General features: G+C 49.8%; 1 protein-coding gene across 1 annotated transcript; it reads left to right on the top strand.

Annotated features, from left to right (window-relative positions):
• Positions 1–28,580: 28,580 nt before the first annotated feature.
• LOC127214496 (protein NDRG1-like) lies at positions 28,581–66,536 on the top strand. The gene is given in 18 exon segments (XM_051174891.1): positions 28,581–28,658; positions 39,175–39,255; positions 40,533–40,568; positions 48,981–49,086; positions 50,836–50,853; positions 50,856–50,955; positions 52,328–52,390; positions 53,089–53,149; positions 54,361–54,447; positions 56,170–56,226; positions 57,980–58,083; positions 58,825–58,881; positions 59,579–59,598; positions 59,601–59,629; positions 60,227–60,274; positions 61,134–61,169; positions 62,641–62,692; positions 64,779–66,536. Coding segments are annotated over 17 exon segments (1,179 nt in total). The 5' UTR covers positions 28,581–28,658; positions 39,175–39,192; the 3' UTR covers positions 65,021–66,536.
• Positions 66,537–71,183: the final 4,647 nt, after the last annotated feature.

The raw sequence follows: 71,183 nt of genomic DNA, 5'->3' as shown, positions 1-71,183 counted from the left end.
ACAAATGCAAAGCCCACTGATTCATCACAAGGACTCTGGTGTGTGGGGGTTATTATCCTCACTTCACAGAGGAGGACACTGTAAAAAAGAGACTTTCTACCACAGGACCAGTTTCTCTCTGCCTACGAGGTCCCTGCAGCCGCTATGAAATAACCATTCAGAGCCTTAACATATATTTATAATTGTTTGGCCAATGACTTAGGCTTCTTACTGGCTAGCTCTCTCTTAGTTATCAACCAGTTTCTATTAATCTGTGCGTCTCCACATGGCTGTGGTTTACCTAGGTGATGCCCTGGCATCGTGCCTCCCCGGCAGCTACATGGCCATGGCGTCTCTCTCTCTCCATGTCTTCCTACTCCCCTACCTCTTAGTTGGAATTCCCGCCTAGCAAAATTCTGCCTGTCCATTGGCCTGAAACAGCTTTATTCGTCAACCGATAAGAGAAGCATGTAGTCACAGCATACAGGAGGACATCCCACATCAGGGAACCGAGGCATGGCGATGTTACAGGATGTTGTGGAGATAGTGCAGATAAAAGATGTTCACTCCACCATGCCAGACGCTTCAGAGTCTGCCGCTGTGTTTGGCACTGGACGTAGTACGTATCTACCATCTCCAGGGCTGTGCTTGGCACAAGAAATATGGAACCCATTCATGAACGGGGTTCATAGTAGCTGGACCTCATGTTTATTGGGTACTTACTTATTATGCACCAAGTGCTGAACTGGATATCAAATCAAGTGGCACCTCTGAAATTAATTTTAATTCTGTTCACCTCCTTCTGCATGTACCACCCACTACGATGGACCACTACTAGTCACTTGGGTGGGAGCCCCAATCCTGAGTCCTATCCCAGCCCTCCTGGGGGTTTCTTTGTGTAGCCCTGGCCTGGCTGTCCTGGAACTCTGCTCTGTAGACCAGACTAGCTTCTTCCTCCTGAGTGCTGTGATTAAAGGTGTGTGTCACCATCACCCAGATAGGTGCCTGCTTCTTATCACTATGCTCTGACTACCATTGTCTCCCTCCCTCTCCCCAAGACTTCTTATGAGCCATCCTTCTATGCAGAGACCTCATCCAGACCAGTGATGGCTCCCCCTCCCCATGGGATCTCCATTCAGTAGTTTTCTCAGCATCTCAGATAACACCTCTGGAACTCCCTACCACTCCCTCTCACTCCTCTCCCTTTGCTTATAATGTCATCACCTGTCCCCTGGGTAAGTCCCACGACACGTTCTGTATTGCAAACCTAGGTCCCTTAGCGGCAGGCATTCAGTGTGAATGGTGACCAGATGACCAAGCAATGAATGTGTTTCCTTGATGGGAGATGTCATTCTGTAAATATGTTTCTTGTATTGGTTAATGACTAAAGCACTGTTGGCCAATAGGAAAGCAAGACAGGTGGGACTGGGAGACAAGGAGGAGAGAGGAAGTAGTAGGGAGGAGTTTCAAGATGTAGAAGATGTAGGATAAGGAGAGCAGAATGCTGGCCCCTCTCTCCGGTAAGATAAGACCACGTGGAAATACTTAGGTTAATATAAATGGGTTAATATAAGACAGAGCCAGCTGATAAGAAACTAGTAACAGGCTAACAGCCTTACATCTAGTACAGCGTCTCTGTGTGTTATTTGGTGCTGGCGTGGTTGAGAGACCAGGCCGGCAGGAAAAACCTACTCATAACATTTCCTGTTCCACATGAGAAGCTTTGCTTGAAGAGGATGAGGTGTGCATCTGGCTGTCCTTGCACCTTCACTGAGACCAGGACCCCCAGTGGTCCAGTTTCTTATGGTGGTCCCCTCGCCCTGTGGCTTCCAGCCCATGGGAGTAGTGGGATATATATCTTTCCTAAGAATGAGGTCAGTCACTTAGGAATAGGCAATTCTGCAGCCAGGATGAGAAGCTTAGGAACAGATTCCTAGAACCTGACCCTTCACAGAAGTGTGAAGTCAGCCCGAAGTAACATTGCTGATTTGCTGTTGAACAATGGAACTCAGATCCCAGGCCTCCTGTAAGGCAGGAGAGGCAGGGAAATCAAGCTTTATAGGAGAGTAAAGGCCAACAAGACACTCTGCAGAGCCCTTGGTCCCTCCTAGTGCCAAGGCCTGGCACCTTGGCAACTGTTATTTCCATAGGTAAGACTCTGGGTTTGCCATGCCCTGGCCAGACAGAAATGGGGAGATGGTGTGGGCAGACAACTGGAGTGTTCATAACACTTGTCAGTTGTGGCACTTCTGGAGAGCGACCACCCCCACCTCCAGACACTCCCCAAAACCATCAGTTTAATTTGGAATGGCCCAAGATATGGTCTCCTCATGATTTCCCTTCGCCACACTGGGTCATTGCTGAACCATTCAGCTCCAACAAGATACTAATAGTTAAGGGCATCTTTTTTGTCTTCTCAAAGCTTCTGCAAACCTATGTTTGATTCCCTGAGCTCCAGGCTTCGCCAGTGCAAGTCCCGATGAATTCAGATATATGCTCTACCCAAGGGACCTTCGTGGATTTTACAGAAACTGGAGCCTGAGGGCTGAGGGTTGTGGGGTGTCCCCCATCCCTTCCTAAGCAGGCTAGACTCAGGCACCAAGCAATCGAAGCTCCTCCCAGCTTTGGCCCACTTCATAGGACCATTCTCCACTCACCTCTACTCTGTCTACAAGGACTCTCCTTCTTGAGTGGCAGAGAGCTGTGAACATAACACGGCTCTACATGATTTTTGTGTTGTTTTAAAACTAGGGCAGATGATTGCATAGGTATTCATGCATGTGCAAAAATATTTACCTAGTGTTGTGATTCATCTCATGCACAAAGGATTCAGCAGGGACAAAAACAGACGTGGCCTGCTCTCCTGGACACACAGCCTTGCAGGGGAATCAAGATGTATATAAGCCAGCAAGGACAGGTACATGATCGTTCATGAATGCTGTGGGCCTAGGTGAATGAATGCCAGACTCATGATGGGAAGCAGGGGGAGAGACAAGCTTCTTGCAATAGAGGAGACTCTGCCTCTGCTGCATGCTGGTACCAGAGGTAATTGCTGCCACCACAGTTGCCACCTTGGCTACTTGTGCCTACTTGAGGAGATGGGTATCTGAGCTCCTCATATGGTGGTATTTGAGTATCAGGCACATGTCTTAGCCATATCCAGCATTGCTTTGTGATCGGCACAGATAAGGACCTCATCCAGTAGTTTTTTAAATAGTATCAATGATAATAGTAATAGCATTTACCTAAACTCCTGAATGACACCAGGGCATACCTTTCTGCAGAGTAGCTCATGAAGCCTCACAACCACTTCCTATGGTAGAATCCTTAAACCCATGTTGTAGATGATGAGATGGCCTTTTTTTTTTCCTAATAAAAATCCAATGTTAAGTATCCAAAGAAAATATTCTGTCTCAGGAAAAGCTTACAGAAGTAGTCAACATTAATGCATGTGCATGGAATCTAATGAAGTAAAGACAAATATTTGGACAGCTGGATAAGAAGCTCAAGCCACATATAAAGGAGGCAAGATAGACTTATGTTGACCACAGGCACGTGGACGCCAGAAGCCTCTGAAACTACAGTACACTATCCCCAGGAAAAGAAAGCATGACTCAAGGATTTATACTCCGCTAAACTAACCTCACCAATGTTCTTAGGAATCAGTCCTCTGAGGAATATGACTTCCATTTCAGCCAGCCGGAATATCACCGAGGACCATGGGCACGTGATTAGCCATGGGCACTGACTAGATGAAACTGGCAGAATGGGGCTAAAACAGAGATGGAGCTGAGCCGACAGAGATGTATAAAAATATGTAAAAGTTGGGGTGGGAAGTATGGTGATTCTGCCGGTAGCTTCTTTACCAGAATCGCTGGGAATCTAAGAGTTACTGTTTGGAGCTGACCAACCAAATAGCTGTTTCAGAATATTTAACAACAGTGGCTTGAGAAAGACACTAATACCAGTGAAAATCTGTAGGGAAAGGAGGAGGCCCACGTGAGATTCATTATGACATCTGGGCATGAACAAAGAAGACCGAGGTATAAATATGAAGATGATTATTATGATAAAATACTAACTGTAACCTGGGTGTGATGATCACATCCATAATCCCAACACTCAAGAGTTAGTGGCAGAGGGGTCAGGAGTTCAAGAATTACACTGGATTTTGAGGCCATCTGGGACTACATGGGAACCTTTTTTTTTTTAAAAAACAAAAATAATAATAACAGTATTAAATAATTTTCTACTCTTATAAGAACTACATATAACATGTTAAAATAGTTTGTATAGTAAAATTTTAACTGTTAGGACGTTACATACGATCTACATGACAAATGGTTCTTTTCAATATTATCTGTTAAAGAGAAAAATTCTCAGATTAAGTTACAGAGAAAAGCTTAGCTCCTCAATGTACTAAATCCAGAATAAAGCACATTGAAAACATCAAGGCAGATAGCATGAAGACAAAGAGAGAAAGGAAAACAATAATTAAAATTTTGCTATGGGGCGAAGTGGAATTCTGGAACAAAAATGGAAACACAAAATACAAAAGACTGGCCGTGCAGCGGTGGCATACGCCTTTAATCCCAGCACTCGGGAGGCAGAGGCAGGCGGGTCTCTGTGAGTTCAAGGCCAGCCTGGTCTGCAGAGCGAGTTCAGGACAGGCTTCAAAGCTACAGAGAAACCCTGTCTCAAAAACAAACAAACAAACAAACAAACAAACAAACCCAAAGACTGTGGTTGATAAGCAAAGTGAAACAACATGAGAATTGTATACACTGAACAGTAGTTCTGTTCTTAAAGTGAAACTTATTAGCTAAAAGGAGAAATAGTCAAAACTATACTTGTTACTAGCAGATTTTAGTTTACCTAGTACCTGGTAGAAAGATTAGGATAAAACAGAATTAAAATTTTAACTTAAAAATCTATTTTTAGCATAGATTTTTTTTAAATGTTGAATCCAGAAAAACAGATATGCTTTTTATTTTGTGTTTCATGATATCTGCTGAAATGGAATATAATATGCCATAAGCAAAACGTTAATGAATATGAAAATAATATGAACCATTTTCTGACCAGGGTTCATTAGAACTAGAAATTGACTCTATGAACTGAGAGCTGGGTCTGTGGCTCTGCTGGTAGATGAGGGACAGCCCAGTCAAAAACCATGGCTTTGGTTCTGTAGCGCTGCATAAACCTGTAACTTTATCACTGGGGAAGTCGGGACAGGAGGGTCAGAAACTCAAAGTCACTGCCAGCTACACAGTAAGTTCAAGTCAGCTTGGGGTATGTGAGAATCTGTCTCACAATAATAATGATAATTGATAATGATAATAATAATAATAATAATAATAATACATTGAAATACATTAGTCTATTTTCCACTGCTATAATAGCATACTTGAGTCTGGGTAAAAGGAAATAGATTTATTTTGCTCCTGGTTCTGAAGGTGGAGAATCCTAAGGGCATGGTGCTGGCATCCACTTGGCTTCTAGTGCGGGAGAATAGGCACATGCATAGACAGAAGAGGAAGTAGAACTCTCATAACAGATAACCTGTTCCTTCAAGAAGGGCCAAGCCTTGGGTGGTGGTGGTGCACACCTTTAATCCCAGCACTCGGGAGGCAGAGGCACATGGATCTCTGTGAGTTCGAGGCCAGCATGATCTACAAAGCTAAACAGAGAAGTCCTGTCTCAAAAAAGGTGTGTGTGTGTGTGTGTGTGTGTGTGTGTGTGTGTGTGTGTGTGTGTGTGTGGCCTCAGCCCACTCCCTCACTAGGACAGGCCTCCTAACAGGTTTGAGGAACTATGTCTCAAGGGGACTTCTCTGAACACAAGCCATGTCTAAACCACAGAATTTACAAATTCAACCAGTCGGTCCCTTTTGCAGCAACTCTGTTCAAAAGGCGAATCCTAGTCTACAGGCAGAACACCCAGAGAGAAACATGTCAGAGCATGTGGATGGAGAAGAACCGGGCTCAGAGGAGGGCTTCAGAGACTCCGCGGCACAGAAACTGCATACAGGAGAAATCAAGTGAGAAGAGCAGCAAACACAGGACAATAGTGACAAAGCGTTAGCATAAAAGTGGAAATCAAGAGAGGGAATTAGATCGTGTGATCTCAAAACAAGGTGGCGCACGCCTTTAATCCTAGCACTGGGAGGCAGAGGCCCGTGCATCTCTGTGAGTTTGAGGCCAGCCTGGTCTACAGAACTAGTTCCTGGACAGGCTCCAAACGCTGTCAGAAAAACAAAAACAACAACAAAGAGTTACCGTGGTCATGGTATCTCATCACAGCAATATAAGACAGACTGTCTCTGAGTGGTGTGTGTGTGTGTGTGTGTGTGTGTGTGTGTATGTGTGTATATGTGTGTGTGTGTAGTTGTGCAGTGTGTGTAGTTGTGCGTTTATATGCATGCACAGGCCAGACAGCAAACTTGGATGTCATGCTTCCCTCAGGTGTCAGCCACCTCTGTTGGAGACAGGTTCTCCCTCTGGTCAAGCAGGCTAGGCTGGTGAGCCAGCAAGCCTCAGGGAGTCACCCGTCCCTGCTCCCTGGCTTTCTGTGCAGGTTCTGATGAGAAAGCTCAGGTCCTCATGTTTTCAAGGCCAGTGCCTGACGGACTGAGCTGTCTCCTCAACCCAGAGTACCTATTTTTTAATGATTAATGCTGAAATGTCTATGGACAAAATAATGTGTTCTGTAAGGTTTGTTTCCCAGTAATTAAGATGTTTGGAAAGATGATTGGAAGTAGACTAAGAGTAAATTTAATTGGGTTTGGGTATAGCTCAATGGCAGAATGCTGTCCTAGCATGTGTGAGACCTTGGGTTTGATTCAGAGAGAGAGGGTCACAAGGAAACACAGGGCAGGAAGATTAGAGATGCAGAGGGGGTGGGGTGGAGATACTCCAGAGAGGGACATCAGCCTGGTGTGACAACGGAAACTCCGTTGCACTGGCGATACCCCAGTAGTTGAATGCTAGCGCCTCTCCGGTTTGAGGTAAAAGCCACCAAACCCTGTGTTCCCCAGCACTAACAGCAACTTTGAAGCCAATTCCTGTGTTCCATTTCCTCAGAATGAAAGCCCTAACAGGATTTCTTTTCGCTGACTGACTGATCAAACAGATACAGTGGATGAACACACAAAGAGCAGCAGCCATAAAATGTTTACGTGCCTAGGAATAATTTTAAAGGAAATAAGTTTCGCTACAGAGGAAACTGTAAGACATTGCCCGAAGACACAATGGTAGACCTGAAACAAAGACAACGTGAAACCTGACCTTGGCCAGGAAGAAACAGTCACACAACAATGGCAGATTTTATGAAGGCTGTATTCTAAATTTAGTGCCATCTCAACAACAACAACAACAAATCCAAGCTTTTCTTATGGTTTTAGAAGTGGACTAGGTGATTTTCATACCAAACTTCAGGGAGACTCGAGGAGGACTTGCCTAGAATTCTGGCAAGCCCCCCTTCACTTCTTAAAGCCAGGCACAGTGGCCCGTTCCGTGCAATCCTAGCACATTAGAGGTAGAGTCAGGAGAATTTGAAGTTCAGCTCATCCTTATCTACATAGTGAGCTCAAGGCTTCTAAAATCCAAAGAAAGAATAAAGGTGGGTATTTAAGCTTATCATGAAATTTGGTGATCAGTTGTGTTAATTAAGTTGCCATGGCATGGATACAGAAATCATCCAACACAATAGAAAGGCCAAATAGGACTCAGTACATTCCTCAGTGTAAAAATAAAGGTAGCCCTAAGAGGCGGCTGTTGAGGCCACACGCCTTTAGTCCCAGCACCTGGAAGGCAGAGGCAGGAGGATCTCTGTGAGTTTGAGGCCATCCTGGTCTACAGAGCGAGTTCCAGGACAGCCTCCAAATCCACAGAGAAACCCTGTCTGGTGTGGAATGGGGGAGGAGGAGGGGGGTAGCCCCTAAGGCCATCAAGGAAAAGAGAAAGGGAGGGAAAGAATAGAACTAGAGAGCTAGGGCCAGCATTGGTTACTCTTGCAGAGAACCCAGATTCGATTCCTGTCACCCACGTGGCAGCTTGCAACCATCTGTCATTCTAGTTCCAATGGATGCCACACCTTCTTGTGGTTTCTGTAGGCACCAGGCATACGTGTCACATGTGGTACACAAATGTACATGCAGACAAACACTCACAAACAGCATCATGTTACTATTACTATTACTACTCTGAAACAAGGTCTCCCTCGGGCTGACCTAGAACTTTCTATGCAGCCCAGGACGGCCCGCCTAGAACTCTGGTCCTCCTGTCTCAGCCTCCCACGGGCTGGGATGCAGGCTTGCACCCTTGCCTCTGCTTTCCTGTTTCACATTGTCTGTTTGGCAAGCTGTTAAAATGTCCCATAGGATCCAAATGAATGTGGGAACAAGGGCAGCTTTAATACATGGCCAATGGAAGAGCACAGTGCAAGCTAGAGGGAAAGCTGTCTTCTCTTCTCTGACATGAGCCTGCCCAGGCCTTCAGATTTCCGGTCCCCTTGTCTGGGGCTAATGGACAGATGCAGATCCTTACAGCCCTGCTCTACTGCAGTAAGCAACCCAGCGGCCAGGATGCCTGCCTGAGCCGCAGCAGCCCTGTCCCTGCATGCTGGAAGGGTTTGCAAAGGTGCGGCTTTGATGAATGCGTTCCTGGCCTGAGATGACCTGTCTGCTGCAAAATACAGGCTTCTCTAACCTTAGCGGGAACCACCCACCCATCTGTGGTGAAAGCCAACGCCTCGTCAATCCAGGGAGACTGCTGGCCTAGCTCAGCAAAGGCAGAGAGAAAAGGATACACTGTAGCAAGAGCTTGCATGCATCTAGCCTGAGCCCATGCCTATGTGGCTTTCCTGGCACATGAGAGCCATGCTAATTCTCCCAGGGGATTTCAGATTATCAATTTTGAATATTTCAAAAGAAAACTCTTCGAAAATAACAGCAGTTTAAACTATATGGAAATTACTTTCCTGTGCGCCAATGCCAAGAGGAGCTGCCCATGGTAGCTTTGGTGCCTCCCAGTGTCGAGGAACTATCTTCCTTCTCTGTTGCTTCTGTTGCTTTGGTTTGCTATTTAAAGTTACTTCATGGTCCATCATGGCTACAGGGGCTCCTGCCATTACATCCTATCTTTGCAGGAGTTAAGCAGGAAGTAAATTAGAAGGTGCGTTCCTCTCATTTAAGTACATTTTCTAGAAGCCTTCAACCTTTTCTAATTAATTATTAGTCAAAACGTTTTCACATTTAGGGCTCTCGGAAGCATACTTGTTTTACATGGGAACGACCTTAAAGATCAAGTGGTCTCCAGGGGCAGGAGGAGTAATGACTGTTAATGATTTTTTTTTTTCCCTAAGTGATATGGATCCAAAAGCAAGGGCGGGCTTTTGCTAGGAATCCACTCATTCATTTCCCATTAATATATTCATTGTTCTTAAAACACATTCACACCAGGGCTTTGCCTGCGCTCCTCTGTGTCCCCACCCCAGAATCCAGGGAGACACGATTCTGTCCTGAATGGGCTTTGGCTTTGTAGCTTCGGTGGCCCACAACCCTCCTTGAAGCCTAGGGCTCACTGTCCCCAGCACAGCTTTGGGACTTTGTTCCGGTAGGATGCTCAGCTTAACTGTACCCGGATGTCTCTGAGACCTGTGGGAACAGGGAGGACCTGTCTGTTCTTCCTTCTAACAGCCACGGGCTATAGTTGTTCTTCATACTGGGTGAGTCCAGGGATGTGGCTTCCAGGCTGGGGGGGAAGAGGGAACTTGTCTTTTTTTGAGGACCCCATCTGCCCTCCTGCTAAAGAGGAGCAAAGAGAAAGGGTCTCCGACTTCCTTGATCATGGAAGAAGATGCGATCGAGCTGAACATCACGGACATATGGGATTTGGGATACCCAGACATGGGCTGTTGAGGGAATCTGAACGTCACCTATAGTCACAGACGTCTGCCCCTCCCGAAAGCCTTTGTTTTGGGTTCTGTCTTAATTAGGGTTTCTATTGCTGTAATGAAACATCAGGACCAAAATCAACTTGTAGAGGAAAGAAAGGGTTTATTGCATCTTACACCTTGTCATCATCCGGGGATGTCAGGGCAGGAACTCAAGGGAGGTACCTGAATCAGGAACTGATGCAGAGACCACGGAGGATGCTGCTTCCTGGCTTGCTGTCCTTGGCTTGCTCAGTTTGCTTCCTTTCATCACCCAGGACCACTAGCTCAGGTGTGGTACCATCCACAGTGTGCTGGGACCTCCCACATCAATCATCCACCAAGAAAAATGCTATAAGATTTCCCATAGGCCCATCTGATGGAAACATTTTTCTCAGTTGAGTTTCCATCTTCCAAAATCGCTCTGCTCTACCTTGTGTCAAGTTGACATAAAGATTAACCAGCATAGGCACCCTTCTCCAGGTCCAGGGTCTCAGACCTCTGTGACCCTGTCAGCCAATGGAAGAATTTTCTGTGATAGGCAATGCATAAACTTTGGGGGGGTTCCATCTTGGGGTCAAATCTTGGCTCTACCTCCTGCTCGCTGTGATATGAGCTGAACTGTGTCCCTTAAATTTATGCAATAAAGTTTAGCAGCCAGGACCTCAGAATGTGACTGTTCTGGGGGGGGGTTCAAAAGTAAACCCAATTAAAATGAGGTTAATGGGGAGAGCTAACCCAATACCCAATAGGACTGGCGGGGGATGGGGTGTATAAAGGATGACATTTGGATACTGTCAGATACAGAGCAAAAACAGGAGAGTCAAGAAGCAAGGGCCATCCTTTAGCTTCAGGAGGTACCAACAACGCCTTGAACTCTGTGTGGCCTTAAGAACTAACTGCAGGACATATATTCCAAGAGTCATTGCCCCAGGAGCTGACAAGTGGCGTGACACTTCCACACTTTCACTGTGCATAATCAGAGTCGTAACATCACCCTTCTCCTAATGTCCCCGGGTAAGGAAGGCTCTTGGTGCAGGGTATGGCCTCTGTGGGCACACATTATACATTATAATTATACCAACTGATACCACCCACCCTGGCGTCCTGACCTAGTCAAGGCGCAGCCTCTACTCTCTTTCTCAGGAGGACAGACTACTTTGATCACTGTAGTGGACCCGGTTGGACAATTGCCTGACTAAATGATGATAGAAGGAATGCTGTTTCAGTGTAGCTAGTGAGCTATTAGTGTGTATATACAAGTGCTTATGTGTGTGTGCTGGGGTCTACGTGTGCGTGCGTGCGTGCGTGTGTGCGTGTGTGTGCTCACACGCGCACTCGTGTGGAGGCCAGAGGACATCAGGTGCTGCTCCTCAGACACCATGTACCTTGTCTGTTGAGGCAAAGTCTCTCTTGTTGTCCTGGAGCTAGCTCACCACGTAAGCTAGGTTGGGTTGTCAGTGAGCCCTGGGTTGCTCCAGTCTCCACCTTCTCAGTGCTGGGTTTACAGGCATGGACAACCATGCTTCTTCACTGACAGGAGCTAGCTACCCGGGCTCTTGGGCTATGGATGTTTGAAACCAGAGCTAAACAGTTGCTGAATGTTTGTGTTTGGAAATGACTGGTTTCTTTGGAGAGTGGGGGTGGGGGTTGCTAACACTCACCCGCCCAGCAGGCAGCCAGACCAGACACACCTGGCTTCAGGCCAGAGGTTATATGCTTGTCAGGAGGCTGTACAGACTGCGTGGGGAACGAGGCAGGCGAGGGGGACGTGAGGGAGCACACGGGCAAGCCAGTGCAGGGGACTGGCCCTGCCCAGGGAGCTGGCAACTACCTGTGGAGTTGAGCTGCCAGGGCAGGCTGAGCCAGCATCCTGAGAGGCAGATGTCTCTAAAGTTGGGACCACAGCACACTGAGCAACACCCAGGATTGGGTGGTCAGCCGGAGATAGACCTCCAGAACGGTGACCTCTGACTTTTCAGAGCCAGCCGGCCTTCCAGGGTTTACTTCAGGATCTGGGCTCTATCTAAGCAGAGTTCCTCTTCACACAGTGCTGTAGCCATGCTCCCTGAAGGGTTTCCCTGCACTGTCTGTTACAGGGTTAAAGGCCACTCGGGATTAGTCCATACTATACCCAGTCACTGATGAGAAAGTCCTTAGGACAGGGGGTCTATCAAATCCCAACAGGGGTTTTCCCTGCTCTGTGTGGGGTATCAGTCTCCCACCTTCCCCTTCTTTCTGGTCACTGATCACTCTGCAACTCTGATTTATAACTACAGAGCCAGCTGTGTAGCTCTGCTCAGGCTTGGATTGCTCTCTTATCAGCTTCTGGCTCTGTTACGACAGCAATCTAGAAATCATGGAGGAGGGTTGTGCCCGAAGCTGGTGGTTCCTAGAGAGGACAGGACTTCTACGAAGAAGAACTGTGTATGGCATGCAGCCTGGTCACCCCAGCTGCATTTCTGCTGCCATGATAAAATATACCCGGACAACTAACAATTTAGGGGGAAAGGGTTTATTTTAACTGTGTCCCTGGTCACTGTGGGGAAGTCACACTTGCAGGAGCCTGGGACAGCTGGTTATAACTTCCACAGTGGGGAGCAGAGAGAAATAAACCCAAACAAGCTTGCTTGCTCATGCTCAACTCAATTCCTCCGTTTTTATACAGTCAAGGGCCTTCTGCCTAGGGAATGACAGTGGCCACATCAATTAACTTAGCAAAGACACTTCCTCCTAGGCATTCCCACAAATCAACAAAATGCAGGCAATCCCTGGATGAGACTTTCCCCAGGTGACTCCAGGCTAACAAGCACACTGGCTGAGTACAGTAGAGCCACTCTCCTGACCAAGAGGCTTTTTTCCCAGAGCCAGTGCCCTTGGGGCAGAGAGCAGAAGCTGAAATGACCATTTGGCGTTGTCCCAGAAATCCTTCAGAGACCCGTGGGCAGTGGAGGCTCCACCCACCCATGATATGTCCCAGAAGACCTCAGAAGAAGGGACCTGCAGAGGGAAGTGCCCCGGAGAACACAGAGCCCCAGACTTCCTACTCCAGGAAATGGTTCACACACACACTTTCTTCTGTCGTGTACCTTCTACCCACTCTCGTCTTTTTTAGGCTTCTTCTTCAAACTTAACTGTTGGAAATAAAACCGCCCCTAAAAAAAACGGAAGCCTTTGCCTTTGTCTTCTGGAGTGAACTATTCTGTTTTGATTCCCCTCTCCTGCAGAGTTTGCTGAAGAACTGGTCTGTATCAGTCTAGATAGAGTTTTGCAGCTTCTTGAACCAGCAAACTAGTGCAACTTTCTTTAATGATCGGAATGTGTTTTACTGGCAGCCAACGGTCAGCTGTGTTATTGATCTCTGGAAACCATGCTAAAATGACATCTCTTTTCCCTTAATCTGACTTAAGTATGTGGTAACTGGTTGCTGAGTAAGGCAGCCCACTCATGTCTACCCAAGGAGAAAAATGTTTCCTCCTGGTCCCCTGGCACTATTCTTGTAGCACAGACACCCTCAAGAGTCCCTTTCCTGTTTGGACCTCGTGGATTGATGGTAAATTGTCTTATGCAGGGTGCAGGCCCCTGTTGCAGTGTGAGGAATGGGGGAATTTGGGCCTCTAAGTATGATGTTCAAGAAGCATCTGCTATGGCGGGACTATGGCACATTGCCATGAAAATGTATGCCAGTGCTTCAGTCTTGCAAGGTCAGAAGAGGAGCCTAGTGGGAGGTGCCTGGTCATGGTAGCTTATGCCCCCCCCCCCCCCCCGAGGACCCAGAATTACCTTCCTGGAAGTGAGAAGCATCGCAGCTGCTCTAGCACCCAGAGACCTGCCCCATCTCAGAACAGAACCTCCAGAACTTGCAGGAGCCTGGGACAGGCTTGTAGGAAGGAATAAGCTCTGTGGGACTAGACCGACTACCTCTGGATCAGGTTGGGTTACTTGGGAGGTATTGAGGTTGAAACAGGGTCTCAGAGCGTTTAGCAGGGCTGCTGGGAACTTTGTTAATCTCTCTGCCTCCCATCTTTCAGGGTGGGATTACTGACGGGAACCCCTGTACCCAGCTGCAGAGCAGGTTGTTCAAAATCAGGGTGCCCTCTTCCATGCCTGTGTACTCAGCCTCTCTCACCACACACTGAGGCAGCAAACAGGGCCTTCCCACATGCAGGCCCTCTTCCCAGATGCTTCCACCCCAGCCTCCAGAATCCGGAGCCAAGATAAACTTCTTTCTTTATAAATTACCCGGTCTCCAGAATTTCACTTACTACAACTGCCATCACCAACAAAAGCGCAGATGACCTCTGTCTCTTTGTTTCCTTGAAGTCAGTAGTCAGCATAGATACGTAGATGTGTGTCCATGCTTTGCTCACTCTGTGGCAAATTCAGCTGGAGTCACAAGAGGAACATGCCAGCTCTCTTACTAATGCTAAGGGCCCAGGACTATGCAACAGGGACCGGGCAGTATCCAAGGGTCCTCAGGGCAAGGCTGCTTCCTGGAGGGTCTCAAGAGACAAGGAGAGGGGCCCAGGGACACAGCGGCCCTCCTCCAGCTCGCCATGGAAGGGAGAAGAGATGCCCTAGCTGTTCACAGCACCTGGGGACCTGCCCTGTGCAAGAACAGCCTGCCACTCTCTGCATTTTACTTTTCCTAGTCTCCGTTCTGCTATTCTTGGCCCAAATCTTTCATGCTTCTGGTTTTACCAAAACAAAAGCCAGTAAGGGCTGTGTCTCAGTTGGGGCTCCACAACTCTAATCTTTGGGTGGAGGTCTCTTCTCAAACACTCTACTAAAAACAAGATGAACTCCACTGATGAATACTGCAATAGTTTATCGTTTCTCAGAGGCCTGTCATCCCCCTTGGTTGGGGGAATATAGGAAGTGTGTGTGTGTGTGTGTGTGTGTGTGTGTGTGTGTGGGTGTGTGTGTGTGTGGTGTGTTTGTGTGTGGTGTGTGTGTGGTGTGTGTGTGTGTGTGTGTGTGGTGTGTGTGGTGTGTGTGTGGTGTGTGTGTGGTGTGTGTGTGGTGTGTGTGTGTGTGTGGTGTGTGTGGGGTGTGTGTGTGGTGTGTGTGTGTGTGGTGTGTGTGTGTGTGGTGTGTGTGTGGTGTGTGTGTGTGGTGTGTGTCAGTCTGTCTGTCTGTCTGTCTGTCCGGGGAGGGGGAGACATTCACAGAAAAAGGTGAGGGAAGAAAGACTGTGAGAACCTGAGGATCTCGGAGTCTGCTGTGGGATCGTGTCTCCTTATAGTGTCGGAAGATACACCCGTGAAGCCTCACTGATGTCACTGCCCAAACACAGCAGACTTGCTAAAGTGCTTGCCTCAACCCTACACAAAGGACTACAGACAGCTAAGGATGCTGAGAGACACAGTCTTCCCCAGGGAAGAGCACCCCAGGGAATACCAAATGGTCAGTCCTGAAAACAGACCCTTAAGGAATATTACACAGATTGAGGTTGTGTTTAGGAATATATGTGTATATGCATGTAACAATAATTAATGAAAAAAGAAGGAAGGGAAATGATGCAATTATAACCTCAAAAAAAAAAAAAAAAGAAGCAATAACCATTAAAATAAAAATAAATAAGAGGACCTTGTCCTTTGGGGCCTATTGTGGCTGTTACAACCGGACTGCCACCTAGCCATACCCATCTAAGTGGTAACTGGTGACTTACTTTGTGACTAGATCCAATTCTTTTTTTTTTTTTTTTTTTTTTTTTTGGTCTATCCATTACATAGACAAGAAGGCTGAAGTATGGTCAAGGTATCCTAGGATTCAGTCCAAGCCTTCCTCTAGAGACTTCCAGTGCTACAGCCAGCCTGGGAACAGATGACGTCATTCGGCAGGATGGGGCAAGTAAAGCTCTGATTTGCTCTGGAAGTGAGGTGTTCCGGAGGTGACAAGCCAAGCCTTCTGCCAAAAAAAAGATCAAGAGGGGTGGCCCAAAGCCTGATTCATCCAGGTGACATCATGAATTTGGACAGCGAGCCAGCCCTGCTTCCCAAACAACCAGACTATCCCTGAGCATGCACGCCTACATTCTATTAATAAATATCTGGAAGAAGCCCGCCAGGGTTACTCACCTGGTGACTAAGCCTGTATCATTCTTCAGAGTCCAGGCCCATGGCTGCTTAGGGGCCAGGGAGGAGGCAGGAGCAGCCTGAATTCTTGCAGGACCGGATTTAGTCATGAGACCTGGTACCTGGGGCCAGGTGTACTCTCTGTGGGTGTCAGGTTCCTCTGGCAGTAGAGATAGTACAGGCTTCAAGCATGTTCCCACCAACACTGCCTACAAGGACGTGCTCAGAGTCACTTACACATAGGAGCTGAGGATTTGGTGACAGAGTGTGGGTTTACAGATCATAAGACAAGGTTGGCAGGGAGTTTGCAGAATACTTGGCTTCCAGGTCTAGCTTTACTTTACTATCTGGGATTTTCTAAGCAAATGACTCTTTTTTTTTTTTTTTTTTTTTTTTTGCTTGTTTGTTTCTAACCTTGGTATTTCCATTCATAAACTGGGAATGATGATTTAAAAAAAAAGTAACACTTCTTAGAAAGGTGTAAAAGTTATGATGATGACATACAAACGGCTAATAGCTTTCTTGGTACTTACTATGTGTTTACTTAGCTATTTCTATTTATTTATTATTTCTGAGACAGGGTTTCCCTGTGGCTTTGGAGGATGTCCTGGAATTAGCTCTTGTAGACCAGACTGGTCTTGAACTCACAGAGATCTGCCTGCCTCTGCCTCCCGATGCTGGAATTAAAGGCTTGGGCCACCACCACCCAGCTAATCAGCTATTTTTAAACCAGAGAACTTTTGGTGGTCCAAGGCCTGCTTTGTCTGCTGCTCAGCTTTGCTAACTAAGTAAGGGTGATGTTGCAACCGTTCCTTGGTGGTCAGGCTGCTTCCTGTGTGCATTGAGTGTTTGGAGTCCCTGGCAGACTTTTAGTTATGGCAAGCCCATGCACCCTGTGTTTCTGAAAGCCCTTGAGCTCAGGGGCCTTCTGAGTTTCCAACAAAGAGGGAACTGTGTTGAGGAAACTCAGGCTAGGAGTAGTTGCTGTGGTGAGCCCAGAAAGCTTAGTGAGCACCCAGCATCCACAGGAGGGTTGAGCAGCATTCCATCTTGGGGAGCTGGCTAAAGTGGGCCTGGGCATGGGTCAGGCCTTCTAATGAGGAACATTCATCCAGTTCTAGATGTGTGTGACAGGGAGGGGGAGGGGGAGGAATGGTGCAAGATTATCTGATAACCTTCACTCCACATGCCAACTAAAGACGCTCATAGCAAATGTCTTCCCACACAGCAGGTTCTAGAAATGAGCTGTGAGACCTCCTTCTCTCAGCCCGTCCCCTTGTGTCTGAGGGCTGGAGTTCTTGCTCCGCAGGGTGAAGGGAGCAGCAGGGCACTCTAATGTCACTTCCAGCAGCCACCAGATGTGACCCAAGTACTGGTCTACCCTCCTGATGGTTCAGAGAAGGGAGCAAAGCTCACTAGCTTCCATAGCTCCTCCCTGGCAGGATCAATGGCTTGATAACAATCTGACTTCCTGTCTGGAAACCCAGCAATGGCTTCCAAGAGGGGTAAGATGAGGGCTTTAATTCGCATAGATAGCACCAGCTCTTAAGATGGTGTGTATTGGTAGCATGGCTTCTCATTTGTGATCCGTCAGCTGTAAATACACAAGCAAATAACACCATTAACTTCTCCAGCAAAGAAGACAATTAAGCAGAATCCTTGCTCTCCCCTCTCCAGCAAGCAGGCATCTGGGTGGAGACAGGGATGGAGCAGCTGGCAAGCCCACTCCTTTGGTGGCTTTTGGGAGGCTGAGTACAACAATGTTTCAAAAGTCTTACAGACCCCTGCACCCAGACATTTCCCTTTTATGGCTCTACCTGAAGAGGTTACTAGTTACTCTTTTAAAGTGTGTGTGGAAGTACACAGGGCTAGGCATGCCAGCACAGAAGCAGAAACAGTCAAAGGTCTGACAGTAAGAGACACAAGAAATGAGTTGAGAGGTGTCCATAGGATACCGGCCGGCCGAGAGGGTGTGTGCAGACATCATAGTCAGAGATTGCTTTGCTCTCTGTCTCTCCCAGGAGCCTGATGTGTCCTGAGGGTGCTCACCTAAAACTTTCATTATGCTACACACCCAAGTGTGATGCTTCTTGATGTTGTTTTAACTATTGATTAAAAAGGATTATGTAGGTAGATTCATTAAATATAAAGGTGTTCCTAATGTGTGGTTATAGGGGGAAAAAAGGAGTTATAAAATAAATAAATAAATAAAAGATCTACATATATGTTGGATGTTGGTTGAGGGTGTAGCTTAGTTGAGAGAGCTTTTCTATCGCACGCAAAACTCTGGGTTTGATCCCCAGCAATGTATAAACTGGGGGTGGTGGTACATGCTTACAACCTCAGCACAGGGTTCAAAGTTCAAGGCCACTTGCAGCCTGTTTCAGAAAAAAAAAAATCTCACAGTTAGATGTTTGTCTAGAGAAGTGTGTGTGTGAGGTGAAGAAAATCAAGATACAGCGAATGCAATTCTCTAAGAATTAATTAAAATATTACACAAATACAGTAAGTTGAAATACAAACACTCATGTAAATCTATAGAAAATTTCTAGGATGGGAAATTCAGAGATGTAATAAAGATTATTTTTATACGAGGGGTTGTTTATGTTTTATTGCGTCTTATATTTTGTTTTGTTATATTTTATACCTTTGTTGTTTTGTTATATTTTTCAGACATACACATATGCATGTGCTGTGTTTATTTGTATATGTATGTATGGTTACATATGTATATATATGTAAGTATGTAGCATTTGCAGATAATTGTACACAAAGCATTTCCTTCTAAAACCTTGAAAGGTGCTGAGGTGAATTTACCCACTGTTTTTACAGAACTTCCTGATTTATGGGACGCTCTGGATCCAGGTAAACTCTGTTGACATTTTGTGTGCTAGAGGCAGAGTCACCGTCTGCCTGTTCAAATATGAGCTTGGACCTGCAAAAAGTGGGGACAGTCATGCGCTCTTGGCAGATGGGCCAGCCCTCTCTTGAGCCTGGCCCTGGTAGGACATGGGACCAGTGCTGTTAACATGCTGTTTCTTCTCTTGTCTTTGACCCTAGTGGGAGGGGGAAGCCTACATTGCCTGAGTCCCTGGTGAGGCTGAGTGTCACCATCCCTGTCCTGGGTAGACACTGAGCTTCAGAAAGCCTGGCAAGGTGTGCTGTAGGGATGGCTCAGTCGATCCCCGAGGCCTTTTGCCTTGCGGGCATGAGGACCTGAGTTTAATCCCCAGAAGTCATGTAAACAAACAAACAAACAAACATGGAGTGTGGTGTCCTATGCTTATAATCCCAGCCATTGCTGGGAAGTAGAGGCAGGCAGCTCCCTGGTGCTTACTGGGCACACACTCAGGAGCACACACCATACACACACACACACACACACACACACACACACACACACACACAGAATGGTAAGGAAAAGGGAAGTGGGAGACACCAGGGTCCACAGTTCTGAGAACGTCCCGTAGGAAGCCTTATTGACTAATACAGGATTTACTGCCAGGCTTAGCCAGGGGCAGGGCTACCTGTCATGTAACTGACCACAAGACCCGCAGGCAGGTGACATTTGCCTTATGATCAGGTTGGGGAGTTCCTTTTATGGTTTGCTGTGAAAATTCCTTTGTGTTTCTTGGGTCAGGCCCCGGGTTAGAGTGAGCCCGTAACCTCTCCTCTGGAGCCAGGTGAGGCATCATCAGTCAGGCTAGAAGAAAGTATAGAACTACACTCATTTGCTCATGAGACTCGAGCTAGCTCTCCTGCTTCCTCATTTGCTCAGGCCTCCAAATGAGCATCTCCATGGATACAGTAAAGCCAACTCTGGAGGCAAAGAACAGGCTGAAACTTGGGAAATGCCAAGGAGCCATGAGGCCCTAGGAATCTGGATGGCAGGGTAACACTAAGCAAATTGTAGGGATTATGAGACTCAAGAGGGCCTCCTTTCCTACCCTTCCATCTCTCCCTCTACTCCCTCTCCTTTCCTCTCTCCCTCTTTTCATCCTTTCTTCTTCCCTCCCTCATTCTTTCCTTCCCTCTTCCTTCTAGGCCTTCCTCCCCTCCCCCTCCTCCTTTCCCTCCCTCCTCTCCCCCTGTCCTGCCTTCCTTCTTCTATCCCCTTCCTCTTCCTCTCTGCATTTCCTCCTCTCCCTCTCTTCTACCTTCACTCTCTCCTTTCTTCTGTGAGTTCTTCCCATCAAATTAACCAACACCGCTGAATGTTCGTTCACCTTACGTATGCCGATGCATTTCCAGGGAGGAGGAGCCACTGCGTTCAAGAGTAAGGACGCTCCATCCTGCAGAGGCATAAGGTGGAGGTGCTGTGGCTGTGGCAGGCGATCATGTCCAGCTAGAAGGGACAGTTGTTGTTGGAGGTGCAGCATCTGGTCGGGTGAGGCCAGGTCGATGGCAGGTTCTGGATAGGCGGGTGTCAAGTTCACAGCGCCCGGGGCTCTGCGACAGGAAGTCTTTCACTGACTGTAAATCCCCCATAGTAAGTGTAATTAAACAGTAAAGGATGTTCCTAAGCCAATGTCAAGGAACACTGATGGGACAGTCAGCGAGTCCTACAGAGACAGAAGCCTGAGAGATCTGAACCTGACTTTATCTATCGCTAAGAATAAGACAAAAACAACAACTACGCCTTTACTGCTCAGTACATTTGAAATTACATTATGTCAGATGTGCACTAAGGAATTCTAGTAAGATACAGTGATGCTGAGTCCTTAGGACAGCGTTCCTCAACCTGTGGGTTTTGACCCCTTTGGGGATTGCATATTAGATATTCTTGTTTGTTTGTTTGTTTGTTTTGTTTTTTGAGACAGGGTCTCTCTGTATTATTTTGGAACCTGGCCTGGAACTAGCTCTATAGACCAGGCTGGCCTCAAACTCACAGAGATCCGCCTGCCTCTGCCTCCCGAGTGCTGGGATTAAAGGTGTGCACCACCACCGCCCGGCGAGCCCAAGCTTTTGTCTTCCTTTCTGCACACTTCTCTAACTTTATCTCTGCAAGTGTGTTCCCCGTTCCCTCCCCCCCCCCATCTTCCAGAAGCTGTTGCCCCACCCACATCCTTCCTCCAGGGAAGGGACACTTCTCTTGTCCTCTGCCCTGTCCACACCTGAAATGAACAATCCCCCACTTCCTGCTTGAAGTGAGGCATAAAAGCATGACATGGAAGGTGAAAGGTGAGTGCATATGACCAGACCTCCAGGTAGGAAAGGTCATCGCCAGTGTCCAAGTGCTGGGACTACACTCTTCCATTCTCCTTACCTGCTCCCTGGGCCACCGAGGTCTGTAACAATCTCATGGTTTCCTGAGCAGGCTGCTGCGCCACCGGCCTCACAGCAGAGTTCGGTGTCCACTTTCCAAACCCATGTCAACCATATGCTGGGTTGAACAGTAACCTCCAAAACTATGTTTTCCCAGACTTTGCAAACAGTGCAGCATTGGGAAACAGTTGGTGTTGTTTGGTTACATTTTTTGATGATTAGTTAAGATGAGGTTGCATTAGTCAGGGTTCTCTAAAGGGACAGAACGGATTGAATAAGCGTTATGAAATGGCTGTCTGCATGTTGGAGAGGCTGGGAACCCAGTAGTGCTCAGTCTACACAGCTGGGAGCCTGGGCAGTCCTAATCTGCTGGTGAAGATAAGTAGGACCCCTGGAGAGCTCTTCAGTCTACACCAGGAGGCCAGAGAAGCTGGCTTCTAGTGTCAGTGAGACAGATTCACTGACCAGCAAGAAGCAAGCAAGACCCGGGGAGTGTCTTCTTCCCTCACATAATCTTGGCCATGCATCACAGATGGGATGGGGAAGCTGTCTTTTAGTTGATTCCAGAGCCAACCTAGTGAACAATTGAATCGAAACTGACCATCACAGATGTCACTTGGTGATGCGAGCTCCACAACCTGAGTTCAATCTCCAGAATCTATAAAAGGATGGAAGGAGACAACTGACTCCACAAAGTTGTCCTCTGTGGCCAGAGAAATCTATGTCAGGCAGTGGCAGCTCAAAACTGCTTGTAACTCCAGCTCTGAGGGACCTGACAACTTTTTCTAGACCTGTCAGGCACTTGTACACATGAGGCATATGTGTATGTGTGTGTGTGTGCGCGCACACACACACACACACACACAGAACCATACATAAAAACAAGCACACCTTTAGTCCCAGCATAGGGAGGCAGGGGCAGGCAGATCCCTGTGAGTTCGAGGCTAACCTGGTCTACAGAGCAAGTTCCAGGACAGCCTCCAAAACCACAGAGAACCCTGTCTCTAAAATCACCTCCACCCCCCAAAAAACCTCAAGTTATCCTTTGACTACTATACAACCACTACGGTAGATATACCCACACACATATCCCATATGCGCACATACATACACATGCATGCAAGAATCATCACATAAGTATCTAGAGGTCATTCTGGAAGAACATGAAAGGAGAGTCATTGAGAAGGACAACAGACAATGCCTCTACAAGCCAAGGGACAGCAAGGACCATCAGTAACACCAGACCCCAGACAAGGCTTCCCAAGAGGAAGGCCCCATTTTGTGCCTCGACAGTTGATGGGAGATGTCATTCTGTATATGTTTCTCATACTGGTTAATAATAAAGCACTGTTGGCCAATAGGAAAGGAAGATAGGAGGGACTAGGAGACAAGGAGGAAATAGGAAGTAGTAAGGGAGGAGTGAAGATGGAGAGTCTGGAGAGAGCTGGACGCCAGCCGCCTCCCCGGTAAGAAAAGGCCATGTAAAGATACATAGAAATGGGTTAATAATTAAAGGCAGAGCTAGCCGATAAGTAACAAGTAACCGGGCCAACAGTATTGTATCAAATACAGAGTCTCTGTGTGTTATTTGGGGCTGGTGGAGTGGTAGCAGGACAAGACCGGGCAGCAGGCGGAAAAACCGTACTCGTTACAGATGGCGCCCAACGTGGGGCATAAGACCTTCCACTTAAAATTTAACAAAAGCTTAAAAAAGGGTTTTAAAAACAAAAGAACAGAGACAAGCAAGGTTTCTTGGTAGCAGCATTTTTCTCAGTTGAACTCTGCTTTGCTAGAGACAAGCAGATATTCGCGTTTGCTAGAGACAAGCAGATATTCAAGCGGCTCCTTTAAGCGAAGATTCCTGACTCAGCAAAAGCCGCAAAAAAGCACAGGGCTTTTAAGAAACTCTGCTAACAATTTATTGATATGTATGAGAGATGGCAATGGCAGTGACCACATCTCCAAGCCGGCAGCATGCTTTCTGGGTGGCAACGCAGACCAAGGCGGTAAGCACAGCTTTCCATGCTGGCGGTAAAAGTACCGGCCACCATCTTTGGTAAACCGTGTCTGATACAGCTATGACTTTCATTTTAGCAAAGTTGTTGTTTACCAGATAAAAGACTTGTGGCCAGACAAAGATAAAGATTTACAGTAAAGACAGATTCATATTAAGAAAAACCTCTAAAGGTTTACAGTGTGTTTTAAAATATACGTAGACATAAAAAAAAAATGGTTTTAAAGAGACAAAGAGGAACTGGGTGTTGTAGCACACGCCTTTAATCCCAGCACTCAGGAGACAGAGGCAAGCAGATCTCTGTGATTTGCAAAGTAAACCTGGTATACAGAGTAAATTCCAGGACAGATAAGAGTTACACAGTGAAACCCTATGTCAAAAAATAAAAAAATAAAAATAAAATAAACAGAGTAATAATAAAGCCACATAAAGATAAAAAGCTCAGAGAGAATCTGGTTACTGTATGCTATTGTGTTGTCTTTACATTGTTTGACTGCTGAGAAAATAACAACAACTGATAAAGAAAATACTGCTGGATTAATTAAATTTATATATTTTAAAAATGCTTTGACTCAAAAATTTAAGTTCAAGGACAAGTTACTGGGGAAAAGGATTTCTATTTTTGTTTCAACAGGAAATAAAAAGCTGTGGATTCCTTCCAGACTAATATGGTTTGATCAAGCCAGACCCCCTAAAACAGAGTTCCTGATGATCCAACATTCAAAACAGCTTAAACAAGACAGACTTGCAGACTACAGCCAGGATTTCTGCATCTTCTTAGGATCCCCATGACAGCGCCCCCTATCAACAGAAAGTAGTTTGGAAAGAACGACGCCCAAATTCCCAAACATTGTTTATAAATGTTTGTTTTCATTTAAATGGACTTGGTTATAAATGGTTAATGATCACAGCCAGTTCTTTTTAAAGGTAAAAAGGGAATTATGGTATAGATATGAATACTTTGTTTTGGAATGGATTTTCATTTATTGATACAATTTAAGGTCATTTTTGTGATATATATATTTCTCCTCTTGTTTAAGTATTGTTTAGAAATGTAATGTATAATTCAATACAGATTATAGATAGTATCTATGATAGTCAGATATAGTTAAGTTAGTTAAGTTTTCTAGATATACAGAGATGTATTTGAGATGAATAGGCATTCTTCAAACATTTCAAAGACCTACAGAATATGGCATTTAAAATGGTTTAGGGTTTTTGTGACAGTGAGACATAATTGCTCTTGGCAATACCACCTGCACCAGAAAGGAAGATGGACATCAAAGAAATGCATTATGGAGTTTACTTCCAATATGGCAAGACTAGCCATTTGGACAAGATACTGCTCTTGTCTGGACTGTTTGACTTTATGCTGTATAAAGTGGACATGCAGGACCCACAGAAAAGTGACTGCTGATTCAAGATGGACATTGCTACAGAGTTCCTGCTTCATGAAAGAGTCTTCGAGACAATATGCAAGACACGGAGAAAAGTGACTGACAAACTGCCAATAAAGAAGACAGTTTAAAGTTTTCTGCTTTACTGGAGAGTCTGTCAGACATACTATGGCCTATGGGCTGAAGATGGAAGATTACAGAAGAACTTCGGGTGACTGAAAAGGCAAGATGTCTCTGTCATTTCTAGAGCTTATATATTATCCTTCTGTGGTCTTTGAAGGAGTTGAAGACAGATAGTTATAGTTATAGTTTTCCTTAGTATTAAAGATAAGTTACTTTAGACACACAAAGATAGGATAGATGATGGAATATTTTCTTCAAATCTTGCTAAATGTTAATGGACTAAATAGTGTTAACTGTGATTATTTGATAACTGTTATGTGATATATTTTGCTATGTTAAGGTTAAAACCCTTCATGTTATTTTAGACAGAAAAGAGGAGATGATGGGAGATGTCATTCTGTATATGTTTCTCATACTGGTTAATAATAAAGCACTGTTGGCCAATAGGAAAGGAAGATAGGAGGGACTAGGAGACAAGGAGGAAATAGGAAGTAGTAAGGAGGAGTGAAGATGGAGAGTCTGGAGAGAGCTGGACGCCAGCCGCCTCCCCGGTAAGAAAAGGCCATGTAAAGATACATAGAAATGGGTTAATAATTAAAGGCAGAGCTAGCCGATAAGTAACAAGTAACCGGGCCAACAGTATTGTATCAAATACAGAGTCTCTGTGTGTTATTTGGGGCTGGTGGAGTGGTAGCAGGACAAGACCGGGCAGCAGGCGGAAAAACCGTACTCGTTACAGACAGTGGCTTCTGTCCTCTGGGTCTGAGGGAGAACAGACTTCTGCCTTCATTTCCCCCAGCTTGTGAGACTTGGTATGGCTGTTTTAGCAAGCTCATCTAAGTCTGGAGACACTACCTTCCTGGGGACCAAATGTCACTTCCTCATTTATGCTCCGAGTATGTATTCTGTGCCTGGAGCCTGGAGTGCAGTCTCTGTCTTGCTGAGTTTGTGGCCAGTTTTCTTCCATAGGTTTCTTAGTGGCTCACAGCTGTTTGTCACAGAGAACGGGGTCATTTCCATACAACCCAAGATAGAAAGGCAGGTAGGTGTACAAGGCACCACAGAGCTCTACATCCTTTTCCAGGAGACCAGCTAGCCCACACCTAGCACTCAACAGACTGCAAGAAAGAAGACCAGACATTGATGAGTCTTGTAGCCATTTAGAAATCTAAGCTGTTGTGGAATAGAAATTTCCAGTGCACATGAGTCTAGAAAATCCAATCTCGCCCTGTGTGGGGTTGGCAGCCTCTGTGTATTTGCTAAGCAAATCCGATTCTATTGCTGACCAGTGAGAAAGAGGACCCATCCCAGCAACTCAGTGCAGTGACAGCCACATTCAGCTCAACAGACTCTGCTGCCTCAGCTGGCCTGAGCTGGGGAGGTGGGTGACCTCTGTGAAGGGCAGGCATCTCTGTCCTGGCTGTGCATTCGCCACTGAATTGGGATAGTCTCTTACCTAGGCATAGGTGTTGTAGCCACACACATTTGCTTCACCCAACATTCAACGGTCAGTCGATTGCATCAGGAAGGGAAATGTGGATGCTTTTGGCTTACCACAACTTACGAGGTGTGTGGAGTTTCAAATGGATCTCACTCGGGAAATTTTCCAGGGCGATTTGCATGTGGGGTTAGAGAGTCACCACCATGGATATTCCACAGCAAGGTCAATGTCTTCCTCCTCTCTCCGCCCTCCTCTCTCCCTCTCTCCCACTCTCCTGCTGATCTCAGTTCCTTTTTGTTACTGTTTCGGGACCAAGTCTTCCTACATAGCCTGTGCAGGTCTTGGCGACAGTCCTGCTGTAGCTCTAGTCTCCTGAGAACTGGAATTACAGGTGGAGCCACCAGGAGGGCCCAGCTTGTCCAGCTGAGAATTCAGGGCTGGAGGTCACCTAAAAGATCTGGCTTCCTTAACACAGACCCAGGTCCCACAGCAGCATACTCGAGGCTTCAGCTGCAGGGCTGGGTTGCTCTCCACGCTTTGTCCTGAGGACTCAGAGGGGCAGGAGATGGCTTTTACTGGCCAAGTGCCCTCTTCCAGCTAACACTGAAGCTACATTCCCCATTGCTGGGAAAGTTGTCAACTCTGTCAGCCTTTCAAATTGGACACTCTTTGACAGGGAGCAAAACCATAGGTACTCGATAAATGTTTGCTGATAGACAAAACGGGCAAGATGTGGGGAAATGGCTATTAGTGGGGTAAAGGACTACTTAGTCTGAAAGTTTGTTAACCAACAGGAAGGCTCACAAAGATACAAAGATGCCAGTGTTCACTCTCATGGCCCAGGGTCCAAGCAGTTCTGGCACAGAGTAGGTGCTTAGTACAGCTAAATACCGAACAGGCTCAGCTTAACCATCTTCCATGGATCTCCTGGGAAACTGAAATCTTGGGGCTCGATTTCACCATGCTCTCAAAATGAAGGGTTTTTCTTTTTTCAGTTTTCCCCAGCACCATACCTCAGGCCAGGCTCCTAAAGCAGCTTCCTAGAATGAGGGCCAGGGTATCTAGAGCATACTGGAAAGCAAAGAGGAGTATAAGGACGGAGCCTTGAGGGCATGGTTTAGTAGGAGGGGGAGGGGAGGCCCCTTGAGCCAGAGAGGCTGAACAGGTGGTTTTGAGACAAAGACTGGACTGGGCCCTCCCTACCTGGACTGGGCACTGAGTTTCTCAACGTGGCTTCATATTACAGGCAACCTGGGTAGTTTTTATTTATTTAGAGGAGATGGGGAATGTGGGGTCTGAGGAAAACTTACAATATTGGGTTCTCTTTCCTTTTTCTTTTGGTTTCTGGGCATGGAATTTAGGTTCTCAGGCTTGGCAGGCAAGCGTCTTTACCAACTGAGCCATCATGCTGCACCCATTGGGGAGCCCTTTATAAAGCTCCAGTGTTGGCACGCACTCCCCAAGATTCTGACTAAGCTGCTCTGAAGTATAGCCAGGTTGTCCACCCTTTTACGAAAGGCCTCCCTGGAGTCTCAGGTGGAGCCTGGGGATGAGAACCCGGTAACAGGCAAGCGGGCCAAGGTTTTTTAGAATGGCCCCTACAGCAGGGCAGGGTCGGCCACGGTTGGAAAGGTTGGAACTCTGCAAGTTCTGGGGACCATGAAGAGAGACAGCCTGTAGAGTCTCCATTGCTGACCAGGAAGGTTGGAGCAGCAAGGAGACCTTAGCTCCTGAGTATAGAACTGGAAAGGGCAGGAAGGGATTAGAATGAAGGAGCTGAGGCTACGTGGGAAGGAACCTGGAGAGAAAGTCTGGAGTCTTGGCTGTAAATGGGGATGCCGGGTGACTACGTGGAGACCCGGAGGAAGAGGGGGTGCCGCCCAGAAGGGCGTGGCGCCGACAAACGCTTTGGAAACTCCATGAAGGCGACGCGGGCCACGCGGCCGCGCAGAGACACAAGGAAGTCGGCATGCACACGCACGAGCGCGCACGGGAACACACACAACCACTCAGAGCACACACGTCCGCTGCGCACGCTGCGGCCCCGAGAGGGGATCGCAGGGAGGAGCTGCAGCCCGGGCCTGGCTGTCCCTCCCGCCGCGCCCCTGCAAAGGCTTGCGCAACAGGCGGCGGCTCCAGCCCGCCCAGCCCAGCCCAGGGAGGGTGCAGCGCGAGGCGAGCGGGAGGTTGGGGGGGGGGGGCAGAAAGGGGTGTGTCCCCCGCTGGGCTGGGAGCTGAGGGTCGGGGAGGGGCGAGGCCCTGGGGGCGGGGCCCCGGCGCCTTTATAATCGCCCTACGCCCGGACATAAACAAACCTTGCCAGGCCACCGTCTCGCGGCCGATTGCTCACCCATCCTCGCCTCCCTCTTCACCTTCCGCTGGGCGCGCTCTGCCAGCCTCGTTGTCTTCTTTCCGTGCTCGCTAGTTAGGTAAGCAAGCCCCTCGGACGCCTTCTCCATCTGGGGCGAGACAAGGACCCATGAGAGGCTTGTCTTCGAGGAGCCGCTGGACTCCCGGTCCGCCTTTGTGGCCCTTGCGAGGACCTACCTGGTGGCGTTGGCGTGGGTGGGTGGGTGGGGCACCGGGAAGGGAAGGGGCTCTGGCATCACTGGAGGGGATGTCGATTACTATAAGGGAGAAAAAGACATGTCCGGTCTCGCGTTCTTTCTAATTGGGGAAGGGGGTTGAAGTTGAGGCACAGAGTCTAGGGGCACCTGGGTCCTTCTTCCTGGCGTCCACCGTCTCCCCCACCCTGAGTCACAGCTGGCCCCCTGTCCAGTGGGCGCATGGGGACACCTTGTGCGTACTCGCGAGTGTGAAGGGTTGTGGATGGGACGGAGCGACTGTACAGCGTGTTCCCGCGTGGTGAGTGGGGGTGATCCTGCAGAAGGGGGCGAGGGTGTGTATGCCTGCTTTGGAGCCTGGTCCCAAACCAGTATGATCCGAGCCCAGGGTCCCATCCGGTCGCAGGGCCGGGAGCTTCCCGAGCTGTGCGTGTGAGAGAGCATGTGTGTGCCGGGGGAGAGTCCGGGGTGTGTCCCGGCGCGTGCTGCACGCGCCAAAGCGAGTGTCGGCGGCGAGCGCAGCGCGGGCTGGGTGCGGCTCTCTAGGTAGTCCCGGGTTGGCGCAGTGGCTGCGCGGGAGGGGTGACTTTTGTGTGGCCAGGGTCGCTCGGGCACCTGGCAGCCCCGCTCCGAGTGTCGTCATCTTCGCCTCCGCCTACACCCCCTCCCCTTTATTTCTCCCAGGCGCTCCTCGCTGCCTATCTTGCCCGGAGAGCAGCTGGAACTGCTCGTCCGTTCCCGGGAGACCCGTCGCGGTCTCTGATTCAGCCTGTCGGGGGAGATTCGGGAGGGGGCGTGCGGAATGCTGCAGGCTCTAGAGAAACACGCTGCCACCGCCTCTGTCAGATCCGTGGCTGAAGCTGGGTTTGTGGATCGCTTCCTTACTCCGCCACCTTCGGTCTTCCCGGTCTGTCGCCCCTACTGGCAGTAGTCACGGATCCCCAAAGCAACACCCCCTGGGCTTGAATGGGAGGTGGGGGAGGGAAGTCCAGTGGCGCGTGTCCTAGGACCGCCTTCTGCTCTTCCCCACTTGTTTCCTGGGCAAGTCAGCCTATTTGAGCCCTTTAAGCTCCTGTGGAGGATGGGAAATTCAGGTCTCCAGTGCATCTCCCTCCCCATGTTCTCCCCCACTACCCCGAATGAACTGATGAGTGAAATGAGTTTGAAGGCAACTCTTCCGGGTTGCTTCTTCCTGTTAGAAATCCTAGCATTTTGCTTGTTTCGCATGTGTGGGTAAAGAGAAAGCCAGAAGACCCCCAAGCCTGTCTTCAAAGGACTTGCCAACTTCTGGGGCAGTGACAGGGAGGGATGGGGCAGACCACTATTGGTGAGTGGGGTGGCTCAACCAGTTCCTGGTCTAAGAAAGGTGTGAGGGAAGCTTTTCAGAAAGAGCTGGAAAAGCTCCAAGGGGTGGAGCTCTATGGTTGAGCTAATCACGCCTGTGCTTTCTTGCTTTGATGGACTTGGCCTCCCTGTGGCCAGAACTAGGTACCTGGGAAGGAGGACTTTGCCTGCTATCCCTATAACAGTAGTCTGTGCCTCATAGAAAGAGCTCACACACATACATTAAAAATGACCAGCCACGCCTTTAATCCCAGCACTTGTGAGGCAGAGGCAGGTAACCAGCCTGGTTACAAAAGCTATTTCCAGGACAGCCTCCAAAGCCACAGGGAAACCCTATTTCAAAAAACAAAAAACAAAACCAAACAAACAAATGACCAAGACAGCCCTGCCTTCTGCCCTGGCCCCCTTTGGGTCCCAGGTAGGCATCTATGGCTGGAGGTATTGCTTGGTTCTTGGATCCATTGTAGGGTCTCCTGCCCTGGCAAGCTTTCTCCTGGTGAAGGCAAACCAGAGACCGCTAAACACTGGTTAGGCTATCCGAGAAGGAAGTCCAAGCTTATGGCATTATCCTGTCTCTTGCCATTTTAAACATGAGAACAGGTCACAGGTCAGTGTTGTCAGGGGTAGCCAAAACTCCATCCAGGGTCCCATCTCCAAAGTCTCATGGTTGGCACTGAACATGTTTTTTTGCCTTTATGCTACATACAGACTGTGAATAGGTAGGAGTTTGTCTTTTTACCAAGTTTCAGGTGAGGCCACCTGGAGGAAAAGGCAGAGCATAAGTTGTTGTCCTTTCTTTAAAAGGGTTTAAATCAGGTGTTTAGGTAGAAGCAAAAAGTCAGTTTAGTGAGAAAGAGACAAGGGTCACAGCCACCTGATGGCTTTCAGTTAGCTGCTCCACCCCCCCCCCCAGTGCTGGGGTCCCTGGGTACATTGACCCTGGTGGTCTGAGCAGGGGACAGAATGCAGGCAATGATTTTTCTGATGTCCCCAAAGCTGCAGGGCTTTCCTTAAGACCTAGCACCAGCGGATTCACCTCAGGTCCGGTGGCATCCGAGGCAAAGCACCATGATAACTAGCATCTGAAGGTCTAGCCAGAGCAGGCTGAATACCGGCTAGGAAGGCAGTTTGGGGTGGGATGGACAGAGCATCCCGCGTCCTTTTAGCCCCTTAGGTCTGCACAGACAGAGACACTACCTGGACTGTATACTCTATCAAGTGGACGAGGAAACCACAGGCTAAAAGTGGGAGAATCAGACTGAGTCATCTGTTAAAGTCTTCGTGCTCTAGCATAAGGATATACCCAGGAGCCTGGAGAAAGCAGGACAGGATGAGCGTGCAGGCTTTTGTGCCCCACGTTTCCCCCTTCTATAAAGGGAAACACAAACCGTCTCATCTGGGTGTGGAGAACTTGGTTAGGCTATCCCGTGTGAAGCGAGGCTAGTGGTCGTCACACAGGGGAGCCACTGTGGAAGTTTCCCACAACAGCAGTCAAGGATGCTGTAGAGCCACCCCTTTGACAATTGGTCTGGAGCACCATTTGTGATGAACCTAGCCAGGCCTGTGGCTACTCACAGTGCTCCAAGACTTGCCTTTTTGAAATTCTTCAAAAAGCTAAACAATAGGATTAGGTTGAAGGTAGGCACTGGGGGAGTTTTACTTCAGGAGGCCGGGGACAGCAGAGGGAAGGAGGACACAGTCACACCATGCCGTCTTGGCACCCTGGGTCTGGAAATTAGTAGTTGCTCAATGCATAGAACTTGCCTCCTTAGATGGCCTTGTGGTCCAGCATGTTGGCTCATACACTTGAGGTAGGAGACAGTGTTAATTCCCAGGTTAGAAAACAGGCTGGATCTGAGTCAAATGGATTCACCCCTAGCCAATCCCAAACCCCACCCTTGCCCCTTCAGGCCACACAGAGCTCTGGACAGCTTTGGCGTGGGTGGTGAAGCTAGTTGGACTCATTGCAGGCCCTGGGGCCTTCTTGCTCACATCTGAGTCTAGGCTGGCCATTCTCACTTGCTCTTCTTGGGAGATGGAGCTGCTCAACTTGGCCTCCAGTGGTTTAATCAGAAGGGGTTTTGGGGTTTGTAGAGGCACAGAATGGGGGCATTGTGTGGTCCAGCAGGAGTTTGACTTCAGAGCTGGAGGCCCACGTTTGTGTTTGGACGACGGTGCGCAACTTCATTTTCTAGGGTGGGTGTGGAGGAGAGCTCAAGCCCTGAGGAGAATATGAGGAAGTTTGTCTTGGCACCTCAGAATAAGAACTCGCTGACAAAGTCTGGCCCGTGAACAGCCTCTTTGAACCTAGAGTTTCTTTACTATTGATTCAGTAGACCTGTGTGCACACAGCCCACCCCTCTTCCTCTCCAGCCCTTCCCTACCCAAGGATGTAAAATGAAAGGCTCACAAACCTGGGGACTTGCAGTTAGTTCACCTTCTGTTTGTTTGCTTTTGTTTTTTTTGTTCTGTTTTAGTGTTTTGTTTTTGTTTTTGTTTTTTTTTTTTCCAAGACAGTATTTCTCTGTGTAACTAGCTCTGTATGTAGACCATGCTGGCCTTGAACTCAGAGATCTGCCTGCCTCCGCTGGGATTAAAGGCATGCAATACCACCATCCAGCCTGAAAACTTTACATCTTTACTTTGTAGTTTTCTGTTTAAAGAGACAGCACAGCCAAGTCCCCATCTCCCCTGGTTTCCATCCCCAGCTCCTCCCACTTGCTACTGAGATGGGTCTTGAGGAGTCCTCTCAAAATACAGGTGTACGATGGAGCTAGCCTTCCGCAGCTAGCCAGCCTCTGCCCTTCCTTCCAGATCCTCCCATGGTCTCTTCATGGCTGGCAGTTGGGCTGAGTGCCAGCCATCTCTCATTTGTCCCGTGTGTGGGATCACACTGTCCTGTCACCTGTCTGCTCCCCTCTGCCCCCTCCCAGGCCTGAGAGCCAGGCACTTAGTGAGTTCTCTGTCCATGTCTGTCTGTCTGAAGGAAGTCTCCAGGGATGAGGGCAATAACGCAGCCCATCTACACAGGAAGGACTGCAGGGGCTGTTCTGGAGTGTGGCAGTGACAGCCATTTGGGGGAAGGATCTCATTAGGGTGACCAGCATGCAGTCTGATCTTGGGGACAAAGGGCTCTGTATGAAATCCATTTCCGTCCTTACACCCCATCCCACGGATTCACAGAATAGTCCTCTAGTGCGACCAATGGCCTTCTCCAGACTCCCAGTTGCTGGCTTATACCTCAGACTCTAGTCTGCCAAGCCACTAATTGCCAGAACTTCAGTGCCAAGACACCACTGAGCACTTTGGGAAGATGGGGCGGGCAGGTTCCAGGCACTCACTCTTCCTGCTAGCCTCTGCTCTGCCTAAGGCACTGCTGGATGGTGAACACACACACGCACGCACGCACGCACACGCACGCACCCTCGAATGCACGCTCGCATGCACGCACGCACGCACGCACGAGCACACATACACACACAGAGAGGTAGTGTGGCCCTGAAATCCCAGCTGCTTCGGATCCTGAGGCGGGAGGACTGCAAGTTCAAGGCCAGCATGAGCAACCTGAGACTGTCTCAGAAGAAAAAGTATGGTGGGGAATATAGTTTGGCAGTTGAGTCCTTGGCCATATACTAGGTTCAGTCTAAAAGACAAAAGTTCCATTCCCCACAGATGCATAGGGGATGGAGCATCTTTGGTTGCCTGGCAACAGGTGATTTCTCCTATGACCCTCATCCCATTTTTCCATCATGGACCCAGACAGTGATGCCCAGTAGTTTGCAGAGTCCTGAGGCCCTGGAGGAACCTGGTCTGGAGGTTTCTGGGAAGGGTCTCTCTGAGATCTCACACGCTATCCTACACTTCCCCTAACTGGAGATCTCTCTCAGAGCTCCATCCTGGCTACTGCACTGCCCACAGAACTCTCCGTGAACTGGATTATTACATAAGATATCAGTACAAGGTTCCACCACCCCCCTCCCTTCCCAGAGCCTTCACTCCCAAAAGTCCAGAAGACACCAACAGCCTGGGCAAGTGCTTTACGGACAAGAGTGACCTCAGAGTGACTTTGAGCTGACACAGGAATGTCCCAGAAGGCATGTAGGATAACCCAGGCGTGTCCTAAGGGTGTTTTCCCTGGGTTAACACAGCAGTGAGACTCCCCTGCAGACCTCTCTGGAGTTGCCGTATTAAGGGGTAGCACACACCCCAGCCCAGGTGCGGTAAAGGACAAGCTCAGAATACCCATGCTTCTGGCACCTGAAGGGCAGAATCCGGGCCAGCTGGTGATCGAACAGTCAGTGCTGAACCAGGCATGGTCCCCTCTGGTTTTCCTTTCTCTGCTTCACTATAGGACTCCAACAAAGGTGGTCCTGCTCCTCTGGGCTGGGGGACTGAGACACGGAACTTTTGGTTGGGAAGTCCCATGAGGGACATTCACGGGGCTCCTATTACCTTTCTATGAAGCTGGTAATTCCCCTGCCTAGGACTTCTTTGGGGACAGAAATAAGTGTGGTGCCTTGGAAGTGACCTCTTGTGGTGCTTAATGGTGTGGCCATGTGGGGTTTCATGTCCACCAGCCCCCAGTGGGTGCTCTTCTGGGAGACTAGGTCCTGGAAGTCCCTGAGCAGTTCATGAACGGGCCTTTGCTGGATGTCTCTTGATTCTTCCCTTGGAGATTCTAGGGGGTTCATCTCGGACAGCTTGCCTAAAAAGTAGCTCTAACTCTGGCAGTAGAAAACCCTGTGTCAGCATAGAGGGGGTCTGAGGCAGGGCCATTCATCAGCCAGAGCCGCACACAATGTGTGTGGCACTCTGTCTGGTCTTGGAGATGTGCCTTCCTGCCTGGGTCCCCATGTGTACTGACTGCGTTGGGAATCATGCAGTGTCCCAAGGACACACTGAGGCTCACAGGGGTCATAAGGCAAGAAGGTGACCTGATTCCCATGCTAGTAACTCCCAAGCATGTTCTGCCACTTCTCTGAGGCTTCTTGTGAATCCCAGACTCTGTCCCCAATGCTACCAGAGACTGCCTAATGATTCTCAAGTGGCCTTGTATTGCCAGCAGGGGCTCCACCCATTGCCCTTTGAGGCCTAGGGTTACATTTCTCTCTGCTCCTAGCTCATGTTGGCTTGGCTTGGCCAGGGGCCCTCAAATTCTTGTTCATTACTGACCAAGATGTGTTTGCCCAGCCCTCTTAATCCTTGCCACTCATGGTCTAACCTCTCCGACCTTAGAGGGACCTCATCTCTGGTGCTACACTGAGACCGGTTTGGCATTTTTTTTTTTTTTTTTTTTTTTTTTTTTCCCCGAACTTTTTTTTTTTTTTTTTTTTTAACATGTTCTCCTGCCTGCTCGGCCACTCTGGGACGAACGATGTGTAAAGCACAGGCTGTGTGTCCTCACAGCGCCCCAGGGACTCCCCAGCCATTTGGGAAGGAGGAGAAGAGATACCGGTTCATTAAACAGCTGTTTGTTCAGCTTAAGCCCTGCTGCTTGCTGGGAGCAGGCCTCACAATGTCCTTGGCATCGTGCACACGTCCATGAACACACAGAGGTAGAGCTTCAGACAACTTGGTTTTGAGGCTGGTGGTAAATAGCAGAGTCTGCTCCACAGTCTGCTATTGATCACCAGGCGGCCCTTGCTACAGTTTTGTTTTTCTGAATTCCTGGGGCAGGCAGGTGGGACAGGAAGAAACAGTACCAGCCAGGCTGCCAGCCGGTGGTATGACCCTGGGCTGCACCCACCTCTGTAGGAGACTTTCACTGGGAGGAAATTCTCCCCTCCTCTAATCCCCGCAGTGGGCTGTGTGAAGGAGCGAAGTCATTAGATTTGGGGGGAAGCGATTGTGAATGTGTCCTGGATTAAAGAACTGACGTTTCTGGATGCCCACTTCATACCAGGAACCACCAAGCTCAGCCAATCCTAGAAAAGATTTGATTTTTGCATCCAAAGGACATTTGGCAGTGTCAGCAGGCAATTGTAATTGTCACAGCTTGAGGGGGTGGCTTAACCAGGGTCAGGGATATTTCTGGACATCATAAGATGCTCAGCGGTCTAAATGTCATAGTGCTAAAACAAACTGGTGAATCAATTTTTTCATGGTCCTGGAGAGTCAGGCCCTGTAGGGACAGACAGATGTGCCACTTGGATGCAGAGGGGGCACGAAGGCCGTATACATACGAGCCTTGAGACTGAGGTCCTGGGAGCTGTCGTTGGCTCTATCCCCACACCCATCACATGGTGAGTTCTCCTCAACACCGCAGTTACTTTGTCCTTACTAACGCCTTTCAGAAAGAAACTAAGACTACATCATGGACATCATAAACTGCCAGAGGTGCAGAGCATAATGGGCGGGGCTGGGGAGGAGAACAAGGGCCCACAGATTGGCCATACCTGTATGTCGCCTTGGCTATACCCAAGTTTCCTGTTTGGGCTTTTTAATCTGTTTTTCTACCCTGAACGTCCTAAAAAAAAAAGACTATTTTTGTACAGAAGCTTATGGAAAGAAAAACAAACATATGGAAGGTTCTTTTGCTGGGCTGCCAAAGCCATTTAGGGACTGGGCCTACCTACCATTGGTCCTGTTAGGGGAATTAACTGTAGAAGGGCAATGCTCTACACCCCAATAGCTGATGAGTATAAGGAATGGTGGTAGCCTGTGATAGCCCAGCTGTCTGTGGTCCTGGTTATTGTACAGTTTTGGTCACTGAGAAACAGTGACCTGGATAGAACAGGCATCCTCACCCTCAGAGCATTTGATCCCCAGGCACGCCCCACAGTCTGCTGGGATATGTGTTCTCTCTCCACATTTGCATCTTCACCAAGATGAGGATGTCTCAGCCTGTGCGTGGTTAGCATCATGGGCCAGGTGGTCTTTGCTGTGGGGCTGTCCTGTGCAGTGTGGGATCTTTAGCAGTGTCCCTGGCCTCATCACAATGAATCCCAGTAGCACTCTGCTCATGGCAATCAACAGGGTCTTGAAATATTTGCAAAAGGGCCTCTTGGAGACACATCAATCCTAGTGGAGATTTTACTCATGTCCCTCACCTTTGGACTTCTGTCAGGCCTTGAGTTGGCTGAAGGCTTGCCAGAGGAAGGCTCTAAGGCTCCAAAGTGCAGGCTGGCAAATGCTTGAGGTATCAGGAGACTGTGCTATCTTTCAGCCCCTCTCATCCTGAGGTCTGGGGAAAGGAGAAAGGGTGTGAGGTGAGTGGGTGAATCAGGAGGTTTAGTGAGGGAACTGGAGGCTGCACTTGATCTCTTGTAGTTTCTGAAGGAGGAGAGGGCTGGTGGAGGCTGGCATTATGTTCTAGAAGCCGAGGAGGGCTGACCAAACTGAGCTAGACAGCAGTGTGTGACGGATGGGCAACTACAAAGGAAGCTTGCAGGTGTAATGATCAACCAGGGGGTACTGAAATACCTCTGGGTAGAGAGCCAAGAGGCATAAGGCAGGGGTACTAATGATGGCTGGGGCTCACAGGGGAGGGCTTGTCAGAACCCACCATGTGGGAAAGTTGAAGACCCCAGCTTCACCCTGAGCTCTGTGTTGAGCAGAGTCATGTCCAGGATCCCTGTGAACTGTGAAATTCTCCACTCTCAGCATGGAAGGTGGTGTTGCCAGAGCCCAGGGCTATTGGAAGGTCTCTCTAGGCTGTGTAGGCGAGGTGTCCCACGGCTAAGGTCTCGGGACTATGAACATGCTGAATTAGCAAGACTTTCAGACCATAGCTTTTCCTGCCTGCTGCCTCGGAGCTGGCAGAGGCCCAGGAATGTTCGCAGATATAAAACTGACTTTGTTTTTTGAAATGTTCTGGATCCCAGACCCCAAAGGCTGCATAAAGACATTCTTGTGAGGTGGTTATCTACTGGGAGAGAGAGAGTTCATGTTGGGGCCCCAGACCAGAACACCCCGTCCACCCACGGCATGCTTGGGTCTGTATTAGAGCAGCCTGCTCTTGTAGGCTAGCCTGTCGACGAGGGTCACAGGATTCCTGTGGGCTCGGGCAGCTGGTTCTCAGGAATTCTTGGAAACTTTAGCTCCCTTTGCTGCAGGCTACAGGGCCTCGAGCAGCTGGGGTTCTGAACTCATACTCTGCCTGTAGGCAGTTAGAAGGCCATATTCTGGGCCATGTTTGGCTTCCCCCTCTACCACAGGTCCTCTGTGTACCACCTGTGTTACGTCTGTTCTGTTTCCCAGCATCCCTTGAACCTTATCTATCCATGGCTGCTCTCGGTGGGCATTTACTCTTCCAACTTGACTGTGGCTCTAGAAGTATGTGTGTTTATCTGCCAGGTCTGTGGGCATCCATTTCGGCTCCCTCTTCTCCACAGGAACCCATTAGGCCAGAATTCCCAGCTCCTCTGAGCTCTGCACCTGTCTGTTTCTGTAGCCTTTCTTTCTTGGCCTGTGGGAATATATGTGCCCCAGTGCCAGCCAAGGAGACACCCATTGCCGCTCTCGCTTTCCCTTTTGGGGTCTGGCGCAGGAAGTGCCGTTCATGTTAGATTCCCTTTCCGCATTCCACGGAGTGCTCAGTGCCTGTCAGACCCTCAGCCTAGGTTTGTCCCTGTGTCCTGTGGAGTCTCCCTCTATGGTTAGGCAACCTGGAGTCCTGCCCGGAGCTGTATATAGCACCTGGGCATGGTGACATCGGGGGGCTTTTGGTTTCTTGATTGTTACTCTGAGGGGTGTCTGGCTTTGGTATCAGTAGAGGGGGGTCCTTCTAGAATTCATGAAGAAGTATTGGGGTGAGCGTGGTGGGTCTAGGTTAGATGTGGTGCCTACTGCTTTTTAGTTCTCCATCCACCTGCTTTGTTCGGTGTCGGTGTGACTGTGAACTGATTTCAGAAATAAATCTATAACCCAGTTCCACTAGAAAGCCTGGGAAAGGCTTGGTTGTGGGTGGGAGGAGTCTGGGGGGCAGTGGGGAGGCCTGGGGTGGCGTTTCTATGTGTTCCATTCATGTATTTGCCTTTTTCAAGAAAGTTCTCTCACTGGGAAATGCTTGACCTTCTGGCCTTTTTTCCCCTGGTAGGTCTGTGATAGCAGGGATATGTCCCGAGAGCTACAGGACGTGGACCTCGCTGAGGTGAAGCCTCTGGTGGAAAAAGGGGAGGTGAGTCAGTCCATCACGTGCTCATGGTGGGCACGCGCACACACACACATACACACACACACTTGTAGTTACATGGCATGCACACTCATGGTCATGAATACATTGTACATAACATGCACACGTGTGAGCAAGAGCATAGCATATAAACAAATGAACAGCAGAATGTGGGCGCGCACATGCACACACACACACATGCACACACGCACACAGCACACATACACACACATGCGCACACTCATGCACGTGCACACATGCACACACACATGCACACACGCACACAGCACACATACACACACATGCGCACACTCATGCACGTGCACACATGCACACACACATGCACACACGCACACAGCACACATACACACACATGCGCACACTCATGCACGTGCACACACGCACACACACGCACACACACACACACACACACACACGCTCGCGAAGAGGACAATCATTGGTCCCCTTTGTTTCTATCTGTATTTAGTGACTCTTGATGTTCCTGTCTGTTGCCACTGCAGCCTGTAGCCAGGCATCTGTTATTGTCTTAGAGTTTTCCAGCCCCTGCGGTCCCCTGCTCCTTGCTCTGTGTTTCCGGGCCTCCTGGGCACTTGGCACTGCTGAGCATCTTCTGTCATGGAGGCTCGTGGCTCTGCCCGTCGCCTGACATTCTGTTTACTTTCAGCCCTTAAGTCAGGCAGAAAATAAGTCAATAGCAATCCCCAACAGATGCTGACTGAGCCAGCGAGGCTCCAGATCCTCCCGAGCCACACTGGTCCTGGCTTCAGTGGAGTCAAGCCCTTCTACCTACTTTCCTGGGCCCTTCCTGTCACTGAAAGCTGTTGTTTGTGCTGAAATGCATTATGTGTAGATTGAGGAAAAGGCTTCCCGGGTTTCTGTTATCCTCTTCTCCCCACAAAAGACCGGACTTAAATACAGAACGCAACCACTGGCAGCCACGGGGAAACTGTAGCAGTGGCATGCTCCTGTTTGAGTTCAGGACTAGAGCACGTGGGTGTGTGTATGAGTTACATAGCCGCATGCTGTGTTCCCTCACCCGGCCTTGTTCTCTGCTCTTCCTCCACATCTTTTGGACAGCTGTCCTCAGAAGAGTCGAGCCCATGGGCCTGTTTCTCTATGGGACTGCTGTTTGCTGAGATGAAACAGTCTCTTTGCAAGTTCTAAGGGAAGCCAGTGGAGCAGAGTTTAGATTCAGGCAAAGGGAAGGACCGGGGATGTCTCTGACCCTGGAAACTAATCATGCCTCTGTCATTTCTCCGCAGACCTTCACCGGCCTCCTGCAAGAGTTCGATGTTCAGGCAAGTAGAGGGCGTGGCCTCCCTTTTAATCCACCTGTCTATCCACCTGTCCCTTCCTTTCTTCTTCGCATCGGCGTGAAATGGATTGCTGTCTAGATGTGGTGTCAGCAGAGAGAAGGAAGGGAACGGGCTCAGCCTATCCTCACACTTTGTAGCTGCCCCTTGAAGAAGCTGGTTTGGGTTCCAGCCAGGGAGGCGGGAACTGACCAGCCCCCGGGAAGACAGACAGACAGACAGACTGAGAGAACTAGGATGACTGTGGCAAGTTACAGGGGTCCCTCTTTGTCCAACGTTGGAGTATGTAGCCCGCTCAGAGCCAGCTGGCGGAAACGCGTGTTTCCAGCATTGCCTAAGCCATTTGTAGAGAGGGAGAAACACTGGTCTGTCCAATGCCCTGTGCCATCACCCCAAGCATGAGTCCTACGGAGGGTGGGATAGGGACCCCCGTTCCCCCGGTTCCCACCCACACATCCTGACTTCCGGCCCATGCCTGCAGAGGAGCCATCTGTGACATCTTCCAGGGTTTCTTGCTGCCATGTGTACTCATCCTTCCAGAGAGGTGGGGACTCTGGCCTTGACTCCAGGAGGAAAAGGAAAGATTAGGAACAAGGGCTAGAAGCTTGCTCATCTCCACCATGGGTCCTTATAAATTGTATGAAGGTATGAGGTGGGCATTTAAGGGTCTAGTATCCGTTTGGTTGCAGGCTACTGTGACCTCCAGGCTCCAGGGACTCACAGTGTGGGTCTGAGGCCATGGCTTCTGTCTGTCCTCCTCTGAGGACAAGAAAGATGTTTCTAAGATCATGGGTGGGAACATCAGGAGAAGCCCGTCTCCCCCCAAATGCATGGTAGTATGCATTCAGGATACATCCCACCAGAGACGGAAGAAAAGCAGACTGCTCACTGGCCTTGTGTGTAGAGGCAGGAGAGAGCCTGTGCAGGGGGTGGGGGCAGTAGCTTGGACGTAAAGGATGTAGGAGGGGTTTAGCGTATTGGAGGCCCACAGAGTACCGCCTGTCACTCCACCCTCACCCCTGCCTGATTAGATATGTCGTGTTTGACTCCTGTGATCTGGTCCATTGCCTTTCAGGAGGCTGAGGATTTGGGGACGCATTGGGTGAGCTGTGCCCACCACCAGGAACAAGAGCGGAGTTTTGATGGCCCTAGCTAGTCCCACCCACATTCTTGTTAAGGAGAGAGAAGGTTCTGGAGAGTGGCTGGCTCACCAGAGGCCACCCTGTGGTTGCTAAAGGAGGCAAGTCACTGCCTGTTCCCATCCTCAAGGTACCACCCCAGCCAGTACCCCATTTTACACCTCAACAATCAGGGAGGCGTCATGTCCATCTAGCTCAGATGGAGAACCGGAGGTGGACTGAAGTGGTAGCACAGGCCCAGGTTTGGCTACACTGGAGGAAATGCACATTTTTGGCTCACTGTTCCCAGGTATTGATTGAGCTTGTGTGTTTAGTTAGTCTCCTTGCTTTGTGTGCAATGTCCAGAACTCCACATCATCCATCTCTTTCTCTAGAACTCAGGGATGTGTGGGTACTGTGATGAGCTGGAAAATCCATCCTGAGGACTTCGGTTCATTTTGTTCAGCCCTGCTAGGTCCCTACTGGAGACACAGAGGGGCAGAGTAAGAGCAGAAGTTGTGTATTGGCAGTGGCTAAGATCATGACACATCTGATCTGTTTCACACCTGATTGTGTTTCTAATCACTGTGTCCTCTTGTTCCAGGGTAGTAAGAGCCATAAAACTGTCTCCTGGGGCCTTGGTTATTTCGTTGGCTTTTGTGGGCTCAGCAGAACTGTGACTGACAGTCCCTGGGGCCCACCTGTGTAGTCAGGGTTGAGCCTTGCAAGCCTCGCCCAGATAAGAGCCTGGTGACTTGCTTTCTTTGCTCTGTGGGCCTTCCTGCTCACTCAGTGCATGGTTGCTATAGTAATTATCTGTTCTCAGAGTGAAGGCTATGTGTGTTACTCAGTGGTGCAAGTAACAGTTGTCAACCCAGTCCCTCCTGCCTCAGTTTCCTCGTTTGTGATATGGAAAAGTCTAGATACCTTGTATTATAGAGAGAGTGCTGGGTCAAACAGAACACACCCCACGATATTGTGGGTCTCCTCTGACTTTCACTGTGGTAAAGTAACATAGAATAGGCATTATGTTTACCATTAAAGTGTGCAGTTTGGTGGCAGTAAATGCATAGATTTCAAGACTGTGTTCCCCTCTCTTAGGACCTTCCATCACCATTTCACACCTTCCTTTTTTTTTTTTTTTTTTTGGTTTTTTGATACAGGGTTTCTCTAGCTTTGGAGCCTGTCCTGGAACTGGCTCTGTAGACCAGGCCAGAGATCTTCCTGCCTCTGCCTCTCAAGTGCTGGGACTAAAGGCGTGCCTTGCAACGCCTGGCTCTATTTCACCTTCTATGAATGAGTTTGTTTCTAAGCACCCTGTGTAAGTAGGGCTACATAGCAGCTGTATTTTGGTGACTTGATAACTTCACATAGCTTCATAACCCCACTTAACCTGCCATGGTGTCCATGGACAAAGCCAAGCAGGTACCCTGTGCTCTTGCTGAAAATTCACTGCCCCTGCTCATGGATGCTGAGACCGTGACAGCATCTGTAAAGTGCTCCCTTGAGCCCAAGCTTGGCTGGAACTGTCTCCTGCAGAACTTTCCTATATATTTCTAGGCTTGGGGGAGGGGTCCTTAAGATTCTATTGTGGCTTGCCTCTTTGGTCTGTCTGGCCAACCACATGGTTTGTACTAGTCCATTGATTTCTTGTTAAATCTTTGGGGGAGTGTGGCTTAGTCTGTGCCTTCTTGGCAACCGCTCAGTGCCTTCACTCAATCCCTATTCCTCCCATTTCATAGAGGTTAGCTCGAGGAACCCAGATGCCCACCGTGCCCATCTGAAGGCAGTCTGGGCTGCTACATGAAGAATAGCTCCTACTTTAGGATTTTCAATAAACCTAGGTGACTCTGCTTTGTGCATGCATGGTCTTAAGAGTTTAAGTTTTTGGCACCTCTTTTCAATAGTACAAACATGAGTTTCCTAGCTCAGAGCTGACCAGAAAAGACTCTATCACCAATAAAAGAGATAGCTCGCATCGATGCGTGTCCTTTTGCTAAATGGTGCCTGGATCCCTTAGTGTGCCAACTGGTGGCTGCTGGCCTACAGTGCCTCAGGAAGGATATGGTTTGATCTGGTCCTCAGAGGATGGTGGCTCTGTCTGTAAGTTTGAGTTGGGGTTGTGGGAGTGTGGGGGATTTGAGCTTATTTTCTTTGACTATGATTCTGGAATTCTAGATGATCAAAACTGGCAGATGCCTTTGAGATGGTCCAGCCCTGCCCTAGTGGTCCAGATGTGTCTGTCTAAGCCACTGGATGAACCAGCCCTTCCTAACTATGTCACACACAGTGCTAAACTATCTCCCGCAAAGAGATCTGCGTGAAGATGCCCAGGGGTATGATGGGGGTTAGTTCCAGGTTTAAGTCTAGGTTGATTTCTGGAAACACAGTAGTCCAGGAAGGTTGTAAAGTTGAAAGTGGCTTCTGGAAACTGCTTAGTGTGGCCATATGTGAGTTTCACGACAGCCTGGTAAGGGCGATGCCCCTCCTCTGCTAGTGTTCGCATCTAAGTTACAACTCTGGGGAAGTCACGTGATGTAATGATGAGATGGGCGTTGACGCTGCTTCAGTTCCTACATTCAGAGCCAGACTCTCCTCTGAAAGTGTGTGTGTGTGTGTGTGCGTGCGTGTGTGTATGTGTGCGTGTGTGCCTGCGTGTGTGTGTGTGTGTGTGTGTGTGCGCGCGCGTGTGTGCGTGTGTGTAGGGGCAAGTGCTCATGTTGACTCTTTTCCTACTCAGTCACTTCTGGCCACAGGTTGGTTGGCTGGCTTCTGCTACTAGGTCTTCAGTGGCTAATGCCTTCTACCTGGGCCCTGTGCTTGTTCAAATGACCTCATCTGATTTGGTTTCCATGGGAAGATGTTAGGGCACCCAGAACACTCTGGAAAATGAGCAGCTGTTCCCTTTAGGGCTTGCTGGAGGGTAGAGGGCCAGACGGTGTGGGCTGCCCTCTGTGCTCGGTTCCTACTTCCTGGAAGCTCCTGGAGCAAGCCGGGCTGGAGGCTGTGTCTTTGTGCTTCTGTTGTTGCAAGCCCATTAACTAGCCCACGGGAAAGGCCGACGGGCAGCCATCTTGGGCTACTCTCTTTCTCTTTATACCTTTGTTTTCATTCCCCGTGGCTTGAGCGCACAGGACAGAAGTTCCCCATTTCCTGTCCCGTTCCTGTTCCTGTTCTCACTTCGCACCCAGCAAAGCTTCAGAAGCCCCATTGGCATATGGCAGGGATGCACATCTGCATGGAGGTGACATGCCAGCTGCCTGCTCTGGGGTTTCCCTATAGCAACAGCCCCCTGGACCAGTAAAGGACAGCCGAGGCTTAGAGCTGTGCTGACATGTCTGCCCCAGGCCAGGCTCTGTCAGGCTGACCCTCTTCCGGTAACTGGAATGCGTGGACAGGAGGCCTCTGTCTTATTTGCCTTCTTGTCTTCTCCAAGACTTAGCTCTAATCTGTGAAACATGGAGGCAGGGGTCACTGCCATGGAGGGCATGGCCAGTCTTGCATCCACGAACCTTGATCCTATGCACAGACCACTGTGCTTCCCCTGGTCACTTCCACATTTATTTCCCTGACCCAGGCATGTTCTATCCCTGACCCAGACATGTTCTTTCCTTGGAGACTGGGCTTTTCACTATGACCCTGATGTTTTCTGTGACCTGGGCTGACCCAAAAAAGCCAAAACAGCTGTGACCTCTAGCTTCTCTTCTCTGTCTTGGTGGGATGATGACACAAATGGTCCACACCTTCAGGTTAAGGGGGTGGACCAAAGCCAGGTACGCGCCTTCACCCCCATAAGGCTGGTCTCAGTGGTAGTGGGTGCTAAGGGTCCCCTCTGCCTGGCTGTGTTCCAGCTCCTCTTGCCTGCTGCTGCTGCTGAGGCTCCTGGGTTGGGGACATGCTCTCCCTTCTGAGAGGTTTGTCGGATGGGACAAGGGTTTGAAGCGGAGTGTCTGTCCACCGGGAGGCTGGCTTGGTCTATTTTTAGAAGGAGCCATGTGGGTTAGCCCTGAAGACAATAAAGAATGTGGCTCCACAATGGGCCATTATTTCCATGGTGGCTTCAGGGTCAGCAGATGACCCATGTCTCACGGGGCTGCACTGTCGCTCCTGTCCTATGGATTTTTCCAGAGCTTGCTCTGGGCAGGAAAGCAGGACCGAGGCTGAAGGGGAAGGGGGGGGGGAGGGAGGCAGGGCTGGGCTTTTGTGTTCCCAAGGGGGAACAATAAGGCATATGGCTCAGGAGACTCTGCGCTGGAGCTAGGTGTCCCTGCCTGTGCCTCCAGTGCCTACCTATCCCTGACTGTCTTCTGGTGCCTGTCTGCGTCTGCCTGTACCTGGCTGTGCCTGTCGGCGCCCGAGTGCGCCTGTGCCAATGCCTGCCTGCGCCTGCAGAATCCTCACTTCCTTCCTCATAGACACTGCCACAGTTCAGATTCCTATTCTGTAGAGTGGAGTGGGAGTCAGGGCTCTGGGCTTGCATGCGTTAGAAGCCTTCAGGGTTAGGAAGGGTTAGGGACCCCTGTATCTCTGTGCCTAGGTGGGGACACAGAGCTAGCTCTTCCTTAAGTGTATGTGTGCTCATGTGTGTTTGAGACAGTGTGTAGCCCAGGCTGTCTCCAAAGTCTCCCTCTTCAGTGCTGGGGTTGTAGATGATGTGCATGGCCACAGCCAACCCACACAGGATGGGGCCTTGGTGAGATGCCACACTGGGGACTGGGACTGTAGCTTGGTCACTTGTGCCTACTGGGTGTGAGGCCCCGGGTTCCATCTCCAGTATGTACAAACAGCAAAGAGAAAACAGCACTCAGACAGCCATTCTGTGGAGGTGGGGCTCTGGAATGAGGGCCTGTTCCTTTTGTTTCGAATCCATGGGCACGCCTTAGCTAGTGCACGCATGTGTGCTGCTATACTAATACATCCATGTGCACTGCTATTCACAGACATCCATGTGTACTGTATATTAGGATACGAGTGTGCACCTCTCCACTCAAAACCAGCACATCCGTGTCCTTGCACAGTGTTGCAATAGTATATTTGTGTGTGCTGCTTTACCTATGAGCACTGCAAATCCAGTACGCCCATGTGCACGGTTGCATTAGTTGACCCAGATGCATTACTCTACTACTACAAACGTGCATTGCTGTTTTAGTGCAGGCATGGGCGATGCTGTACCAGTGCACCCATGGGCTCCCTTGTGTATGCGTAAATACCTGTTTGTGCTGCAATCCCTGTCCCCATCGGCTTCACAGCCTTCTGCTCACCCAGAGTCTCACAGGACAGGTTAGGGTGACTTCCCAGACCTCAGCTCCTGAGTGGGTGTCTTCTCCATCCCCCCTCACGTTAGACCGTGGGCGTCACTCTAGTCTCCCGCCTCAGGAGACTTGTATGGGTCCTAGATATTGGGAGAAGGATGGCACTGGGAATTTTCCGTGTCCTGCTTTAATCTTAACACTTGTTGCAAGCTTATCCATCCATCGTGTTCTGAGGTGCAAGTGGGCTGTGCTATTTCCAACCTGTGTGAGTGTGTGGAGTGAAGGGTTTGACTGGGACCTCTGCCTCTGTGTCACCTGCCTGTTACCCCTGACCATCAGGTGTGGATGCAGGTGTCACATAGCATTGCAGGGCTCTTCTTGCAAGAAATGATCTGGAGAGAAATGGTCTGGCTTACAAGGAAGGCCTCCGTGTGCCCAGCTGAGCTGGGGAGGGCAGCCAAGAGCCACCCACATCAGAGGAGGAAGCTGTTGCTCTCAGATGAGGAAACTCACTCCCAGGAGATGTGTTTTGGGTCTTTGGAAGCCTTGACTGACAGCAAAGTAGACAGACAGCATTGGGCAAAGGCAGGGTCACAACCATCTACATGGGTTCGGATGATGATGTCAGGGCAAAGCAGCCCACAGGGAGGTGAGGGTTGGAACTAAGATGGAGCCTGTCTTTTTAGGGGCAGAAGAAAGATGGACACGCTCCATCCTCTCATGAGGGTGCATGGGGAGGGCTGTGGATCACTAAGAGATGGCCTCGGTGTGAAGCATGAGAGAGAAAGAATTTAGGTGGATCATTGCAGGTTCTCTCATCAACCCAGAGAGGGAAGTTGTTAGCCCACGACACTGACAGTCCCAGGAGGTGGATGCCATTGAGTCTTCTACTTTTTTGCTGCATTTACCATCCCTGGCATGATGGTTTAATGCAGGCAAACCCTTGCCTTGTGGTAATATGATGGCTTCTAGGTAGGCCATCATATTACCTGGTCAAGCCTAGTCCACTTTCACAGTGAGTGGGGTTAGCTCTGCTTGGTATCACCTACTATTGCATGCCATTTGAGAGGTGCAACGTGGGGATTGGACCTCAGCCTGTGAAACAGGAGGGGTGGACACCAACAGATGCTAGAACCAAAGGGGTGCCGTGTGTGCGCGTGTGTATGCATGTGTGTGCATGCGTGTGTGTGTGTGTGTGTGTGTGTGCATGTGTGTGTATGTCTGTGTGTGTCTTTGTCTGTCATAGTCACTATTCTTTTGCTATGAAGAGACACCATGACTGAGGCAACTTCTATTAAAGAATGAAACAAACACAAACACGTAATTGGGGCTGGCTTTATCATCAAGGCAGGGAGCATGGCAGCATGCGTGGTGTGGAGTGGTGCCTGAGAGCTGCGTCCGGACCCACAGGCTGGGGAGGGGAGGGGAGGGGAGGGAGGATACACACTGGACCGGGTGTGGGCTTTTGAGAGCGCAGTGACACTTTTTCCAGCGAGGCCGTGCCTTCTAATTTCCTAATTCTAATCCTAGCAAAGGGTTCCTTTCCTTGCCTAGGAGAGCCATTCTTACTCAAAATATCACACTGTGTCTGTCTCCCCACAGGAAACAGGGGTTGTCCTCTGAAATGGGGAGTGACTTCTAGGAAGCTACAAATAAGCAAATATTTATTGCCCATAGGTTAGGTGAGGTACAGGTGCAGCAAATCAAGGAAGCTCATGCCAGATGCAGAAACAAAGTCCTTTTCAGGGAGCATGGCTGGGGCCAATTGTCCCTGGAACGTAGTGCACAACCTGCCAGGGCCCTGTCTTCTGCCTCCTGGCACAGCTTTACTCTGCCTTCCTTTCCTTCCATCCCTCCCTCTTTCTGGCCTCAAACATCTGCTGTCCCCAGTGCAGAGCCCTGGGGACCAAAGCTGTGTGTACTTGGGGTGTCCTCAGAAATCATGGCAAGTGTCCACACTCAGTGGTTCAGTCACACTGCCACCGTGAATCCCATGCAACAGGGCTCTGTCTGTGATCTCTCCTCAGGAGCAGGACATTGAAACCCTACATGGCTCCCTGCATGTCACACTGTGTGGGACCCCCAAGGGCAACCGTCCGGTCATCCTCACGTACCATGACATCGGCATGAACCGTGAGTTCGGGTCACTGGGGGGAGGGAAATGCCAGCTAAGCATGGCTCGTGGTAGTTGGCAGTTCTTCTGGCCTTTGTGACTTGGAGCTATTCCAGAAGGGACTCTTGCCTCAGTCTGGGAAAACATGATCATACTGTGTGTTAGTACTGGACACTCTGGGGGAAGGAAGCAAGTGCCTATGCCACCTAACGACCTGTTACAGTGACTTAAAAATTAATATGTGCATCAGTCTCTGACATCACCACAGAGATCTGCGTAGTCAGCAGCACAAACAGCCCTAGGACACTATAGTCATTCTTAGAAGAAGCCTTGTCCCCTTTCTCCACTGCCCTGATCCTACATGCTCCTCAGCCCTCTGAGGATGCTTTGTCTCCTTTCTGTATGTCTCCAAGACTCTCTTAAGCACGCTCCTCCAGTGTGTGGTCCTCAGTGATTAGTTCACGCCCGGCTTTGTCCATGTTTCCAAGATGGATGCGTGTTGTAGCCTTTCATAGTACTTCACTCTGCTGTTGGCGAGTAGGATCCTTCTGAGTGCCAACCACACTTGCTCCATATTTCTCCAACAAGCATCATGGTCAGATCTGCCATAGCAACCCCCCACTCCCAGTACCAACTTCTGTCCCAGTCACTATTCTATTGCTGGGAAGAGACACCATGACCAAGGCAACTCTTATAAAAGAAAGCATCGAATTGGGGGCTCGCTTACAATTTTAGATGTTTGGTCACGGCATAGAGAGAGAGAACATGGAGGCAGGGAGATAAGGTGCTGGAGACGTAGCTGAGAGCTACACACTGATCTGCCAGCAGAGAGATACAGTTTCTCTGTGGCTTTGGAGGCTGGCCTGCCACTTTCTCTATAGACCCGGCTGGCCTCGAACTCACAGAGAGCCGCCTGCCTCTGCCTCCCGAGCGCCACTACTGCCCGCCTCTGTTGGGACTATTTTTATTTAAACCGCCACCCTGGAGAGAGGATATTTGGCTCTTTGAGCGTAACTGTTATACACAGTGTTGTAGTGAATATTGACACATTGGATTTTTTTAAGACGACAGGAAGCAAGCCAGGCTTGGTAGCCTATGGTTGTCATCCTAGCATTTGGGAATCTGGGGCCGGGAGACCAACCTACACTACATAGTAAGTTACAGGTCAACCTGAGCTACAGAAAGCAACGCCAGGTGTGGTGGTAGTGGTGCACCCCTCTCTAATCCTAACCCTTATGCATAGAGGTATGAAGATCAGGAGTTCAAGGACAGCCTCGACTACACAGCTGGCTGGTTTTGCTTCAACAACCCCTTAGCAAGTGTGAGGCTCATTCCAGGAGACACAGGTGGACACTTCTTGTCTGAGAATTATGTGTGGCTTGGAAGGCGTCCCAGATCTCACAGTTTGGAAGCCCAGAGAAGTGAATATAGCTTGTTCTAACCGCATGGCGATTATGCCAAAGAGGGGGATTCAAGGAATTTAGCGACCAGTTCCACCCTGTACCAGATCTTAGCTCTGACTTCTTCCCTGCCTCTGTAACCAGAGGGAGGCCTGGGGGTAGGGTGAGCAGACTTGTACTCTTTCTTTTGAGATGAGGCTTCACTGCGTGAAGCTGTTTAGCGTAACTGGTTCTAGAACCCTCTGTGTGTCGACCTAGGTTACCTAGGCATACTTCTGGAGCTCCTCCCTTGCTGCTGCTCACTGACAGAATAAATGAATCTGCTTTTGCTGCCAGCCCCTATCCTAACTTTTTTCCTGTGTCCTGCAGACAAGACCTGCTACAACCCCTCTTCAACTCTGAGGACATGCAGGAGATCACACATCATTTTGCTGTCTGCCATGTGGATGCCCCTGGCCAACAGGATGGTGCCCCATCCTTCCCAGCAGGGTAAGAGCAGAGACCCTGCCCCAGCAGCAGGTGGGGTACTATTTCTAAGCTGGCCATGGTGAAGCATACCTGCAATCCCAGCACTTGGAAAGCTGAGGCAGGAGGATTGTTAGTTTGAGGTTAGCTTGGGCTCATAGCAAAACCATCTCAAAGTTTTTAGAAAGAAAGGAAGGAAGGAAGGAAGGAAGGAAGGAAGGAAGGAAGGAAGGAAGGAAGGAAGGGAAAGAAAGCCCAAACAAAACAGTATATTTCATTTCAGCAAATTTTTATGGCTACGTGTGTGTACATATCATAACACACATAACATAGGATAGCATAACATAAGTCTAAAGAGCTTGTTCAATGGTGGCGTACAGTTAACTCTTAACCAGCTGATGAAAATCAGGAGGGACACACAGAGACTCTTACTCCCCAAGTAAAGTCTCATGATGTGCCTTCCCCAGGGGGAAATACAGATTAATATATGGGATGTGTGGCCCCTAAGTTTGCCAGGTGACTACGGTAAAACACTGTTGGAACAGGATGTGGCTTCCTCCCCGTCCTCTGGAGTCGGGACTAGGTGACACCCCTTGTCTCGGAGCTATTAGAGAGCAAGACTGGGAATCACTGACTGTATCCTCTGTTGGGAGTCTGCTTCCTGCTTAGGAATCTGCCACTCTGTTCTAGTATACCCAGCCCCAGGAAGCTGACAGGAAGTGGTCAGGGGTCTTTCCATCTTGTACCGGGGAGACCGCCTCACCACGCTGAGGTGTGATCACTCCCAGATCTCTGCCCCTCCTTTGCCCGGAAGCCGTCTCCAGTGAAGTCACGTTGTCTAGGTGCCTTCCAGCTCGTCCAGGGTCCTCCACATCCGTTCCCCGTCAGGGGATCCGTTACCCATTGGCCTCTGGCACAATCTCAGCATCACCTCCTAGGAAGCCCTCGCTGATCACGTGGATAGAGTGATCCCTTGCTCCCGTGTCCTCCCCAACCAAGCCCCTTTCCTCACAGGGAACCTGATGGCTTCCGATCCCTTCACACTCGTTCTAGTTCCTTCTTTCTGAGGCCACCCACAATTGTGAAATGCCATGTGGTCTGTGTCATATCTGTTCCCAGCATCTTACCCCTAAAGCTCACCAGGGGAAGGACAGATCTTCCTGCTAGCCACTTTCTGAGTGTAGACTGCCAAGTGGTTCCCAAGTAGCTGATAAGACCAGGGCAGAGGAAGCTGCAGGGTCCTCAGACAGTGGATGCCAAGGGGTGCGGATGCTGTGTCTGTGTTGGTCCGTGGAGGGGGCCAGCTGGTGTTGGGCTTTCAGAATGTTCTGGTATGGATGACTTGTTTCTTCAAGGGTCTGGGTTCTCAAGGTCTGCCTCCCCATGTCCCCCAAAGGTACATGTACCCCTCCATGGACCAGCTGGCTGAGATGCTTCCGGGAGTCCTTCACCAGTTTGGGTAAGAGCAAGAGACCCTCTCTTCTAAGGTTGTTAAGGGCAGCTGCCAGTCTCCTCTTCCTTGATCTGACCACTAAAATGCTGCTTGGAGACCTCAGATAAGTTCAGAAAAGGAGCTTGCAGCAGCTTGGACCCCCCCTCCCCCCCCCCAGCTCAGCATGCCGCTCTGTGTTCTGTGACTTCAGCCTTGCTTCTTGAGTGGCCCCAATGTCCACTCTGTCCTTGCCTACTGGTCCCATGGCACATTCCTGGAATAGTGTTCCCTGGGAGCTTGGCTTCTCTTTTCATTCTGCCTTGCAGGCTCCCTTTTCTTTCTCACCTCTCCTAGGGTTAAAGCCCATGGTTCTGGCCCTATTTGCTCTCATTCCAAGTTTCAGAGACCAGAGTAAAGCTTGGGAATGGGGTAAGGCAACTTGTTAATGGGCCTTCCTGTAAATGCTAGTCATCTCAGAGCCTTGGCTGGCTGAAGCAAGGGGAAAAGGAGGGATGAGGGCTCCCCAAGGTCACAGCTCTGGACTTGGAGGGCACGTCGGGGCAGTCTGCCTCTCACGGCACAGGGAAGCTTGTCAGCATCCTCAGCAAAGATATCTAAGGGGTGGAGCTTTTTAGGAGTAAGTGAGGGGGGAGTTTATTGGGGCAGGCAGGGACTCTATCACATACATCTCCCTCGGGTGACCTGAATGCTCATTTGGTTTCCAGGCTCAAGAGTGTCATTGGCATGGGAACAGGAGCTGGCGCCTACATCCTGACCCGCTTCGCAGTAAGTTTGTAAAATTACATTGGGAAAAAAAAGTTATTTAGGGGCTGGGGAGCAAGCAAGCTCAGTAGGAAAGAGTGTTGCTATATGCAGGCACAGAGACTTAAGGGCTGGAGTTCGAATCCCCCAATCCCATGTTGAAGATAGGCATGGTTGTGGGTACCTGTACCCTCAGCATGGGGATGGGCTGGGTTTAGGTAGAGACTCTGGAAATGTCTCTGGCCAGCCAGCCTAGCCTAAAAGGGAGAGCTTCTTATTTGAGAGACCTTGTCTCAAGGGAACATGGTGGAGAGCAACAGATGCAAGCACCCATGCCTTGCCCTGGCTTCTGCATGGCTATGCTGGGTGTGTGTACTTGCATGCATGCATGTATGGGACACACATGTGGACAAAAAAAAAAAAAAAAAAGTTTGAGAAGCATCAAAAAAACCCAAAGAGGAAAAAGAAATGAGCTGCACTTCCATTCCCCAAGAGAGAGCCACGGGGCCACTTGTGGCATATGCCACATAGGTACCTGTGCGAGTATGTCACAGCTGAAATGCTACAGTGGGACAGGGCTTTGGTCACCGACCTTATTCCCTGAGTAGGGAGTGTGGATGGCTTCCCGCTCAGCATCCTCAGATCCTGCAGGGTTTTGTCTGCAGGGTTTTGTGACCCAGATCCTCTGCGATCCTGAGGGAGTCTAAATAAGAACGAGACACATACGAATGTGACAGTGACCACTGGTAGCGAGCGCCGTGGGTGTCCTCCTTGTCGTTGCTAGTTTACCTTAAAGTGGCTCATGTCCCTCAGCCCGGGGTGTTTTGATGCCTGCTAAGTACAGCACCTTGATGGTACTCAGGCAACTCAGCTTGGGCATCAGCTTCAAGTAGATGCTGGCATGGTCCTGAATACACAGGCATTCCAAGCAGCAGAGCCACAGGGCATTTCTGGGCCCTTCTCACTTAGACATGGCTTGGCTGGTGCAGCACTGGGCATCTGGGGACGCTGAGGCCCGGACATGATTAGCAGGTCCCCAAAGTGTGAATGTATTCTTACTTCTTCTGTGGCTTCTTCCTCCCCTTGGGAGGACCCGGTTCGCTTCTGACTGGGCTAGTAGAACCTCAGGGAGCCAATTCCCACCAGCTCCAGACTCCCACTATTGTTGGCTTAAAGGCCTCCGTATTCTTTTTAATCCCCTGGTGATACGTCTCACGTTGTGTCTCTGATTACAGCTCAACAACCCTGAGATGGTGGAAGGCCTCGTGCTTATGAATGTGAATCCCTGTGCAGAAGGCTGGATGGACTGGGCTGCCTCCAAGGTAGGCTGGGCTGGGCAGGGCAGGGCAGGGCAGGGCAGGCGGGGGGGTTGGGGTTTCCGGCCTCCCCCCCCCAAGGCTGCCTTCTTGGCCCCCCACCCTTCCACTTTCCCTACCCTCCTAGAGAGCAACCTTCCTCAGCCCTGTTTCTGCTAGCAACCATTTTCTGCTCAGTAGGTCTGCCCTGGCTGCCCTCCCAAGGGTCCCTGTTAATCCTGTTGCTTTTCTTTTTTTCCTGTAAAGTCCCTAGGGATCTCCAAAGGGTAAGGAGAGGCTTCCAGCCAGGGTGGGACAAAGCCATTCAGGCTGGAGCTGTTGAGGAAGAGGGTATTAGCGGTGCCCACCTCCTTCCTGTCTGCTGCTAGGTGCTGTGCTGTGATTCTTCCTAAAGCATGGGAAGTCCTGTCCCTGCCCACAGGGCAGCTAGGAGCAAAGCATCCTCGCTGGGTTTTATGTTTTTCCAGTCCAGAAAGGGACATTCCGTTTGGGCCCACTTGGCTGCTGCTCAGCTGCTCTGAGCCAAACAAGGAGGGCTGGGACACGGGCCTCTGGCTGAGATGTGCTCTGGGTTTAGTGAATTCCCATGTCTGTCCCTCTGGCCTGGAAGACCTGCCTGGCTGCCTCACTGGACCCTCACTGTGGGAGCTGTGCTGCGTCCTCATGACGTGGTTTTTAACACCTTCAGTTATAGCCAAGAGACCTGAAGCCCAGGGCCTTTAGCCAGCCCAGGGCTCCACAGTGCAGGTAACCATCAAGCCAGTTCAGGGGCCCCAGGTCCAATGTCCATCTTCTTCACCCATCTCTTCTCAAGCTGTGGTATCTGCCTTATCTGTAGAGCACCTACAGTATACCTGGAGCATTTATACAGCTGCTGTTGTATAACTAGTCGTTTGGACTTTTTGTCATGATCTGAACATTTATTGAGCACCAACAGCGTGTTACCTTGCTTTCAGATCCTGCTGTATACAGGAGGCATATATTACCTTGCTTTCAGATCCTGCTGTATACAGGAGGCGGTGTGAGAGGTCATTAATGAATTCAGAGACTTCAAGGAATTCACAGACCAGGAACTGGGCTGGAGGGGAGAAGCTAGGGGGCGGTGGGGGAGGGGCAGTCAGGCCAGGGCTGAGTGGACCCTGCGCTGTGGATGTGGCCATCACTGCCTTGGAGAGATGGGGCCTCAGTACTGGGGAGCAGGAGAACCTGGCCTGCCTGGGTTGTGTGGTTCTACCGCACTTGCAGTATGTCCCATCCATGTGGGCTCTGAGAGGAAGGAACCGGATGCAAAGCCAGGCAGGCCTAGCCTGCCCTGGGCTATAGGTTCTGGAGGGGACCAGAGTCAAGAACTGAACTGAACTAAGGCCACACAAGCAGATTTAGACGATTTGGTCCCTTTGTCAAGCAGCAGGCTAGCCACCTTGTGGCTGGGGGCAAAAATAAAAGGAACTACCCCAAAGCCCTGGAGGCCTACTGTGGGTCTCAACCTTTAAGGTTCTCTCTTATTTCCCAGTGGTACTAGGTTAGTGAGCAACACTAACTAGGTTAGTGGCCTATGGCACACTTTCCAGAGTCAGGCTCTGTCCAGGCTGTCCTGGAGACGGAGGAGGGGGTGAGCCTCAGGGAACCAGGTGTCACTCTGCCTCCAGGACCCCAGGCTGCTGACTTTTTTTCCTCTGCTGCTAAGTCCTGTTGCTGATTTTCCTCCATTCACTTCACCCTCCACAGATCTCCGGGTGGACCCAAGCCCTGCCAGACATGGTCGTGTCCCACCTCTTCGGCAAGGTGAGTGGTGTGTCCTGCTGTCTGCACTGAGCAGTTAACCAGGTGGCACTCAGCACGGGGCCACACGGGGCTGGTAAACACAAAACATAATCAAGGGTGACCCAGAGTGAGGTCTGTGAATAATCGCGAAATACTGACTCACAGCCAGCAAGCCATTCATACTGGTGTTCTATAGGCACCCTTTTCTAGGATTTCATACATGTGTACAATGTCCCCTCCAGCTCTTCCCAGATCTCCTTCCCGAATAAACGTGTGGCTTTTTATTAATATTATTATTAGTGAATCTGGCTGGTATATAAGCTGCTGATAGGGTTATCCACTGGCATGGGCAGCCCACCGGGGACACCATCCCTGATCCCCCTCTTCCCCTCCCGCAGAAGCCCGGGGTGGGGCTTCTTGGTAACCCTTTAGTTGAAGCACAGTGTGCGGCATGTATTAAAGTAAATCCTTCCGGCTTCAGAATGACTACGATAGTGGAAGTGTCCTTCCGGCACCGCCCTGTCCGGAACCTCTTCTCACGCCTTCCAGACACTGCTTTCTGTCACGCTAGATATTCGTCTATGAATCCCGTACTGCGCTACTCTCTTCGCTGTGGCCTCTCGCCCTTAGCACGCCGACTTTTAGATTATTTTAGAATCTACTTAGGTTTTGGACACCGTCATCTATTTGGTATGTGTAATATTTCACTCGGCGCACATACCGCAGCTTTCCTGATGGCCCCTTTGTTTGTCATAGTTTGACAAACAAAGAGTGACATCTTCAGTGTATATGCCTGCAGGACCAGCTCCGTGTCTGCCTGGGGCTCCATCCCCAGTATTAGCTCATAGAATCGGTGGGGGACCACAGACGTTCCATAGAATCAGCTCAGGAGCCCCGTGAGCACACATTTATTCCGTAGAGTCAGCCCAGGAGCTCTGTAACCACACACATTCCATAGAATCAGCTCAGGCACCATTCTGAGGGGAGAAAATTCAGGCCAGAGTCTGAATGACTCAGTAAGGTCTCCCAAGCCAGGAGAAGCGTGACTGGGATTTGAACTTGCCAACTGCAGCATCCAACTCTCTGAAGCCTCCACCTGTGCCTAGTTCTTCCATGGGCTGAAGGCAGAGCAGGCTTCCTTGCAGGGTACTGGTGACAGGCCTGGGTCTTGCCTCTGGCTGGTGTCACATATCTGGTGGCAGTCAGAGCCAACAGCCCCCAGAGAGGACGTTCTTTAGGCTCACACCCAAGTTCAATGTCTGGAAAACCCCTCGGTTGCCCAGACTCTGGTGATTGCACTGCTTACGGGAAGGAGCCCTCTCTGCTGCCGAGCTAATGAATGTGACAGCTCTGTGATGCTCTCCCAGCTTTCAGGGCAGCAGAAAACACCCTGCTTTGCTTTGGTATCACCCTGGGCTGGTAAATGAAATGGCTGGCTGACGCCCCCAGGTCACACTGTCATGGCTTAGCATCCTTGCTGACAAAGGCTCTTCTGATCTTCTAAGTGACGGGCAGGTTGCTCTGAGGTCTACCACAAGCAGGCAGGAGTCCTGAGATTAGCCGAGGCTCTGAGGGAAAGCTAGGCCTCCCTTGTTATGGGCTCCTTCTGGCTGCCAGTAGGTGTCACTCAGCAGTCTGCACTGGGCACCACAGACGTGCCATGTCTCTGGACCATGGCTGTCTCTGCATCTCGGCCGGCCGTCTTCTCCCTCCACACCACCGTGGCCTGAGCGGTGGTGTCAAGCCTTTCCTGCTCTTCCCTCTGTCACCACAGGAGGAGATGCACAACAATGTGGAGGTGGTACACACATACCGCCAGCACATCCTCAACGACATGAACCCCAGCAACCTGCACCTCTTCATCAGCGCCTACAACAGGTAAGAGCCCTGTGCAGGGGTAGCCACGTCAACGGGGGGGGGGGGGGGGGGGGGGCGGGGGGCTCAGCAGCCTCCTGCAGCAGCAGGCCTGCAGTGGAAACGAAGGTCAGGGCTGTGCAGCTGTAGGTGGTTAGCTAGCAGAGTGGAGCCGGCGCTGCTGGCCCTTGGCACTGAGTGAGCTCTGCCAGGAGCTGCCTGGTGCTTGCTTCTATACAGATTGTGGGACCCGATGAATGAGGTGCGGCTGAGCAATAGGGGTAGAGAGTTGAGGTATGTATGTGCCCAAGACTGACTCAGAGTAAAAGCTGCTGTGGGTACAGCTGGGTAACAGAGAGAAACTCGGGGTTGGGGGGGGGGGATGCAGAACCCCGGAGGCTGCTGGGAAGAGAGTCTGTCCAGCTGAGGATAATGGAGCTCTCCCAGGGAGGGGCTGCACAGGGTCATTAGCATCAGTAAAGGTTCTGGAACATGTGCTCCCACAGCCTGCAGAAATAGTAGTAATACTGACAATAAACCAGGCAAAATGAGGAAGGTTTTGCTAGAAACAGATGAGTCCTGTTGGCTCTTAACACTTCTGAGGATGCTACGTGGCCATGGATTCTTGAGAACTACATGATCCCATAGAGATGATCTATGGGTGCTCGTCTAGAATGGTCTGTGGTGGGACCTCCAGCTCTGGCATGGTGAGAGTAGCTTCCGGGGTAGGTCTGCCAATGCTAACGATGCATGTGTTGCCTGCAGCCGACGGGACCTGGAGATCGAGCGGCCAATGCCCGGAACCCACACCGTCACCCTCCAGTGAGTGTCTTCCTTCCCCTGCATGCTTCACTCAGGGCGGCTGCTGCAGGCTTCTGCTGGGCGTCAGAAATGCCACCTTAGGGTGGAACACTTTGGTAGAGAGAGCTGGCTATGTCTTACCCAAGGCATCTGACTTGAACTTCTCCTTGGTAGCAGGAGGCAACATCGGGTCAGGAAGTATGTGATCATAACTGGGGCCATTGAAACAGGAAGCTGATTGCCTGTTAGGCATGTTCAACACCAATGGCTAAAGGTAGTTAGGCTGTGCCTCCCAAAGCCTAGACATGAGAGAGTCTTGTATAGCTAATAGTTAATGGTTGCCACTAACACATTCCACTGGCAGTGACGGTGCCCTCTTATGGTTCGCTGCGTGCACTTGTGAACCTGGCATACGCCATTTTCTTTGTCTTTTATGCCAGACCTTTTTTTGGGGGGGGGCCATCTTAATTCCTGGAAAATTTCTGTCCCTCCTTCCCCAGGCAGAGGGTGCTACACTAAGACACAGCAATCATTGGGCTACAATTTTACGTGGAGGTATAAGTAACTGCTAGCCCATTTTATTCAAAGTCCAAAGCCTAGGGGCATAGAGATGCAAAGGGTGGTGGACACGTAGACAGCTTTTAGAATCCTGCTGCCGCTGCCTTGCAGAGGCTGGCGGTGAACCCTGGGCTCACCCCCCTTCCCCTGTCCTGTGCAGGTGCCCCGCTCTGCTGGTGGTCGGGACAACTCTCCTGCAGTGGATGCTGTGGTATGTATCAGCTCAGCCACAGGTACTCACCTGTATGAGGCTCCCTGCTTTTCCCTCTCCCATTGCAAGGACATTGTGTAATGCCACGCCAGCCTTGGGGCAGAGTTCAGGCCAGCTTCTCGCTGTGGTCACTGGTCCTGGCTGCCTAGCCATCTGCCTTCCCTCCCTCTTGCTGCCCATGGGCACAAATCTATGTGGAGGGACAAAGGTTAGGTTTTTAGGGCTAGGGGTTCTTGGCGTCTCTGCAGCAGGTGGGTCTTTCTTTCTGCTTGTCAGAAGGGCAGTGCAGGCAGCTGGGTCAGGCAGAGCTTTCTGCCTCCGTTTACCCTCTAGGGAGGCGCTGAGAGGGAGATGTGTGACATGAGGCTGTTGCTCAGAGTCCAGACTGTCTTGCTCTGCCTCTGCAGTTCTCCACAGAGCTGGTTGTACCCTGCCTTGTCTCCAGGCCGCAGACGTGGCGGGGCCAGGCTCCAAAGCCGCGTGTGTTTAACAATCCAAAGCTCAGCTTCCGAAGAAATGCTGCTGTTTCCGACAGTGGGGAGAACAGGGATCTCCGGACTTGGGCTGAGTACTTACCTAGTCTTTCCCCTTGTGCAGGTGGAATGCAACTCCAAGTTGGACCCTACAAAGACCACCCTGCTGAAGGTATGAGCAGGAGTGGGGTGTGGTTAGAGGCCCCCACATGAGCTAAGCTTGCTGAAGCACAGAACTGTTGTTAGAGCCATAAAAGCAAGCATTTGGTGTTGGGTGTCATGCACACCCTAGCACTCCAGAGGCAGGAGACCTTCAAGTTTGAGGCTCTCCTAGGCTACACAGCGTGTTCTAGGCCAGCCCAGACCAGGCTTAGAGACCCTGTGTCTGAAATGGAGAAAGGAAAGAGGACATGGAGCTGGGGAGTTAGTTAATAAGCAAGCAAGCTTGGAGCTGATCTGAGGCTGTAAAGCAAAGCAGAGTGGTCCATTCTGGGGACTAGACTGCAGGGGTCTGCACACTTCTGCCCATGCAGCTAGGGAGAGACAGACTGGAAAGAGAGGACAACAGTCTTTTTTTCTCAGGGTGGGGCAGATCCCCTGGTGTGTAGTGAGGGGCTGTGGTTGCTACCTTGTGTTAGAGGTCTTCAGAACCCCACGGCATGCAATCAGGGCACACACAGGCAAAGGCACCCATGTGTAGCAGCTGTGTCTGGGATGTGCCAAAGCCTCGGACTTCCTCCTGAGGCTCCCCCCACGGGGTAAACCCTGAAGTCGCGGCTCTTGAAAGCACCGTTGAGCCCTGTATGCTTTTAGGGGTTAAATGGAGTGGTCTGAGTGGGCTTGTTGCTGTGGGTGAGCTTTGAGTTGTAGTTGCCAAGGAGGATAAGGGGGGGGTACAGTCAACAGCATTACCCCCACCATAATCAACCCGCTCAGAGCAGTGTCAGGTGGGTGATCCTGGGCCGAGACCAGATTGCCACCAGGGCTATGGCCTAGGTGTTTGGTGCTAACTAGCCTTCCCTCCCTTCTAGATGGCAGACTGCGGTGGCCTCCCTCAGATCTCTCAGGTGAGTGAAACTGGCATTCAACACCTGTCACTTCCCACTGGTGGAGTGCGTGTGTCTTTGTGGCCTGAGTGCTCCCTTCCCCCCAACCCGCCTATGTGAAATCTGATGGTAGGCTATGCGTATCTTCTTCATAAAATGTGCTTCCTGAATGTTGTGGATTCACGAGATCCCTATCAAGCAGCTTCTGGGGATTGGGAGACCCTGAGGTCCACAGGCTTAAGAGATTTGCCAGATGGGCCTGGCATGGCCATGGGGCCAGAATCGTGGTTAATCCTGCCCTAGCCAGGGGCAGGATTATGTAAGCCCAGAACAACAGAGGGACGGAGAGGCTATAGCACCAGAATGTGTGTATATGCATATTCCTGTATGTGTGTGTGTGTGTGTGTGTGTGTATGTACATGTGTGTGTATGCATGCTCTTGTGTGTGTATGTATATGTACATGTACATGTGTGTGTATGCATGCACACACACGAGAACTGTGCATGTGTGCCTTTGCCCTTCCCTCCACCTCTCTACCCTTTCACCCTTCCCTTTATTTCTCCACCCTCCCTCCTTTCTTTCTGCTCTTTCTTTCCACTAACATTTTCCCGTCATTGCCCTTTCTACTAACCCAGCCAGCTTACCGTCAACCTGATCCATGTCAGCCACGTCAAGCGCAGAGTTTCTGGCATGGAGGAACTGGCTCCATCACGTGACCCTCACTTACTAGTTCTGGTCTTTAGGTAGACAGGTTCCCCTCCATCATCTGTCATATGCACCCAGGAGTGCTGGCCCTGGCCAGCTGGTGTCAGGTTTCCTGGAGATAGTTCTGCAGCATCCCTAGCAGACCATGTGGCTCATGACAGTAGGCTTTGAGCACAGAGTGTGACTTGGCCCTGCATGCAGTTGAAGATAGTGACTCAGAAAGGGCTGTAACTTATCCATGCTTTTCCAGCCGCTCGGCAGGTCCTGCCATCCTTCTTGGCCACAAATAAACACACGGACGCTGTATTAACTATAAAACTGTTGGCCGATGGTTAGCTTTGTCTTAATTATGAACCCATGTCTATAAATGTATGTATTTCTACATGGCCTTATCTTACCAGAGAATGCCTATCCTCCTGGTCTCCACATGGAAACTTCTCTGGCAGGTTCTCCCTGCCTACCTTTCCAAGAATTCTCATCTCCTAGCCCTGCCTATCTTCCTGCCTCTACTGGCTATTGGCCAAACAGTGTTTCATTCATCAACCAATAAGGGAAACGTATATACAGAAGGACATACCCCATCAAGGCAGGTTGGGAGACGTTTGTCCTTGGTCAAGGCTGACTCTGGTCTGCACAGCCATCCCTTGGTTCTTGCTTAGCTTCTATGCTCTCCCTGTCCATACATGGTAGCTCCATCCTGGGCATAGCTCTGGCTTGCATGTACATGTGGCCCTTGGTGATCTGGACCTCCAGCCATTGACCTCATATTCTCTCTCTCTCCTACAGCCTGCCAAGCTTGCTGAGGCCTTCAAGTACTTTGTGCAGGGCATGGGATACAGTGAGTATCACACCTTGGGCACGCACCAGGCACATGTGGGAATGTTAATGTCACAGCCAGCGAGGGGCAGGAGGAGGGCTCTGTCATCTTGGTTGGCTTCAGCTCTTAAACATTAGGGAAGTCTGAGAAAGGAGTAATCACAACCAGGCATGGCTGAATGAGAAATGAATCAGTAACAGACTTGCTTATCACAAGGCACACATCCTCCAGCATGTTGACACAAACTAGAGGGTGATGGCATCTCTTGAGAGCCGTGTGATCTTAGAAGACCACATCATGTGTTCAGCCTGTTAAATGAGATGCCTTTAAGTATACATGAACAGAGGATCCGACATTTATTTAGCTTTCCATGAGAACCATTTAAAGAGTATTATTTGGGACCGTAGTGAGACAGAATATTCCTCTTGGTCAGGCTGGTCCTTGCATTCGTAATAATCCTCCTCAGTTTCCCAAGTTTCCCAAGGATTACAGGGCAGGAGTATACTAGGCTAGGACTGTCCCTTTAAACAGTTTCCCTTCCCCCCCCTCAAAAACAAATCAATGACCCACAGCTGAACAAGGAATGCCCCTAGTTTTGCTTAAGAGACCAGAGCTGTAGCAAAGGAGGGGAAGAAAGGTTAGTCTATTTTGTCTCCTCCTTTAGCCATCACAAATAATCCTACCAGGGAAGGCCACAGGGGTAATCTGTGGAAAGCTGGTGAAGCCAGAGCTCCATGTAGGAGGGAGAGCAAAGTGCGTGAGACCAAAGGCAGAATGCTTCTTTGCTTGATCATTAAGTTGGGGACTTAAAGGACAGAGCAGCCTGCTTCAGAACGTCGGTTCTTCCTGCTCCAGGCTTAGAGTGGGTTTGTCACTCAGTAGTCTTTTCCCAGAAATGTTAAGCTGTGACCGGGGCTCACAGGTTCGGCTAGGGCAGTAGCCTTGATTGACACTGGTTGACTGACTTGTTGGTTGTGGCTCTGGCTCAAAGCAGTCCACTCAGTTCTTCCTGCCTTCTGCTTGGGGTTAAAACCATCCATGCATCCTCCTTAGCTGGAAAAGTCTAGCCTTGTGTTCCTTGCCTGCACCATCCACCCGTTTAGAAAGAAACGGATGGGCCTATTCGGCGAAGCACTAATTTGCCTTCACCCACACCTGCATCCCAGCAAGACAGAGGAGGGAGCCTGATATGAGTGCCCCCCGACAAGGTCCCTGTGGCTAGCTGTCTGTCAACAACAGAACACATTTGCCTGTAGACCTCCCTCCCTCCAGCCTGCTTTCCCTGGTGGAAACAGGAGAGAATTAATTGCTGGGCAGTCCAGTTTGTTTCCCTTGCTGGGGGTGAATCCCAGCCAGTTTTCTGTGTATTCTGGAAGGAAAAGAAGCAAAAGCTAGGCCCTTGGTTGTCCCCCAAATTCGCCTCACTTCTGTCCCCAATTCAGTCTGACAAAGCTTCCCTTAGACCTTGGAGAAATAAGAGGAAGAATCACAAATCCAAAGGCATGGCCAAAGGGGCGGTTCCAGCTCAAGAGTGTCTGCCTGTGATGCTGGGTTGACTGGACTAGTCCATTGTGTGTGTCTGGTGTCATGGGAAGTTGCCGTTTCCTGGTGAGGTCATCAGGACTCACGGATTTGGGTGGAGAAATAGAGACTCGGGGGTAAAACACACATGAGCCACAGATGTGCACTGACGCCAGTTCTTTCTGAATTAAAAGTAGGCTCTTAGTTACATGGTAGCACAGCCACACTGTCTCAGCATTTGGGATGCAGAGGCAGAAGGCTCATGTGTTCAAGGTTATCTCAACCACAGAGTTGGAGGCCAGCCTGGGCTTAATGGAGCCTTACTCGAAAGACCAGAAAGGGTGGGAGGTAGGGAGGGGGAGAAAGAAAAAAAGGAAAGGAAAAAGGAAAGTAGCAGCAACACTTACTCTTTAAGGAGGGGAATCCACTGGCCGTGTGGTCATGTAAGCCTTTCTCACATCAAGGCACAGAAGGTGGATGGTCCCAGGACAATAGTTAAGGGAGGACATCATGACTAAGACAGGGCAATTGTCCTACCCCGTGGAGGCTCCCCATATCCTAACCACATTTTCTTCTGTGTTCCCAGTGCCCTCTGCCAGCATGACTCGCCTGATGCGTTCCCGCACAGCCTCTGGCTCCAGTGTCACATCCCTGGAGGGCCCCCGCAGCCGCTCCCACACCAGCGAGGGCCCCCGCAGCCGCTCGCACACCAGCGAGGGGTCCCGCAGCCGCTCCCACACCAGTGAGGATGCCCGTCTCAACATCACCCCCAGCTCTGGTGCCACCGGGAACAATGCCGGGCCTAAGTCCATGGAGGTGTCCTGCTAGGCAGTCTGTGCATCAGTCATCCTGGACTGGTGACCTCTCCCTTAGCCCCCAACCCCTGCCTGCCACCCTGCACTAATGCGGTATTAATCTAAAACTGCTTTTGTTAAGAATGAACTCTGACGGTGGCAGACCCAAGCTGTTCAGGCTGGCTGCCTCCTGGGACCAGCGTGGGCGGTGATGGTGGACAAAGGCAAGAAGCAGTTCAGCGTTCTGTTCTGCTAACAAGTGGTCTGGTGGCCCTTCTCTCTCTACCCTCAGACGCCAAACTGCCAAAACCTAAGAAACATATAGCTGTAACACTGCCTGGCTCCAAGCCCGGGGCGATCCAGCATCCTGGTTCTCCGGCGTTTTGCCAGCCCCCCGGCTTCCTGTTTCCTCCCCACTAAACCCATTCCTGGAAACAAACTTATTTCTGATTTGAAAGGGGAGCGAGGCAGGGAAGGAAGTAGTTGGGCGCCTTATGTTAAGAAGGAAAAAGAGTCAGGGTCCAAGTCCGCACACAGCTCACTGGAAGGAACTCGTTTTAAAGTTCTGGGTGCCGGAAGCCACAGCCCGTTTTTCCTGCCAACCTTTTCAACATGCAAGGGAGTCTGACAACAAACTCCTGGCTTTATAAAGACAGTGACCCCACAAACACTGGGTGTCACGGTGATGTAAGACTTTGCTTTGCAGAAGTCCTGGCTCCCTGGCCCCCATCCCACAGTGTGAATGAGTGGGTGGGTGATACCTTTGTCCCCGGGGGAAGATAGTTTTGATTTGTAGTCGTATTCTTTGAGACAGAGAGCTCAGCAGGTGGCAGTGGTCCTTGTTAGTAAGAGTCTCTAGGCTGGGGATGGTTGGCGATGGAGAAGGCATGGGATTGGGTGACTAGAATCCCGTGGGTGTGATTTCAGCAAACTCCTAGCCTGTGGCCTGGAATCTTGGGTGATTGAGTCATACCTTGTCTCCCATTATTGACTGACATCTGGGGTTGGTTTTAAACTTGATAGCTAAATGTCTTTCAGCTGGCCCAACCCTGGCTCTTCAGAGAGAACCATGTGCTCTGGTCGGGGATGGGCTGAGGAGGTGGTTCCAGAATCTGTACATTCCACGGGAACTCGCTTCCTCCCCTTTTGCCCCCTCTTCCTGCCCCTCCTGCTGACTGGGTTAGTAAGCATCGATGCCAGCTAATGGCCGCGCCCTGTACTATTGCCCTTTGATTCTCAGAGTGACTAACCTTGAACTTCCCTATAGGAAATGTGATCAGATCAGAGACACCTGACTATTTGAGGGGGTGGGGAGGGCAGTCATTAAGGCCTGGGAGTTGCTAGAGGAGGGCAGCCACGCCCTATAGAGCGGCAAGGACTCGGTTTAACCACCAACTCCTACTACGGAGGCTTCCTCCAACCTTCTGTAGAAATATCAGGGACCAGGGTGCCTGAATGTGGACAAGAAACCATTGTACACGTATTTCCAGGGCAGTTTCTTAATGAGATGTTTGTATTTATTTCCAGACCAATAAATTTGTAACTTTGCAGTGGCATGTGCCTTTTCCTTCCCCTGGGAGGGTGTGTGTGACATAGGGGTGGAGATTTACCCCAGAGCCCCTGTTGTGTCCCCCTTACTGTTGGAGTTCTTTGCCACAGATTGGTACTGGCCAGTACAAATGGCACATAGTTCCCTAAGCTGTCACGTAGTAATACCGAAGAAAGAGGAATCAGGTGAAGGCAAATTAAACCTTGCTCCCCCTTTAACCCAATGTGTCTAGACTATCGCCATTTCTATGCAATATGCCACACACACCTTTCTTTGTACTAAAGAGCACATTGCAGCCAGCCTCGCCACACGCTAGCTAGGCATCCAGCAGCAGGTCAGCACGGTGATGGAGAGAACACTTTCCAACCCAGAAGGAGAGGGAAGCATTTGGGTAAAAGACAACTGGTCCGTCCCACGGGAGGTGTTTGCTTTGTGTGTGTGTGCTGTAGGTGTGTTTCATTTATGCGTACATGCAGTGGCTAGGGGCTGACGTCGGGAGTCTTACTGTTTTGCTCTCATCTTACGGGCTTTGAGATAGTCTGTCACTGAACCTAGAGCTCACCCTGTAAGCTGACCTGGCCACAGAGCCAGTCATACCTCTCCATCACATGGCAGCACCAAGCTGGGGAGGTGGCCTGCTGGGTGAAGTGCTTGCTGGGTAAGAGTAGAGACTCAGCTTGCTTGCTAAAAGGGACAGTTGTTAACGGGGTTTAGCATAGTTCCTCGTTTTATCAAGCGTTTTGTAATTCTCTTAAAACCCACAGGACACCTGCAGTTGGTTTCAGCCAGTTTCCTGTGGCCATGACAGAATCCCCGATGTAAACACACGGAGGGTTTATCTCAGCCCACAGTTCAGTCTGGTTGACTAGCGCTATCGCAGTGGCCCAATGGTTCAGAAACCGTGGTAGCAGGACTGTATAAGAGGAAGCTGTCACGTAAAGACAGCCAAGAGGCAAAGAGCAAGAAGCTGGGACAATAAATATTCAGAAAGGACATAACATGAAAACCAGTATTTTTTTCTAATCAGGCCCCACTTACTATGGCTCACCGCCTCCCTAAGGGAGAATCCATTTGGTTCTGAATCCACTGATGGATTAGTATCAGTACCCGCATAATGCAGTTGTGTTTCTGAGTGTTTGCAGAGGACTAAGTCTACAGTGCGTGAGGCTTTTTTGGTTTTGTTTTTTTGAGGGGGTCCATTTCAATGTGTATCCTAACCACTGCAAATCACTTCAAAGACTCCTCACAGGCCCCGGGGGGGGGGGCCTGTCCCTAAAAAGCCAACACTAGAGCTCCACCTTTTTACCGGAGAAGGGAGGCACCAGCTCTCTCTCGATGTCCCCTCTGTATCCCAGGATGCCTCACGACAGGACTTCTGTCTTAGTTTATTGTTGTCTGTGACCATTTTGCAGGTCTCTCCTGCTTCAGCACGAAGTGCTGCGTGAAGGGCACTGGCTTGAGGTCTGCATGGGGTTTTTCTCCGCGGCAGGGTGGCCCCTGGTTGTGCAGGTAGGTGCAGGGCTCTTGGAGTCTAGAGGACAGTATCTGTGCTGCCATGGGACCTCTTGACCTGGAGTTCATCAAGTAGGCTTGGCTGACGGGCTAGAGTGTCCCAGCGATCATCCTGTCTCTACTTCCCCAGCACTGGGATTGCAAGCATGCACTACCATGCCTGGCTTTCTAGAAAAGTGTTTTATGTGTGTACATGTTTGCCTACATGCAGGCTTGGTGCTTGTGGAGGCCAGAAGAGGGTGTGGGATCCCAGGACCTGGAGTTACAGACGGCGTGAGCCACCACGTGGGCCCTTCAAGTTGAACTGAATTCTCTGGAGGAACAGTGTTCTTAACCACTGTGCTATGGTGGAGTACTTGGCTTATGTGTTCTCTCTCTCTCTCTCTCTCTCTCTCTCTCTCTCTCTCTCTCTCTGTGCTTGCGGATGTAGGTCTGGATGTGAGGTCTCAGCTCCTGCCTGCCTGCTCCCCACCATTGTGGTCATGGACTCCAAGCCTCTGAAACTGTAACCCTCAAATTAAGTGCTTTCCTTTACAAGTTGCCTTGGTCATGGGTGTTTTATCACAGCAGTAGAAAAGCAACTGAGACAAGCTCCAAGGACTCAGTGTAGCTAAGTTGATGAATTGATAGTGACATCATCTCCTGACAGTCAATCCGTGGGTTCAAAACCCACTGTCGCTCATCCTTGCTCTGAGAAGCAATTCCTGCACGCCCAGCATTCCTAGTAAGCAAAGAGACTTGCAGACATGGCGTATGCGGCTGCATACTGTGTGTTACTTTTCCACTCACAAACTACCGACTTCCTCTTACAAAGAATTTGTATTTATTTATTTGGTGTGTATTTGTGTGTGTACAGGCGTGGTGTGCTTCGAGGCCAGAGATCAATGTCAGATGTCTTCCCTCCGTTGCTCCCCACCTTAGTGTTTGAGGCAGGGTCTTTCACAGATCTTAGAACTCACCAATTTGGGTAGACTGGCTCCAGGAGTGTCTCCACTCCCCCCAAAAGAGTAGTTCCCCAAACTAAGAGACTGATGGCTCCAGCGGCCATTCCGGTGGATTATCGTCTCCCTGCCTATAAATCCTGAGCACAGAGCTGGCTCAGGTCCTCGCCTTTCAAAGTCTAGGATGGTGGAACATCGGTTAGCTGTGAGTCAATACCAGGAGCCTGAAAAGTTTCACTGGCCCTAAGTGCCTTTGTCCATCCATCAGATGGTCACATTCAGACTTGCAAGACACAATAGCTTTGATGTGGTTTCGAGTTTCTCTCCCTTTCCTCTGCCGGCATTTAAAAATATTATCAGTGAGGCTGCTTACAGCAGCTCTTGCTCCTTTTACTGAAATGGATCAAGAAATCCACAATTTTTTTTGTACCGTATAAAAGCCAGAGAAATGAGGCTCAGAGTGAAGAGCCTGAGGCGTGCTATACAGAGAGTACCAGTGAGCAGACTGTGCCCGCATCTCCTTAAAATCCATGTCTGATCTGAGCAGTTCTGTGAGAGAAAGAGCCCCAATTCAGAGGGACATGGGTTTCTAAATAAGATGTGACTAAATAAGGTGGGGATAGGTAGGTGGATGCTGGTGATAGATAGAAGATAAGTAGACATATAGATAGATGAGAGATGAGTGATAGATAGGTAAATAGATGATAAATAATAGAATGATAGACAGATGATAGATAATTGGTAGATAGAGGATACCTAGAGATAGATGACAGATTTATGATAGATGATAGATAGGTGATAGATAATAGATTGTAGGTAATTGGTAGGTAGATGATATCTAGAAATAGATGACAGATTTAAGATAGATTTTTGTTTTTTTAGCTAGTCCTTCCCTGTTGCTCAGGTTGGCCTCAATACTATACACATAAGCAGTCCTCTTGGGACAGCAGTCCAGGGGACAGGGCCACTCATTCCCCTGAATCTGAGGCACCCACAGGACTCCAGGCCCCAACTTCCAAACGGTTTTAAACTTTACTTTGCATCTTGTTTTAGAAGAGCACTTTCTTGTGTACCTGCTTTCACCTGTTCTCTCCCACACCCTCCCTCTCCACAATCTCCCTACCCCTTCTCCCCTTCTCCTCTTCCTCCTCCACGATTCTGCTTTCCGCTTTCGTGCTATGTGTGTCTATTACCTCCCCCAATTCTCTCCATTAAAGCCATTTCCCCCTGTAATGGGCCTCTTTTTGGTTTTCTGGAATCCATCTATACACACTCAATTCCCACATAAGTGCACATATTAAAACTCAGAAGCTGGACCCGTGCAGGAGAGAGAATACACAGCATTTGTCTGTCTGAGGCTCAGTCACTATAATATTTTTCTGTTACCCATTACCCAGCAAGTCTCAGCGTTCCATTTTTCTTCGTGGATGGTTAACACTCTACTGTGCGTTCATATGTCCTTGTTTCCCCTTCCCATTCATTTCCGTACGGATTTCTAGGCTGTTTACATCCCCTGGCTGTTGCAAACAGAGCTGCAGTGAGTATGGACGTGGCAGTATCTCTGTGATAGGCTACAGCGTCCTCCTGAGAAGAAGAAAAACTGCTTGCGTATGGAGGTGTTAATGGAAACAAGTCGTGTGGCTTTTCTAAGCTGGAACTGAGTCTCCCCTTGTTTTGTATTGTGATACCACTTGCTCTGGGAGAAGTTGACTAGAAGGAATCAGAGACCCATCATAGCAATCAGCAGCTGCTCAGATGGCTAAGCATAACACACCGTGTGGAGAGGACCAACATGCTCCTCCTGCCTTAGAGAAGCTGGGCTGTAAATCAAGTCACAACCCAAAACAAAAACACACCAGCGGAAAATACTCAGTGATTAAGCAGCCAATGATTAAAGTGAAGGGGTGCATCTAAATGATGATGGCACTTCACGTTTACTACCTTAAATAAGGGCTACCTTAAATATATAGATGCATACACTTACGTTTAGTCTTGCCATAACCACCCCGTCTGTAGAGAAACAGCTCGGCTAGTGCTTATGTGGGTGCACCTGGCTGCTGCCATGCTCAGGTGTGAGTGCATGTCAAGGCCAAATGTCAACCCCAGTTGTCACCCACCTTGTTTATCCAGGCAGTATTTCATTAGCTTGGCCTTTGTTGATTCAAGTTGGCCTGCTACCCGGGGAATCCCAGGGA

Source organism: Phodopus roborovskii, unplaced genomic scaffold (assembly GCF_943737965.1).
Source record: "Phodopus roborovskii unplaced genomic scaffold, PHOROB, whole genome shotgun sequence".
Lineage (NCBI taxonomy): Eukaryota > Metazoa > Chordata > Mammalia > Rodentia > Cricetidae > Phodopus > Phodopus roborovskii.
The sequence above is the reverse complement of the archived record's forward strand: the minus strand, read 5'-3'. Positions and strand labels throughout refer to the sequence as shown.